Source organism: Vigna unguiculata, chromosome 10, assembly GCF_037176805.1.
Source record: "Vigna unguiculata cultivar grain cowpea cultivar isolate G323 ecotype 2 chromosome 10, ASM3717680v1, whole genome shotgun sequence".
In the NCBI taxonomy this organism is placed as follows: Eukaryota; Viridiplantae; Streptophyta; class Magnoliopsida; order Fabales; family Fabaceae; genus Vigna; species Vigna unguiculata.
In genome coordinates, this window is record NC_140801.1 from 35,471,245 (window position 1) to 35,543,333 (window position 72,089).

The 72,089-nt window shown below is 34.3% G+C and overlaps 5 protein-coding genes across 19 annotated transcripts; 4 read left to right on the forward strand and 1 right to left on the reverse strand.

The window, feature by feature from the left end:
* Positions 1 to 2,568: 2,568 nt before the first annotated feature.
* LOC146882451 (uncharacterized) lies at positions 2,569 to 3,667 on the forward strand. The gene is made up of 2 exons (XM_085667408.1): positions 2,569 to 2,708; positions 2,788 to 3,667. Exons 1-2 carry the CDS (start codon positions 2,569 to 2,571, stop codon positions 3,665 to 3,667), a joined length of 1,020 nt encoding a protein of 339 aa, XP_085523534.1.
* Positions 3,668 to 14,138: 10,471 nt separating this feature from the next.
* LOC114163125 (cysteine synthase-like) lies at positions 14,139 to 17,822 on the forward strand. 15 transcript variants are annotated; one of them, XM_085667891.1, is made up of 7 exons: positions 14,139 to 14,838; positions 14,938 to 14,979; positions 15,528 to 15,596; positions 15,815 to 15,876; positions 16,809 to 16,946; positions 17,122 to 17,191; positions 17,374 to 17,822. In XM_085667891.1, exons 5-7 carry the CDS (start codon positions 16,824 to 16,826, stop codon positions 17,421 to 17,423), a joined length of 243 nt encoding a protein of 80 aa, XP_085524017.1. In that variant the 5' UTR covers positions 14,139 to 14,838; positions 14,938 to 14,979; positions 15,528 to 15,596; positions 15,815 to 15,876; positions 16,809 to 16,823; the 3' UTR covers positions 17,424 to 17,822. The 15 variants fall into 15 exon arrangements, 14 of the variants coding, with proteins under 14 accessions (XP_085524017.1, XP_085524019.1, XP_085524014.1 ...); XM_085667893.1 differs by having other exon boundaries at positions 15,528 to 15,590; XM_085667884.1 differs by having other exon boundaries at positions 14,147 to 14,838; positions 15,702 to 15,876.
* Positions 17,823 to 23,759: 5,937 nt separating this feature from the next.
* Positions 23,760 to 26,074, forward strand: LOC114170314 (uncharacterized). Its single transcript, XM_028055796.2, has 4 exons — positions 23,760 to 24,593; positions 24,685 to 24,908; positions 24,988 to 25,245; positions 25,327 to 26,074. Exons 1-4 carry the CDS (start codon positions 23,775 to 23,777, stop codon positions 26,072 to 26,074), a joined length of 2,049 nt encoding a protein of 682 aa, XP_027911597.2. The 5' UTR covers positions 23,760 to 23,774.
* A 12,020-nt stretch (positions 26,075 to 38,094) lies between these two features.
* Positions 38,095 to 41,957, reverse strand: LOC114166413 (receptor-like protein 6). Its single transcript, XM_028051146.2, has 2 exons — positions 38,533 to 41,957; positions 38,095 to 38,363 (listed from the first exon to the last, which is right to left on the reverse strand). The coding sequence occupies exon 1, from the start codon at positions 41,862 to 41,864 to the stop codon at positions 38,535 to 38,537; it is 3,330 nt and encodes a 1,109-aa protein (XP_027906947.2). The 5' UTR covers positions 41,865 to 41,957; the 3' UTR covers positions 38,095 to 38,363; positions 38,533 to 38,534.
* A 10,105-nt stretch (positions 41,958 to 52,062) lies between these two features.
* LOC146882452 (uncharacterized) lies at positions 52,063 to 52,695 on the forward strand. Its single transcript, XM_085667409.1, has one exon. The coding sequence runs from the start codon at positions 52,063 to 52,065 to the stop codon at positions 52,693 to 52,695; it is 633 nt and encodes a 210-aa protein (XP_085523535.1).
* The last annotated feature ends 19,394 nt before the right edge of the window (positions 52,696 to 72,089 follow it).

Below are 72,089 nucleotides of genomic sequence, written 5' to 3' on the forward strand. Positions count from 1 at the left end.
AAAGACCTTTAGAGATGCTTCACATAGATCTATTTGGTCCATCTTGAACCATGAGTCTTGGTGGCAATCTTTATGCATTAGTCATTGTTGATGATTTCTCTAGGTACACATGGACTTTGTTCTTAGCTGCCAAAAATGACACTTTTTCATGCTTTCAAAAGACTTGGCAAGATGCTTGAAAATGAAAAGAGTTCCAAGATAGTGTCTATTCGAAGAGACCATAGTGGGGAATTCCAAAATGAAAAGTTTGAACACTTTTGTGAAAAGCATGGCATTAACCATAATTTTTCTGCACCAAGAACCCCACAACGAAATGATGTTGTTGAAAGGAAAAATAGGTCACTTGAGGAACTAGCTAGAACTATGTTGAATGAAAACTCACTACCTAAGTACTTTTGGGCTGATGCAGTCAACACTACTTGCTATGTTTTAAATAGAGTGTTGATTAGGCCAATTTTGAAGAAAACCCCGTATGAGCTTTTCAAAGGGAGGAGGCCTGCTTTAAGTCACCTAAAAGTATTTGGATGTAAGTGCTTCATCTAAAATAATGGCAAAGAAAGTCTTGGCAAGTTTGATGCAAAACTGGATGAAGGTGTTTTTCTAGGCTATGCTACACAAAGTCGTGCATATACAGTCTATAATAAGAGATTGATGACTGTTGAAGAGTCTATGCATGTTGTATTTGATGAAACTAACCCAAAGTTGCAAGATCAAGTGTCAAAGAATGCAGATGAGGAAGATCTACTATAGGAGCAGATTTCTGCTACAGAAAAGTCCACTGCTGCAGGAAATTAGTCGGCTGAAAAGGCAAAACAGTCGATTGAAAAAGCTGCAGACAACAAATTGCCCAAGGATTGGATCCAGCCTAGAGGTTTATCAAAGGACAACATCATAGGTGATATCAAATAGGGAGTATCTACTAGACGTAGGATTGTATTTTGTGAACATGTTGCATTTTAATCTCAAATTGAACCTAAGAATGTGAATGATCCTTTGAATGATAATAATTGGATTGTGGCTATGCAAGATGAACTTAATCAATTCACAAGAAATGATGTGTGGTTTTTAGTGCCTAAAACTAATGATATGAATATAATTGGAACCAAATGGGTTTTTAGAAACAAAATGGATGAAAATGGTAATATTGTAAGAAACAAAGCTAGACTAGTTGCTAAAGGTTATAATCAAGAAGAAGGTATTGATTTTGATGAAACTTATGCACTTGTAGCTAGGCTAGAAGTTGTGAGATTACTCTTAGCATATGCTTGCATGTGTAACTTTAAATTGCATCAAATGGATGTGAAAAGTGCATTCTTGAATGGTTTCCTAAATGAAGAAGTGTATGTATGACAACCTCCTGGATTTGAGGATCATCTCTATCCTAACCATGTTTTCAAATTGAAAAAGGCCTTATATGGTTTAAAACAAGCACCAAGAGAATGGTATGAAAGGCTAAGCAATTTTCTCTTATCAAAAGGTTATGATAGAGGTGCAGTGGATAAAACACTCTTCATTAGGAAACGTGATAATGATGTTATACTTGTTCAAGTGTATGTTGATGATATCATCTTTGGTTCAAATAACAACACATTGTGTGAAGAGTTTGTTGCAGCTATGCAGGAAGAATTTGAGATGTCCATGATGGGTGAGCTTACCTACTTTCTAGGGCTGCAAGTCAAGCAACTCAAGGATGGAACATTTTTAAATCAATCAAAATACTATTTTAACTTGTTGAAAAAGTTCAAAATGGAGGATTGCAAGGAAGCTACCACTCCAATTGCAACAAATTGTCTTATGGATGCAGATGAGGCTGGCCAACCAGGGGATTCAACCAAATATAGAGGGTTGATTGGGTCTTTGCTCTATCTTACAGCAAGTAGGCCAGATATTCAGTTTGGAGTATGCTTATGTGCTAGATATCAAGCAAATCCAAAGGAATCACACTTTAAGGCTGCAAAAAGGATTCTAAAGTACCTCAAAGGAACAACCAATGTTGGTTTATGGTATCCATGTGCTTCTAATATATCTCTTAGTGGCTTTTCAGATTCAAACTATGCAGGGTGCAAATTGGATACAAAAAGCACAAGTGGTACTTGTCATTTGCTTGGATCAAGTCTAATCTCATGGAATAGCAAAAATCAAGCTTGTGTGGCACTTTTCACAATTAAAGCTGAATATATTGCTACTAGACATGGTTGTGCATAAATCATATGGTTGAAACATAAACTTTTGGACTATGGTGTAAGGCTAAGCAAGGTACCTTTGTATTGTGATAATACTAGTGCAATCAACTTAACCAAGAATCCAATACAACATTCTAAAACCAAGCATATAGAGATTAGGCATCATTTCATTCGTGATCATGTTCAAAAGGGAGATTGTGAAATCAAAATTGTTAAAACTAAAAAATCACTTAGCAGATTTGTTCACAAAACCATTGGCTAGAGATAGGTTTAACAAGCTAAGAACTGAAGTAGGAATTTTAGACATCAAGAATGTGGTCTGATGTGTTTGTAGCATGTTAATCTTATGTACTCATGCATTGGTTTCATAAATATCTGTTGTTGTATGCAAAAGTTGAAAATTGTCATTATGAAGAGATGGGCCAAAAATAGAGTCAGCATAAAAAAGGTTGAAGGTTCCATCTGCCCCAAGATCAAAAACAGACTGGATAACGAATTAGAGAAGACAAAGTATTGGATGCCTTGGTTAGTTATGTTTCCATACAATATGATGTTGTTTAATGTGTAAATTTCGGATTTTAATTATTATATTTTCTTTTGGTAGTTGGGCTGGAGAGAAATTGTTCGAGGTGAACCACGTGTCCATGATTGGTGACAAGTTTGTGGTGAACCTAGACAAATTGGAGTGTAAATGTAGAAAATGGACAATCACAGGAATACCCTGCTGCCACTCACTGACTGCTATGAGGTTCCTCAATATCAATATAGAACAGCATATACCTCACTGGTTTTTGACATCAACATATGAGGAAACATATATTCCATTGATATATCCAGTCAATGGACCTAAGGTTTGGGAGATGAATTCAGATATTGATGTTCTGCCCCCACCAAAGAGGATATTGCTAGGGAGACCTAAAAAAAAGAGAAGACTTGAGAGTTGGGAATTGCGCAAGGATTCTACACAACTGAGACAGGGTGGGACTAGAAAAAGGTGTGGGATATGCAGGCAAATAGGTCATAGAAGAAATGGTTGTCCCCACGCCCCAAAGGAGCCACCAACTCAACCACCAACTAATCCCCAAACTCAGCCACCAACTGGGACCAGTCAGCAATCCCAGCCACCAACACAAGGACCTGAAACAGAACAACCAATTCAGCAATCACAGCCACCAACACAAGGACCTGAAATAGAACAACCAATTCAGCAATCACAGCCAACACAAGGACCTGGAACAGAACAACCAATTCAGCAATCACAGCCAACACAAGGACCTGGAACGCAAGACCCATTCCAGTCCACAGCTGAACCACCAAATGAGACTCCATTTCTGCCACAAACAGAAGCTCGAGCTGAAACACAAGAACCAACTCAGTCCACAACTGAAGCACCAAATGAGACTCCAATTAAACCCAACAACCCTATTATCCTAAACAAGTACATCATCCACTTCTCAGAATCAATCAAATCTTTCTCCAGTTGACGTATTCTTTGACTCTGTCTAGCAATGGTTGCATCTCTTTCATCCCCATTATCTTCTGTGCACCATTTGAAGTAGTTGCAGGCTTTGAAATCTTCACCAACACTCTGCTATTCACAAAAAACAAAGCAAACATGATTTTCCACAACAAAACTCAGCCCAAACAAAAATTAAAGTCACATATCAAACCTTGTAGTGAGGGCACCCCCAAAATTGTTTCCCACAATTCTTCGCTGTTCTTGCAACTCTTAACACTGCAATCTCCCCGCAATGGCAATGTGGTGTTCCACTCACTGACCCAGATACAGTACCAGGAGAAGAAACACTGTGATTACGTGACCCACACGAACAAGACGACAATGGATGACTAAAACCACGCGACATTTCCCTATTCGCAAGCGACTTCACCACTGCAGCAACTCAGCTTCACGGTCACTGCAATAATGGACCAACGAAGAAGAAGATGAACATGGGAATGAGAAATTAGGGTTTTTTCGGTGGGGAAAATGAATTGAAATAGGGCATGACACGTTACCCAGCCATTGCCACTGTACAATTTTTCTGATTGACACGTATTCGTTCTACAATGCCAGATCACTGTTCCGTTAACGGCGTTTCTGAAAATTTAACGGGATGGACCAAATTGATGCAAATTAACTAATTTGGGTACTAAATAGATGCAAAGTTAAAAGCGGGTACCATTTAGACACATTGGAACGAAACTGGGTACGTTGCGAATAATTATACCAAAATTAAATTTTGTTTCAATTTGAAGGGGGACAAAATTGCTAATTTTTACAAAAATTGGGACTAAATTGAGACAAATTAAAATAAAGGGACCAAATTGAGACTAACAAAATGACACGTGTCAGTATTACGTCACGTGTCACTATCACTGCCACGTGGCACGATGACAACTTGACACGTGGCAATTTTTTGATTTTTTTTAAAAAATTCAAAAAAAAATAAAAAATTAATAAAAAATTAATAAAAAAATTCAAAAAATCGAGGAACTGACACGTGGCACTCTCTCTAACGGCGTCAACCTTGACTTAACGGCAAGGGTAAACGTGAGAAGTTTCAACAAAAAAGGGGACCATTTTGAGACTTTTAAAAACATGGGTACCATTTTGAGATTTTGACTCCAAAATGGGGACCAAAGGCATAATTAAACCTATTTTTAAACTGATGTGCCGAACCCTTGTACTGTATGATTTTTTTTTTCTTTTATCCATGCTTGCCCAAAAGAGAGTACCGTGAAAATCTTATTGAAATACTAATATCTCAAAGGAAAATGATATTTTAACCCACTTTTTTGGACCCACTTTTAATCCATTGCTTTAATCACCATTAGATCATCTTTTTTTATTCTTTTTAGTGATGTGATGTGATGATCTAATGGTGATTGAAGTAGTGAGTTAAAAGTGGATTAAAAAAAGTAGGTTAAAGTACCATTGTCCTATCTCAAAATACAAGTATTATAACCAAAACTTTATGTGTAATGGGCCTTATGCGAGAGGTTAGGGGTTAGGTATTTTACGAATAGACATGAATAGGTAGTTGAGGGGATGGGCAACAAAATTATAGACGTTATTATTATACTAGGCGGTTTATTGGAGGGAATAAAGACTTTAAAGGATTCTAATCATATTAAAGAGATAGGAATTTGGGTGGCCAAAGGAAAACGAGTATATAAGGATATGAAGAAAAAAAGATGATTACACACTAAATGCTTTTAGTCTTGAGGTCTCTCCAGTTTTTGACTAGAAAATTTTGGCATTCACTGTTTGGGCAGGTAAACCTTAATCTTGTACCATAAGTTTCTATAATGTTGAGGGAGGAGTGATGCTACTTGAGGATCAACAGATAGTGACCAAGAGCATATTTCACTTGTGTGGTGCACTCATAGGCGCCAACCGAAGAGGATTATGCGCCAACGGCAGGTTGATCTCAGTGTGGACAGTTTTCACCCAAACTTGAGGGCAGCTTGCACCGTAGCATTTGAACTTAGACAACTATGGCGTGGGGTGCATGTTTGACCTTTTAGCTTCTCTTGCACGCTTGTTAGTAGATAGTTGGATTCATACTCTTCTTTTAATCATAGTTTAGTACGTGGTTAGTTGTTGACTATGGTAGCCTTTCGTTCCATAAATGGATAGCAACAATGATATCATGACAATTTTGGAGAATAATAGTAGCCACACTCTGTTTGAATGCAATTCGAGTGTGAAGCGTTGTAATGCGAAACTCTTTCTCTTGAGCTTGTAGTCAAGTAACAGTTCTATACTTATCTCAGTCCACTAAGTGGTGTGTATTTACATCTAGTCTCCAAATTCTCGGTGATTTTCTTCTAACCCATGAGGAGTACGGTCAATGGATCTGCTCGAGTTCCCTGGTGCAAGGAGAGACCTCTTCGAGTGCGTGGTTGAGCAAGGAAGCGTCAACCACATAAGTTCTTCTATTTATCGTTGTTCCTTCTTTTCTTGATCTTTAAATCGGTTCATTCGCTTATAATGTGTAGTTCATGTGATTCAACCGATTGAAAATACTTAAAGACGATTTGCTCCTCTTAGGTTGATAGATCCACCGAATAAAACACGCATGAATCAATTTCTGTGTTGAAAACAATCAGAAATATGAGAAAAGACTCATGTCATGTGGTATCAAGAGTTGTGGTGTCTTGTTTATGCATGTGTCTGCCATCTGTTTGATATAATTCTTGCATCGACGAGTCACACCACTGTGTATGCGTGTATATCAGGTGTGTTATAACTTTTCCTAGTTCTATAGGCCTTTGGCACGTGTGTCATAATTGACCAGCTTTTCTTTGACTTCTTTCTGCGATCTTGTCACGTTTTAATCTGCTTTACACGTGGTTGTCTTATTCTTTCTCGCACGAATGTATGATAATTACCTAGTGTTTGCATGTTCGTTTTTGTTTCATTGTATGTTACTACCATTTATACCCGTACGCACGGACACAGGATTTTAAAAGTTTAAAATTATAATATATTTATTAAATTAATTTAAAATTATAAAAAGATAATTAAATTTAATATAAATATTTTATTTTATAAAATTAAATAATATTTTTTATGATTTTATGGTAAAAATATATTTAAGTTGTTTATATATATATTTTTAACAAAATATATTGTGTATAATTATTTTAAATAATATATTAAGATTGAGTTAATAAAATTAAGAAATCAAATTCAATTTTAAATAATTTACTGAATAGACAATGTAAAAGAAAATGTAACAGTAGATTCTTTGATAATAAAAACAATGAATAATATAAAAATTGTTGAATAAATTCAATAAAAATACAAAAGTTAGACAATTAAAAATAGGAAAAGTAGACGATATAAGATTAAAAATGATAGACTCTGCATATAAAGGTAAATAATAGATTCTTTCAAGATGTAATTTTTAGATTTTGAAAAAATATAAAGAATATACTCTACCAAGATACAAATGTTAGATATTTTGCAGATTCTTCTATTGGAGTCATTTTTTAATAGTTTTGTTGGATTTTGAATTTCAAATTTAAACTTTGTTACCATATTTTAATAATTTGCTATAATTTCAAATTTTAAATTCAAATTTTATTACTTTATATTTTGAATTTTAAAATTGACAATATATCTTACTTTAGAAAAAAAATATATTAAAATTAAAATTATTAGTGATTTTTATATCTTTAAAAATTTTTAAAATTTGTAATTTTTACTTTGTAACCATACACCGATTTTTATGTTATAAAAATAATTTTTTAAGTTATTGTTTAAGCTTTTGTGAAATGTCAAAAGTATGTGAAAGTTGTTCAAAAATATTTAAAAATTCATTAAAAAGACATTAATGTTTTACAATTCTTTGGATGCTAAATTTTAAATTTAAACTTTGATACCATATATTTTTACCCAATTTTTGCTATTTTAAATTTTAAATTTTAAATTTTCTGTATTGTTGACAATATAAATGTTAATTAAAAAAAATTCATTATTGTATAGTTTAAATTTCAGATTGTAACTCATTTTTTAAAATCCTTATAAAAAATAACTTATTGTTATGAAATAAAGCGAATAACATAGAAAATGACGACAGATAATAGAGAAGAGAAGAAACAAGAGAGAATAAAGAATGAGAGAATAGGGAGCAACTCATCTGTGTCTTATTATTGATAGGAAGAGTCCTATTTATAGATACAATATGTAATCCATAAAGGAAACAAATCAACTTAGTTAATACAAATATCTACCATAAAGAGTAATGAATCATATGAGTAAATGTATCAAATCAATGGACAATCATTTAATTCATAACACTCCCCCTTGAGTGTCCATTGATAAAGAATGTGCCTCGTTAAAACCTTACTAGGAAAAATCCTTTGGGATAAAAAAACCTAGTGAAGGAAAAAGAGTACAACATTCTGTATTCTTTAATACAATATTGTTTATCACATATTCTATTTCTCCCCCTCATGTAAACTTACATCATTAAGGTGACATAGTCTGAATTTGTGAGTCATTTGCTCAAAAGTTTTTCTTGACAAAAACTTTACAAATAGACTTGTCATATTTTCAGATGAACGAATTTTTGGATATCTATATCATCCTTTCAATTGAACAATATACTATTGTCTTTATATATGGTTGTTGATTCCATCTTTCTCGGGGATAGTCACAAGTTTCTTGCACATGTTAAATTATAAACCTTAACCAAACATATTCACAACTTTCCTCGTAATTTTGTATGATTAGACGATGTTGCTACTATGGTTTGTTTCATATACCTTAATGAAACCATTGTGCTACCACATTTGAACAAACATCTTGTTTGTGATCAACCATTGTGACATTGTAAGAATATGTAAAATAACATGCATATCCATAACCCATTGGTCTGAATTTGAATCATTTGGATGGAATATATTCGTAGTACCCTTAAAGTAACGAAGTATATGTTTTACTCCAAACCATTTTCTTCTTGTAGTTGAAGAACTATATCTTGCTTAACAAATTTATAGCAAATGCAATATTAGATCGAGTATAATTCGCAAGATACATTAGTGTTTCTATTACACTAAGATATGGTGCTTCTAGACCAAAAAGATTTTCATCATTTTCTTGAGGTCTAAGAAGAGTCTTTATCAACATCTAACGACCTCACAACTATTGGAGTGCATAATGAACATGACTTGTCCATTTAGAACATTTTAAGCACCTTAATCATATAAGCCTCTTGACGTATAAAAATACTTTTATTTAAATACTCAATTTCTAATTTCAAACAAGATTTTGCCCTTCAAAGATCATTCATCTCAAATTCTTTCAATTGCCTTGTGAGCTTATTAGTAGTTTCAACGACGTTTATGTCATCTACATAAACAATAATTATGGCAAATTCATTATTTGGATCTTTTCATATAAATACAAGACCAAATAGGATCATTTTTTATATCCTTCTTTTAATAAGTACTCAATAAGACGGTTATGCCACACACGTCTTGATTTCTTTAATCAATAAAAGAGCATGTTCAATTTTATTGAATAACCCTCTTAAGAATTTGTCTTGTTGGGCAAATAAAATCCTTCAGGGATTTTCATATAAATATGATTCTCAAAAGAATCGTACGAATAGGTTGTAACATCATCCATTAGATGTAAATGCAAACCTTGTTGTGCAACTAGGATAATCGAATATTGCAATGTTGTTGCATCCAATACTAGTGAATATGTTTTTTCACAAATCAATACAAGGTTTTGTGAACAACCTTGAGCAACCAATTGTGCTTTGTATCTAACAATTTCATCATTCTTAATTTGATTTTTGCGCAAAAATTCATATGTACCCAACGGGTTTCATAACTTCAGGTGTGCGAACTATATGTTCAAAAACCTTTCGTTTAGCAAACAAATATAATTATGCTTCTTTGCATATTTTCATTTTGGCCAATCTTTTCTTTGCCGACAATCTTTTGTTGATCATTGCTTATTGATCCTTATTGTCATTCATAGCATTCATCGCTATGTTATAAGTAAAAGTTTCGTCAATGTTAACTTCATTTTGGTTCCATATTATATGATTCATGACATAATTTATTGAGATCTCATCATTTTCAACCATTTCAGGTACCTGAGGTTCTTCTCGAACTGAACCATTAATTATGTCAAATGAATCTTTTGGGATTTCAACCTTTTCGATTAGGTTATTTTGCATATTAGCCCCCTTTCTCATTCAAGAGTTTTTATCTTTGGAACCAATAGGTCTACCACGCTTCAAACGTGTTCACATGAGTTTTTCAACCTTTTTTTTTCGCATCATAATAACTAATCATGTCAAACAAGGCAATCATTTTGATTTGTAAACTTCTGGTTTACCATGACATGCATTTAAATTGTACTAATAAACTTGTAGTACAAACTATAAGAGAATGTTGATAATTTCTCCAATACACTTTCTTTTTCAACTCAATCATAGAGATATAAAGATATTTCATATCTTTTTCATTGTTTGTCTCAATATAATATCCATTTAGACAAATATCATTGAAACTTAATAAGTTTCTATTCAACTTCTTGGTAGAAGTATAATAGCTCTTCTAGAGTCTTCAAATATATTTGTAGTACTATAAATAATACTAACATCGATGTCTCACATTATCAAACAAGAGAAAAATTTATTACTCTTGAGAATTGTATAAGTTGTTGCACAATCAATAAGACACATATCTTTTGGTACTAGTGCAAAACATTCGTTTTTCATATAAACGTAAATATCAATATGAGAATTTTTTTTTCAACACTCTCATAATCAATTAGGTGATTAATGCTTTCATTTGCTTTAGCAAAGAAAATAACAATATCAAGATGAGTAGCATCCATATGGCCATAATCAAAATCACCATCTATGTTCTTCTCATTATTTGTAAGATGCTCTGGTGTACAATAAGTACAACTCAAATGGCCTTTACCATCGTAATGATAATATATACCTTCATCTTTTTGTCAATATTTTCACATTTTCCTTTTCCTTTTTTTCACATTATCGTGCCACTTCTGGTGACAAAATGTGTCTTTGAAATTATCTTTATAACCATGTCCAAAATCAAGATCATGATCATGATCATAAAAATATAAATCAAATGTTGCTGTATTCACTTCTGGGAATGGAGCAGAACCAATTTGGACATGTTTCATGATTTTCTTGAGGTCAAAAGCTCATTGCTTTGTTCAGCCATACAAAGGCATGAAATAAATTCATAATATTTATTGCTGCATTCACTTCTGGGAATGGAGCAGATTAGGCGGATCTCATGATTTTTCATCAAAAGCTTTATTGCTTTGTCCAGCCAGCCATACATAGGCATGAAATAAATTCATAATATTTGTGAAATCTCTTTTCACAATATTTTTGTCGCATGAGCAAATTAATTGTTTAGATGCTTTATTTCTTTATTCAATGGTATCCCAATATCAATTGCATATAAATGTATTTCAATATTTAAAATTCCAATATAAGGAATTCTTCCTTGTAATATCAAGAGTCACAAATCCAAATTTTGCAACTTTTCGCGTGTTTAGAACTAGCATATAACATAATAATATTAATAATAATAATAATAATCACCGTCAAAATAAAAATAATAAGACGAAGATGAAAATTGATAAAGTTAAATAATTCCTATCACAAGAGGAAGAATATAAGGTAAAATTATAATTTGAGAAAGGATTAGAAAGAGCCTGGATTGAGACACGCATAACACTGTCGTTATAGAGAAAAAGCTTCCACTAGTCCTCAATTGGTTGAAGCATCGTGCTGACAACGTGTTATGAAATAAAGCGAATAACATAGAAAATGACGACAGATAATAGAGAAGAGAAGAAACAAGAGAGAATAGAGAATGAGAGAATAGGGAGCAACTCATCTGTGTCTTATTATTGATAGGAAGAGTCCTATTTATAGATACAATATGTAATCCATAAAGGAAACAAATCAACTTAGTTAATACAAATATCTACCATAAAGAGTAATGAATCATATGAGTAAATGTATCAAATCAATGGACAATCATTTAATTCATAACACTTATCTATTTGTTATCTATTTAATAATAAGGAAATGATTCTATAATAGTTTTTAAAAAAAATAAATAAAATAGACGAAAATTATATATATATATATATATATATATATATATATATATTATTTAGTTATTGTCATGTTTGATTTTCTATATAATTTTATATAAAATAAATCGTTTTAATAAGATAATAAATTTTGTTAAATATAAGTATCGTATTTATATATTAAATTACCTATACTTTTATTTATTTGGTAAAGTTTAGATTTTTTTTTTTAATTTGAATTCCAAATTAAAACTTTGTTACTTTATTTTTATAGTTTTTTAAGATTTTAAATTTTAATTTCAAATTTTATTATCATATATTTCGATTTTGAAATTTGGCAATATATATTTTAATTTTAGAAAAAAATTTGAAATTAAAATCTTTAATGATTTTTATATTTTTAAAAATTTTAAAAATTTATAATTTTCACTTTGTAATAATACACCTATGTCATTGTTATCAAAATAATGTTTTAAATTAATGTTTAAGCTTTCTTGAAAGGTGAAAATACGTGACAGTTGTTCAAAAACATTAAAAAAATGTTTATTTTTTTATGAATTAAAGTTCCAAAAGTTAGTCAACACCTCTGAAAAAGTAATAGAATAATTTATCATATCACATCTTCTGTGCAAACTTCCAAATATTTTAGGGAGAGAGTAGTAAAAAGAACTTACTTAAAAAGATGGTCTGCAATGAACATGAAAACCAAAAAATGAAAAATATAATAGTATTAATGAGAAAGGGAAACAAAAGAATGTGTGCATATCCAATTAATACATAGGAAAAGGAGTAGTATATTGGAATGCATTTGTGATGTGGATTTATATGTAAGAGAAGTTTATCAAATTTGAAATAGAGGTCTTTATCTAATCCAATTTAAATACTAATATTTATATAAATAACTACAAATAATTTTTAAAAAATTATTTATTAACATTAATATATTTTACGACATATTTACATAAGTTTGTTTCAAGTGTGAATATTGAACCACATATTATTAATATTTTGAACATTTTAATATTAATTTCTTTCTATTTTAAAAATAAATGTATAGCAATAAAATTTTAATATTAATATTATTATTAAAAATTGTGAGAGAAGCTAATCAACATTTGTTATTATATTCTCTCAAAATGCAAATGTTAAATAGTAAACAACTTAAAAGTACAAATGAAAGACTTTGCAAAAAAAATATAAAAAATAGATTGTCTAGTGATAAAGTTGTCATGTTTTAACACAAATTCATGTTTCAAACTTTTATTTATAAACTTTGCTTTGAAATAACAAATTGTAAATTGTATAAATAACTTAATAAGTGACTTTTCTCATAGATTAAAAATATTTGAGAGTTGTTTAAATGCATTAAAATAATCCATTAAAAAGACTTAAATTTTTTAATTTTTTTATTTTGAATTTCAAAATCAAACTTAAGTAGGATATTTTCATAGTTTTTTGAAATTTCAAATTTAAAAGTCAAACTTTATTTATATATATTTCAAATTTTACGATATGAATCTTAATCTTGAAATAAGATTGAAATTGAAATGGTAAGCATATCTTCAAAAGTTTAAAAACTTTATAATTTTTATGTTTTACATGTGTGAATGTTGTTTATATTTGAATATTTAAATTTAATATATTTCTAATTATGTATATGATTCTTATTTTGATTTTGATTTGGGATATAATTTTGATATTGATATTGAAATCCATAAATGACGACTTGTATGTGGTTCACAGGTTTAGAAATTTATATGTTGTAGGTAACATTATATTTAATAAATATATATAATAAATATATATGTGTTATTTATTATTATTTAAATTATCTTATTTTTTAGAACATAAATTTAAAATTTAAAATAAACATACAATCTTCCTGTGTGATTGAATAATAAAGTGAAGATCAATAATCTGAAAATTTTTAAAAAACTTTGAAACAATGATTACAAATAAATATAAATATAAATAATAAGTAACCAATAAATGGATGAATAAATCAATAAATTAATGGTAAATATACAAAAAATAATGACAATTTGAAATTCTGAAGTGACGACATAATCCTTCCCTAATCTCTAAATCTAAAAGACTAAATGAGAAGGTCCAACTAATTTATTAAATAAATTCAATTGATATGTGTGCGCTATTTGTTAATATTTCATTATAAAAAAATTAATTATAGCCGAGGTTTATTATCTGGGGTTATTATAACCTCTTGCAAAAATTATACATAATGGGGGGTTTGTCCTAATCCCCTGGTAAGTTACTAGGATTTAAAAAAACCACACCAAATTTCAGATTTTGATTTCTCTTTCATTTTTACTTTTCCTCTTTTTTCGCTTTTCGTCTCACCTCTCTTTTAATTTTGTTGTATTCCTTCCCTCTTTTCCTTCCTCTTTGTCTTCCCTCTCTTTTATTTGTTTGGTGAACAATTGATTTTCATTTCTGGAATATCCTCTCTCTTTAATCTCATCTTCCTGTATGAAGAAAAAATTTTAAACTCCATTTCTGTGATTAAGTATTCATCTCTCATCATTTGAAAAAAATTCTCCATTTCGTCTTTCTTATGCATATACTAAACCCTAGGTATCCCCAATCCCTGATACCTTTGCCCTTGGTTTTTCCTAATTTCTTTGCCTAACTCTCACTAAGCATTCATGAGGAGGTTCGCAAGCGGTACACTACGCAGTAGAAGCTCTACACCACGACGATGACTTGGTTGTTCGACTTTGAATGATTCCACTGTTTAGGCGTCGTCTGCATTGGAGTGCTTGTTGGCCGCAAGGGAGAATCCGAGCCAGGTGTTGATGTCGGAGGCGTCGTCTTCCACCACCATCGTAGGTCTCTTCAGCCTCGATGATCGCCTCCTCACAGCCCGTCCTAGCCCTAAGGTTGCCGATCTATAGACCATTGCAAGGAAGTTGATTTTGGTGACTGGCGTTTAAGGATTTGGAGGATCGAAAAGAGGTGTCTGACTGAAGAGTAATCCGTTTTGACAACTCTCTTCTCTCTCCCTCTCTCTACGGTCACCGTCATGTACGTGTTTCCCTAAGCTCTTTCATTCACTTACCCTTCATTGCTGTGTTGATTTTCTATAAGAGAAAAAACCCCTATTGAACGTAGTTATGTTTTCAGGTATGTTGACTCTGTGTGCATAAACTGTGTCTTCTAAGTTAGGTATCCCTGCAGAATGGTGACTTTCCATTTAATTTCTATAATTCATGTGCCTTATTGAAGATTACTTGTTAATTTTAGTTTCATGAGTGCAGAAGTTTGAATTTAATGATGATGATTATGTTAAATAATTTTGACAATTAAAGGTTTTAGGAAGATTTTGGGATGGTTGCAATGGGATTTTTAGGATAATGTTTTGGAGTTTGAAGTGTGTCTTAAAGGAAGTAGAAGACATGGGGTATGGCTAATGTGGCCCTTTTTTGGCTTGGAAGTCCTTGTCTGATTGCACGAAAATAAGCGATTTTGAATTCAAGGGTACCTATGAGTGCTGTCACTTCTTCAAACCTCACCATTATAGTCTTTTCTGCGCCTTCAAATGTCAAAGAATATCCACCTAAAATTAATAATTATCAGGGGGAAATGCTCCCTCTTTTCTTTTTTTAAATTAATCTCTCTTTTGCTTTTCTTAATGTCTTTATCTTCGCGTGGAAAGTAGAGTTATTATTCACTTGTAATTTCTCAAAAGGAAAACTAACGGTCTCATTGCGCAGGTGAAAGTAAAACTCACGTTAATAGATTCTCCCATATTGAAATTTCACACGACAAAATGATGTGTAAGTGTAAGTGGTGTCAATCTCTTTCTTGGGAGGGTGTTTGAGAATTAATAAGAAAAGAAATGGATGTAAAATTTCCTCATTGACAAGACTTGTCATGTTGCATGAAAGGATCCACTCCCAAAACTCGCATAGAGGGAAAGTGTCGAGGCAACTATGGGAGTGAATATATTATTCTACTGTCTGGAAAAGTGCTGGTTACACTAGTTTGGTGTCATTTTCAGTGGTATGAAAGTGGGAAAACAAGATCATACCCGGTTGAAGAGATTCTGAAAATTGTTTGCAGGTAAAGTAACAACTTTAAAATAATTGAATTCATTGAACTCTTGACTTTGGAGTACATAGGCTTTCCCGATATATTGGCAAAGTAGCGTTATGCTTAATCTAACTTAAATCTGGGGTATAAATACTATGGATATTGTTAGAATCCCTTGATTTATGATGCAGTTTATAGTTACTTGTACAGTCTTAATTACATAAATAAGCTGACAATATATTTTATATTTATTGTGTAGGATCATTGATCCTGAATTTTAGGGATAGACTGTATCCATCATAAATTAGGATATTCAGTTATTATCAAGTCTTTGTATTCTATTTAAGAGCAATTTCTTCTCTATGAATAATATCCCAAACAATTTATATTCAAGATTTGTGCCATTATTATAAGATAGAGAAAGGAAAAAAAATATTTTGTCAACGTCTTTGACGGGCAGGTTCCTAATTAATGCAGTGAGCATGTCAAAGATATAGAGACATTATAACTAAAGTTAAAAGGAAACTAAACAACTGAAGCTTGTCTCCATTAAATATGGAAAAGCATATTCATACTTGACTGGTATGTAATTGCCTTAATAGGGCACCATCTTGCTTGAACCTAAGTTGGTATGTAATTTCTCTTTTTGGGAGTTTGGCTCATGTTACATGCAAGGTAATGCCCTTAAATATGATATTTATTCTGTTGCTTATATTTTAGCTAATTCAGGTAATTTTTTTAAAGAAATGTAATATAATTAACTTTAGGTAAATTTCCTTGCAATTGTTGAGGTAGTAGAGGGATACATAACTGGTTTTTATTATATCCGTTTGTATCAAATTTACTTTGTGAATTGTCGTGCTAATTTTTGAACCTTGCGTTTTAAATGGTATTGGCATAGCTTGCCATAGTTGGAGACTAATTATAAGATATTCTAAAACATTTTCATTTTCTGCATGTAGATTCATTATGATACAATGAGCCCTGAGATCTGCAGAGACTCGGAAGAGAAAGTTGATGCTTTGGTTGTAGGGATAGGAACTAGAGGATCAATAACAGGGGCTGGAAAATTCCTCAAGCAGAAAAACCCAAACATCAAGGTATATTTTTTTTTCTTAGCCAGGTTTGGAACCAAAATCTGTTTTCCCTTCTTTGACTATTTATAGATTAATATAATGTTATATTTAAGCATCACTAGTTGTTGGTATTAATATTGGGACTCATGTTACTACTAAACATAAGCTTAGTGGTTTTGGTTTGCAAATGCATTTTTAGAGGTATGGTGTTATCGCTATGTTGTTCTTCTTGTTTGAATCTATGCACGACTTGGATCAAAAGCTTAGAGGTATGATTTTTTATTCTTTTTCCCCGATCTTTCATTTTTAATTGTTGGTACCTAATGATGCTTTGTGTTGTGTGATCGAGTTCACGGAGCTATAAACATCTGACATTTATAAAGCTAAACAATGATGTGTCTTAAACTTGTTTGTATAGTTCTTCACTATTGCTTGATCCATTTATTTGCAGGGAACATATATGTAGCTAAATGGCACAAAGGTTGCATTGAAGATACTTGACAAGGACAATTATGCGGATCCTGTCTGACTACATATGTCACTACTTTTCACTTTGATTTTTGGTCTTGAAGATGGTTCGAATTGCTGTTTTTTTTTCTGTACTTTCTTACTCAATCTTGGCTCTAATTTTTCACAATATCAATAATTCACTCAGAAATGCTTTCAAACATGAGCTCACATTATTAGAAAGGGTATGACATCCCAATCTTGTCTAATTTGTTGGAGTTATAACCCAAAATGTACCTATGATGATTGTGCCTGAGTACCAGGCTAAGATAAGCTTATCCTCTCTGTCCCTCTTTATCCTTAGAGAGTAAGCTTCTCGTATGATTGTATCTAACTCACTTTTCTTTATTATATCTAATTAGACTTATATTTTATTTGACTTTATAAAATAAATATTGTAATATTTCACTAGTTTTAATATTTTACTAGTTTGAATGTTAAAACTTTATTATTTACTTTGAACTTGTAGATTATGTTCTTTGTTTTTATGAATGTTATATCTAGTTATAAACAATTATATAAATGTTAGAATTTTTTCTTATCATATGTTTTATGAATTATATGCATTCAAAAAGTATAATAAATAAAATTAAGGAAATTTAAAAAGTAAAAACATCAATAAATAATAAATTGCATTGCAGGGGTAAAAATGGATTTTTAATATTATTATACAGTATAAAGAATTTAAAACTACATACAAGGAATAGGTACGATGGTTACAAAATCGCAATAATTACCAGAGGTTTTTAAACCGTCGGTAATTACCAGGGGTTTTAAACCGCTGGTAATTACCAGAGGTTTTAAAATTGCCAATAATTATTAGGATTTTAAACTGTCGGTAATTACCAGGGGTTTTAAAATCGCCAGTAATTTCTAGAGGTTTTAAAATTGCCAGTAATTTCCAGAGGTTTTAAAATCGTCGGTAATTACCAGGGGTTTTAAAATAGCTAGTAATTATCAAGGGTTTGAAACCGCAGGTAAATATCAGGCCAGTAAGTGCTATTTTACCAGGGGTTAATCAAAATCACCGGTAATCTATTAGCGACGCTGGTTTTTCTAGGGGAAAAACAAACCGCCGAAAACTCCTTTCACGAGAGTTAAAACCCCTGAAAATGTCATAAATAACCTCTGGTAAAAATTGTTTTTTGTTGTAGTTCAATTATGTTAATATTTATTTAAAATTATGAGAAAGTGGTTTAGGAATCCAGAAACAATGATTACACAACATTTAATACAATAATAAATAAATATAAATAATAACTAAAAAATAAATAAGCAAATAAATAAATAAATAAATAAAATTTGTAAAATAAATAAATAAAAGATTTAAATTATGAAAGACTTAAATTATGAAACTATTCTTTTGAAAGACTCCTTATGTTATGAAGATCATGACGTTTAATACTTGAGTAATCAATTACAATATTTAAAATTTTAATTAGGAAATTGTCATTTTCAATCACTGCATACATAGATAAATGAGACTACTTTTCTGTAAACATACTTTTAAAATATGTCAGTGTCAAAATTAATTAATGTTGATGTTATATGTTCTACCAAATTGATTAATTTAGAATTAAACAATTAATAAAACTTTATTTCCACATTATTATAGTTTTTTTATTTTGAATTTCAAATTCAAACTTTATTGCTATCTTTCAATCCTATACAAAAGTTGTTGGAGAAGCAATGTCAATTGATTTTGTGATAAATTAGAAAAATAAAAGTTTATTATTTCAAAATGACGTTTTGCTATGCAATTTAGATGACAATGTGTTGGAATCCGAACAATGTAATGATAAAAAAGTGTTGTAAGATGAAAATATTTTTGAACAATGTAAAATTATGATGATGATAGTATATTATAAATTCTGGCTATTATGCAATTAAGATATTTTAATATGTTGTTATTATTTATAAAACATTTAAATCAATTTAAAATCATTGTCGCTGAATTTTTGTTTAATATTATTTTCACATTAAATCTAATATTTTCACTCAAATTTATCTATTGTAATATACATAAAGACTTATTAAAATATAATGGAACATTATATACAAACATATTTTTTAGTAAAATTCCAAATTTTTATTCACAATGATGAAGTAAAATATCTTTCCACTTAATTTTATTTTTAAAATGTTTTTTTAATTATTTGCTTAACTATTAATATGTTTTATTAAGTGTAAAAAAATAAATTATGTAGTATCAACTTTACAACAATTCATATATGTCGTCAGATTCATTATTTGTCATATTCCCATAAACAAATTCTTTGGAGAAAAGCAAAAATAACTCCTGAGCTAATGAAACATAATGGTTTAAATTGATCAAACAACTTTTGCATCTTCCAAGACATCTTCAGCATAAATTATGAAAGATTAAATTATACTTTTAGTCCCCATTTTCGTAGCAAAATTTGAATTTGGTCCCTCAATTAATTTTTATCTCAATCTGGTCCCTATTTTGGGAAATTTGACCCAATCAAGTCCTTTCCGTTAGTGGTGGAGTAACGGTGTTAAATGGGGTGCCACGTGTCAGCTTCTAGATTTTTTGAATTTTTTTATTTCTTTTTTGAATTTTTTTTTGAATTTTTTTTTATTTTTTATTAATTTTTTTAAAATTTTAAAAAAAATTAAAATTTTGCCACGTGTCAAGGTGACATCTTGCCACGTGGCAGTGACAGTGCCACGTGTCACTATTTGGGAGGTGTCATTTTCTCATTCTCAATTTGGTCCCTGTATTTTATCTTTTGTCTCAATTTAGTCCCAATTTTTGTAAAAATTATGCAATTTCGTCCCCTTCCAAATTGAAACAAAAATTGTAAAATGTTATACAAATATTTTTATTAAATTTGATTTTTTTATTCAAATTGATATTTTTATTATATATTTTCAATAAAACCAAGTTTCTTTAAATTTGTTTCACATTAAATTTTACTTAAAATTGGTTTCAAATTTTAAATTTATTTGTTTTTTATTGTTACATAAACTAGTTAATTTTTCTTAAATTATATAATTGTTATTTTTATACTAACTAAAATATTTGTATAGAAATTATTGAATTTTACACATTTTAAAAATATGCAATTATTTAAAATATAAATTCAAATAAAAAACAATATTAAAGTATAATGTAATAAAATATCAATATAATTTATGAATTTTTTTATTAACATTATTTTCTATTAACAATTTTAAAACAATTTTAAATAAAGTTTAACGTAAAATATAAATTAAAATAAACTTAATCTTGTTAAAAATATTTACTTGAAATATCAATTTTGATAGAAATATTTGCATATTTATATAAAAATTAAATTTGGTTTCAATTTGGAGAGGGACAAAATTGCACAATTTTTACAAAAATTGGGATTAAATTGAGACAAAAAATAAAATACAGGGACCAAATTGAGAATGAGAAAATGACAACTCCCAAATAGTGACACGTGGCACTGTCACTACCACGTGGCACGATGTCCGCTTGACACGTGGCAAAATTTTAATTTTTTAAAAAATTTTTAAAAAATTAATAAAAATTCAAAAAAAATTCAAAAAAAAAATTCAAAAAATAAAAATAAAAAAAATTCAAAAAATCCAGAAGCTGACACGTGGCACCCCATTTAACACCGTTACTCCACCACTAACGGAAAGGACTTGATTGGGTCAAATTTCCCAAAATAGGGACCAGATTGAGATAAAAATTAATTGAGGGACCAAATTCAAATTTTGCTATGAAAATGGGGACTAAAAGTATAATTTAACCATTATGAAAGCATCTACATTGCTCACCAAACCCTTATACGATATAACAACCTCTACATTTAGGGTATTGTCATTTTTAATTTCTTAATACATTTTATCATCTTTTCTAAGAAGTTTTGTACATGCTTTTCACATCTACATATAAGTTTTTCAATGAACAATAATCTAAGCCAAAGATCTTCAAAAGTTGTTAAAGAAGCGTCCATTATTTCAATGAAGAAAATGTATAGTTTTTAAAATTTATAAGAGAAGAAGAGTGGTAATAGAAGAATATTAATAAGAGAAGAAAAAGATTTTTACTTTTTGAAAAATATAAATGAAAACAACAATAATTTTATATAAAGAGAATACGTTATTCAAAGAGTGAGAACTCTTTACATCATAATGGTTCAAATTAATTGCATATCCTTGAAAAGTACACATAAATGTTGCACTTACACTCTTTATTAAATAATTAAATATAAATAATTAATTATATATTGAGAAATATTAAAGCATTGAACAGTCTCCAATGTCACCGGTCTCCACCAATGTCCAAGAGTAATAACTGTGCATCCCAATGTTTGAATTTATTGCATGCCTTGGGAACTAAAAAGAAATAGTGCACACACAAAACTTATTAAACACAATTGATTATGAGTAATCAATTAAATATTAAAAATCAATTTAGAATTCATCTGACTAAATAATTAAATATAGGTTTAATTACTCGTAAGGTACCCAGTTTGGGTCAAGGGTGTCAATTTGGTACCCGGCGAAAAAAAGGTGTCAATTTAGTACCCAAGTTATTTTAAGTGCATCAATCAGGTACATTTTCATTGACGCCGTTAGAGTCATTAACGTTGACGAGTGAACAGGGTCTGTTGACACAAATATTTGACACGTGGTATGGCTTTTATTTCTGACGTGGTATTTTGAAAATAAGTAATAAATGAATGAATTTTCGTTTGAATTAAAAAAAGAAAAGCATTAATAAATGAATTTACGTTTGGAAAGACGAAAATGTGAGTGAGAAGTGAGAAGCAGTGGAGGAAGAAGCGACGAAGAAGCGATCAGGGTTTTTGCAAAATCGAAGGGACGAATTGATCGGAGAAGGTGAAATCTTCGCAGAAGGTGAAATCGTTCGGAGCAGGCGATCAAAGGTACGCTTTTTTGAGACCCCTGTTTCTTCGTTCTCATCAGGGCATGTGAAATTTAGGGTTTTTTATGCGAATGTGTTTGCTTTGAAATTGGTGTGTTGGTATGCTTTAGTGTGTTGTTTTTATACGCTTTTGTCGGTTGAATGTGCTTTTTCAGTAATGCGGTTGGGTGTGTATTTGTTTATTCCATTTTGTGGTCCACCGTTTGTGTGAAAGTGACGGTGTTTGTCGGTGTTTCAGTATTGTGGTCCCCCATTTTAAATTGTATGTCGGTGTGTATGTGGTATTGACTGTAAATTTGGTATTATTGTTTGGGCAATTTTATAGATTACAAATGGACGATCACTTTGATGTTGTCTTCCACCATGGGGGAAAGTTTATAAATGATGGGTCACTAAAATACGTCGGTGAGAGCAATACCCTGACATGTGACCCGGATAGGTGGAGTTACTTCGAAATAATGTCCATTCTGAAGGAAATGGGGTATGTGAACGTCAAAGAGATGTGGTATTCAGTGGGCGGAGGTTCGGTGTTGGATGGAAGGTTAGAGTTGCTAAGTGATGATAAAGGGGCATGCCATATGGTTAATATTGCCATACTGAATGGCCAAGTGCATCTTTTTGTTGTACACATGGTATCTGAACCTCAGATAGTTCATATGTTGGAGTATGGTGGTAATGAGGTTGCAGCTGATGAAGGAGTTGCTGTGGAAGATGCTGTAGAGGTAGGAGAAGATTGTGGAATTGGAGCTGCTGCAGTGGTAGGAGATTGTGGAGTTGGAGCTTCTGCAGAGGTAGATGGTGGTGTTGGGATAGGAGGTGGTGCAGGTGTTGGAGAGGATGGTGGAATTGGAGCTGCTGCAGAGGTGGGAGAGGATGATGGTGGCGCAGAGGTTGATGGTGGCGCAGAGGTTGATGTTGAAGGTGAGGATAATTGTGCTGTAGAAGTTGGGTTGGATGGTGGTGCAGAGGTTGATGTTGAAGGTGAGGATAATTCTGCTGTAGAAGTTGGGTTGGATGGTGGTGCAGAGGTTGAGGTAGAAGGTGAGGATAATTCTGCTGGAGAAGTTGGGTTGGATGTTGGTGCAGAGGTGTCTGAGGAGGAATCATCTGAGGGTAGTAGTGAGAGCGATGAAGATTTTGAAGTTCATAGTTGGAATGAATCTGAGGAGGAATTATCTGCTGCTGAGGGAGATGATGGTCTGTTTGATGTACCTGTTGGAGGAGATGATGCATCTGAAGATGAACTTTTTGAAGTTAGAATTAAAGAAGGTAATGTTGGTGGAGTGAGAGGGTCATCATCCCAAAAGCCCACCCCTAAACATGCGGACCAAAGAGGATTCTCTGATACAGAATGGGAATCTGAAACATTAGATAGTGATACAAGTGATGAAGATAGAGATAGATATGGGAGTTTTGGTATATTTTGTCAACCAAAAAATATGGAGGATTATAACTGGGAGGTTGGGACTTACTTCACTGAAAAGGAACACTTCACTGATGCAATTAGAACTTATGGGGTGCACAGTGGGAGGAAGCTGAAAATATTTAGAAATGACAAAAGAAGAATTTGTGTTAAGTGTTTAGGTGCGAAGGGTAAGTGCAAGTGGTATGCCTACTGTGCTTTCAAGGCTGCCCAAAGCACTTGGCAATTGCGGAAAATAATAAACAAGCACACTTGTAGCCGTGAATTCAATGTGAGGCTAATGACTTCTAAATGGTTGAGTGGACGGTTGGAGAAGACATTAAGAGACAATCCAGGTGTTAAGTTAACTGCCTTGAAAAATAAGATTGGAAGGAAATGGAATATAGGTGTTTCTAGGTCTATGACCTTCAGGGCAAGGACAATGGCATACACAAACATAGATGGCTCATTTAGGGAACAATATAAACGCATTTATGATTATGCAAATGAACTTTTAAGGTCCAATCCGGGGTCAACTGTAAAAGTTCATGTTGAAGAGAATGAGGGGAACCCAATATTCAAAAGACTTTATGTTTGTCTGAAGGCCTGCAAAGACAGTTTTGTGTCTTGTAGGCCCATAATTGGTGTAGATGGCTGTTTTTTGAAGGGTAAATATGGTGGTGAGTTGTTGACAGCTGTAGGAAGAGATGGAAATGACCAGATGCTCCCTTTGGCATACGCAGTAGTTGAGGTTGAAAATAAGGAGACATGGAATTGGTTTTTGGATTTATTGATTGGAGACCTTGGTGGGCCTGAACTTTGCTGCACTTATACATTTATTTCAGATCAACAAAAAGTAAGTTTCTTAACCTTTTTAATTCACTTTTCAGATTCTCATTTAACATGCTATTCTTTTAATAATGCATTACTTCACATTACTTTGACAGGGATTGCTCCCAGCATTGCAAGAATTGTTACCTGGTGTGGACCAAAGGTTTTGCGTGAGGCACATCTACTCTAATTTCAGAAAGAAATTTCCTGGGAAAAATCTGAAGTTGTTGTTATGGAAAGCAGCCTACTGCACACATCCTCAAGCATGGGAGGCAGTCATGAGGGAAATTAAAGAAGTTAATCTGGACGCATTCAAACACTTGTTAGCCATCCCCCCAAGGTATGTTGAAATAATTCCTGCAGTGTATTGTATATAGTGTGAACTGCATGTGATAGGTGTTTTTTTTTGTGCAACCTAGGTTTTGGTCTAGGTCCAGATTTACAGCCAGACCTGCATGTGATACACTGGTGAATAATATGTCTGAGGGGTTCAACAGTACAATTGTGGACGCAAGGAGCAAACCAATTATAAGTATGATGGAAGAAATTCGGATTTATCTCATGAAGAGATGGGCAAGCAATAGAAAGAGGATTAGTACATTTGAAGGTACAATCTGCCCACGAATTAAGAAGAGGATGGAAGAGGAGGCAAAAAAGACTAAATATTGGCTTCCAAGGTAATAGTCATTCATTATTCTGATAAAGTTACAATTCATTTTCAAATGTCAATTCACTTTATTTTTTTGCATTCATAACAGCTGGTCAGGACAAAGATTATTTGAGGTCAGTCATAGGTCAATGATTGGAGAACAATTTGTGGTTGACATTGACAAACATGAATGCAGCTGTAGAAAGTGGACCATAACAGCAATCCCATGCTGCCATGCGCTGACTGCTATTAGATTTTTAAATCTGAATGCTGAAGACTTCCTTCCACATTGGTTTCTTGCATCTACGTATGAAGAGACTTATTTGTCACTCATATACCCTGTCAACGGGCCTCATCTGTGGGAGATCACTGCTGCAAATGATGTTTTGCCTCCAACAAAGAGGGTCCTTCCAGGAAGACCGAAAAAGAAAAGAAGATTGGAGGCTTGGGAATTGAGGAAAGATGACACTCAATTGAGACAAGGTGGTACCCTTAAAAAATGTGGGTTGTGTAGACAAATTGGCCACAAAAGAACAAGCTGCCCACATGCTCCTCCTGCAGCAGCAGAAACTGGTCCATCTGGAACACAACAAAACACACCTGCAGACCCTACTCAACCAAGCCAGAGCACTCCACAAACTGACCATACTCAACCAAGTCAGCCTATTCCACCAACTCAGTGTACTCAACCAAGTCAGACTACAGAAGTCTCACAGCCACAAAATCATACTCTTCCAACACAAGCAAGTCAAACTCTACCAACACAAGGAAGTCAGACTACTGCAGTCCATCAGATGCAGTCTACTACAATAGCAGCCTACAGAGAAAAATTGTCCTTTAGGAGGGGCCCAATTTAAATTTTATTTGCTGTTGTGTTTTGGAATATGAAATTGGAAGAAACTTTTGTAATGTGGTGGTGTATTTTGGTTTGTATTTTGAAAAGCATTATGTATGTTGAACATCCACATGGTACGAACATCTATTACCATCTTTTGAGATAGCAGAACAATATTCAATGAATGTGATATTGGGTTATTATGCACACAGTGCCTTATTACTGGATGGCAATGTTTTTGGCTTATTATGCACAGGTTGTGGCTTACTATTACAAGGCTATATATGATTGTTGGATGAATATGATGCTCCAGTTTGTGTGCTTTCATTCAATAATCAAATATAGTTCAAATAAAGTGACAGGAAAATTTACTTCAAAGCTAATTTCATTCCATAATCATAATTCATTACAATAACATGACGTAAATACAAACATTCCAACCCATTAAACTACAATCACACCCACTGTACTCCATCCAGGTTACAAAAAAATCAAAAAAATTGGCTCAATTTACAAACCAAAATTACGTTAACCAGCCCCAGAAAACATATCACCCATGTTAAAAACTTAATCCTTTTTTCGAACACCATAACTGATTTTTCAAGAGCATATATTTTTCTCCTTTGTCTTCCTATGGTTGCATCTCTTTCATCCCCATTGTCTTCGTTGAACCACTTGAAAAAATTGCATCCTTTAGATTCTTCATTGGCACCACTTCGCTGGTCACATGAAATCAAACCCAAAAAAATGCTTACCACCACTTCGCTGGTCACATTATGGAAAGCAAAAATTTAAACAATAATTCATACCTTGTAGTTAGGGCACCCAAGAAATTGTTTTCCAAAATTCTTAACTGTTTTAGCAACTCTCAACGTTGCAACCTCCCCACAGTAGCACATTTGGGTTCCACCCGCACTCCTATATGAAACAGTAGGGGAGGAGACACTATTTTTTTGTGATGCCCACGAACACGCACAACCCTCACTGCGAGACATTGAACAATTGATTGGAAGAAGAAGACACACAACACGAATCCACCTCTTCAGCTCTAAACCTGCAACCGAATGGAGAGGAAGAAGAAGATGAGAATTGACGAATTGATTGGAAGAAGAAGACACAAATCGAGAAGCCACCTTTTCAACTCTGAACCTGCAACCAAATGGAGAGGAAGAAGAAGATGATTTGGTACATTTAAGAGTTAGGGCAAATTTAAACTTCACCTTTCATTAAACCACCACTGCACACTGTACAATTATTTTTCTTACACGTCTTCACCTCTCAATGACACGTATCCGTTATCCATTGCCACGTCACCAAGATTTTAACGCCGTTCCTGACAATCTAACGGGATGTACCTGATTGATGCACTTAAAAACACTTGGGTACCAAATTGAAACCTTTTTTTCGCCGGGTACCAAATTGACACCCTTGACCCAAACTGGGTACCTTACGAGTAATTAAACCTTAAATATATTAAATATATATTGATAAATATAAAAGCACTAAACTACATTAAATTTATAGATATTATAACATTGACAATTATACAGTATGATGATTGAAATTGATTGCATATACTTGGGAAAACACATATAAACATAGAAAGCAAATAATAACATCTAAACAAATCATGCACTAAAGGAGCAGTTACTAAAGAAAAAATAATAACATCTAAACAAATCGTTAAATAAACTTGATCAAATAATATTTATGAAGAAATTATATATAAAGAAATAAAAAAACACTCAAATATAAATGTGTCCACCATAAAATGAAATAGTTTATAAGAAAAAGTAATAACGTTAAAATGAATGATTTTTGTACAATAAAAACCTCCATTCAAAGACAATTAAATAATTCAACAGTATTAACAAATCAAAACTAAAGAATAGAAGGGAAAAATGTTTAAAGTTTACACTAAACTAAACCTAAAAGAAATCATTAAATTGTAAAAAAAATTACAAATGCTAAAACCACATTGTATCCTCTCTTTAAAAGTAGTCCCTCCTCCATCTCATGGTTGCTGCTATCGTGGATCTTGGAGGTTTCTTTATCCTCCAAATTCACAGGAATTTTTTTGAAGTTTTCTGAACTCAGCTTATTCTGTCCTAAGTAAGGTGGGTAATTCTTGGGGGCTTCTCCCTGCACCCCCAACCCTTTCTCCTGTACCCAAAACTTTATATATTTTCAGCTTTGCCCACAGTAAAAAGGTAACGAAGAAAGAGAAAACACAGTAAAATGTCCTGCACCCCAGTGAAAACCACCTGACGGTCTGCACCCCCAAAACAAACTCCAGCAAGAATCTGATTCCCTCCACCCCATCAGGAATCTTTGACCTAGCGTACCATCTCTTCTCCCTCATTCTCCTCTTCTCCCACACAGCCTCCACACAGTCTTCATTCGTCTTCTTCTCTTTTCCCACACATTCTCGCACACAACCTCCACACAGTTCTTCTCTGGAGCGTCCACACAGTATTCATCTGCGGCCTCCCTTTTCTCGTTTTCTCGCGCAACTCCATTTGGCCAGTTAAGTAATGTTTTTAAATTTGTAATTCATTTTAGGAATGGTTGTGAAACGTTTTTCAAAATTGAGAAACGTTTTTCGTTTTAAGAGTGCACCGAAACAACGGAATGTGAAATCCGTTTTCCTAAATGCTGAAACGGAATACACATTCCGTTTTTTTTTCTTTTTGAATTTTAGTAAAACGGATTGTGGAATCCGTGGCGGTGAACGATGAAATGGAATACACATTCCGTTTTTACTTTTTTTTTTTTCTGAATTTTAGTGAAACGGATTGTGGAATCTGTGTCGGTGGACAATGAAATGGAATACACATTCCGTTTCGTTTTTATTTTATTTTTACAGGAACGGATTATGGAATCCGTATAGGACGCTGAAACGGATTTTAGAATCCGTTTTGAGATGTGAAGGGGGAGCCATGTGACTCCAGAGTAACGGTGCTTCCGTCCCTTAGTGCAGTCCTAAATCACAAGTTTGCAATTCCGAGCTTAAAGTTGCAGCTAAGAACCAAAAGGGGTTTGTATGTGTAAGTTGCAATGATTCCATTCAACAAACTTGCATTTTGTTGTTGGCAGCTTCAATTGGTTGCTTTCATAAAAAAACATGTGGTATTTTTAAAATGATAAGATATGATAAGTGTTTTATAAAATAATTTTTTTAAAATAGATATCTAATTTATTTTTAAATTTGTAAAATTCTATAACTAACTTTATACAACCTTTTAATCATGTACTATGATAGTAAGTGCCATATATTGCTTATTTGTATTTATTTAGTTTTGCATGGTACGGGTATCTATCAAGCTTTTTTTTTTCTTTCTGACAGATTAATGGTCCATGCACAACCCCGTAAATTTGCACTACTACTATACAGCTAGTTATTATTATTATTATTTTAATATTTTAGTATACATTTTAATTAAATAATTTAATTTTACATTTTATTACTATTTAAAGTTATTGAAAGGTTGGTGAAGCATAAGACATGGAACGGGAAGAGGAACTACATGAAGCCTTCTTGAGCTCAAGCCATGATGATGAATCATCACACGTAACAGAATCCCGTCTGGAAGAGATGCTATCGGACACCACCATACCCTTCTCCAAGCGCATCCTCTCAGCCACATGGATCGAATTCAACCTCCTATTTCCCCTTGCAGGACCTGCAATCATCGTTTATGTCATCAACAACCTCATGTCCCTCGTCACTCAAGCCTTCGCCGGCAAGCTCGGAAACCTCGAACTCGCTGCGGCCAATCTCGGGAACAGTGGCATTCAGCTCTTCGCCTATGGCCTACTGATAAATTTGCATACGGGTCACCATTTACAAACTTTCTCTTTTCTACTCATAAATAGTTGTGATTATGTATTTGTTTTTGTGTGTGTAATTGATTTAGCTGGGTATGGGAAGTGATGTGGAAACTTTATGTGGACAAGCGTACGGAGCAAATAAGCATGAGATGTTGGGCGTGTACATGCAGAGAGCAATTATTGTTTTAGTTGTGACTGGGATTCCATTAACGGTGGCGTATATCTTCTGCGAGCCTATTCTTCTGTTGTTGGGTGAACCCCGTGAGCTTGCTTCAGTTGCGGCGGTCTTTGTGTATGGTTTGATCCCGCAGATCTTCGGTTACGCGGTGAACTTCCCCATACAGAAGTTTCTACAGGCGCAGAGTGTGGTGGCGCCAAGCACTTACATCTCCAGGGCTACGTTGTTGCTCCATGTGTTTCTAAGTTGGGCGGCAGTGTACTGGTTTGATATTGGGCTGATAGGGACCTCCTTGACACTGAGTTTGGGGGGCTTCTCCCTGCACCCCCAAACTGATTATGGAATCCGTGTAGGACACTGAAACGGATTTTAGAATCCATTAACACACAAAATCCAAGTATGAAATCTTGATCCGAGAACCCGTTTGCGAAAAAAATATGTAAAAATTAGACATTTTTGGGAAATAGAATACGAATTTCGTTTCCTACAAAAGTGAAACGGAATTTGAAAACCGTTTCTTGACCAGGCAGATCACTTGAGAAAGTGACAAACAATAACAAACACTTCAAACTCTACCTATTATTATATTTAAATCACTAATGAAAAGTTTCAAACGAATTTTGATGAATGATCATGCCTTATATCAGGTTGTCCGAAACAGTATCTATATTCCATACATGAAAAGCATACGCTTAATTAACAGTGGGTCGATGTGAACGTACGCTTCAGAACTTGTATGTTTTATGTTGTCAGAACCTTATATGTTTGGTTTCTATTTTATGTTTTGGCTATCTTATTCACGACTTCTTTTCTTTGCACATTGTGTTGTCGGAACTGGAAACAGAATCAAGAACAAAGAAAACTGACGGTAAAAAAGATTAAAGTGATGAATATGCATAATTGAAGAGATTATGATGCAAAGTTTATTTACCAAGAGGGTGAAAAGAGTAAGGTTTAAAAGTAATGGGGTGGGGTGATTGGAATTTAAATTGTTTCGCGTTAAAATGTATGGGAAACAAATTACAGAATCCGTTTCACAATTTTGTGAAACGGAATCTGTAATCCGTTTCAAAAAAAATTGCAATTTTTTTTGAAACGGATTACAGAATCCGTTTCATAAAATTGTGAAACGGATTCTGTAATCTGTTTCAAAAGAAATCATTTTTTTTTTGAAACGGATTACAGAATCCGTTTCACAATTTTATGAAACAGATTATGTAATCCGTTTCTCCTACATTTTGATTTTTTAAATGAAGGAGGGAGAAGAAACGGGAAAAGATGAAATAGTAATCATATATTTTGGGGGTGCAGGGAAGTTGACGACGTAGTAAATGAAATTTACTGCGTTCCAAACCACTTTCGCCAACTTTTACCTGTATGTTAAATAAGAGCAAAAGAATAAATTTTGGGAGTACATAATAACTATATTGGAGGTGCAGGCAGAAGCGGCCGTAATTCTTTAAAAACTTTATAAAGCTACAAAAAAGGGTTTCACTTTTTATAGTCCAAAGAAACTGAAATTGAGCGGTGACTTCTTTCCTGTTCCCTCCACACACGAAAACCAATAACAATTAATATAATCTAAGCCTGATAAAAGAAAAGGAAACGCATTCCAACACACATTATCTTGATTGTCCACTCACAATCTTTCCCAGCAACTGCTTAGTTGACAAAATTCATAAGCACCGAGTAACTCAGCTTATTACGTCCCTAGGAAGGTTGGTAATTCTTTAAAAAAATTATAAAGCTATAAAAAAGTTTCATTTTTATAGTCCAAACAAAGAGTGCGGTGACTTCTTTTCTATCCCCTCCTCATACGAAAACAAATTACAACTAAAGTAATCAAAGCCTAATAAAATAAAAGAAGAAGAAATGATTGCATTACACATTATCTTGATTTTCCACTCAATCTTTTCCTAGTAACTGCTCAGTTGACAAAATTCATAAGCACGCAGATAAATTTATTTTTAACAAAGCAAATTAAAAAGAATCCACTTCGAAAGTATAAATGTGTCGTAACTTTTACATAATTTAAAGCAAATACATCTAATACATGATTCTTAAAAGAAGAAAAATAAATAAAAAATAAAAAAGGAGCAAATAGAGAAAGAAGAAGATCTGTTTCATCACTCTGATGCTGCATTTGGTTCAGCGTTGGAGAATTGATTCCAACATAATCGATTCTCCGATACAAAAACAAGAATTAGTTATTTTCATTCAACGTGAGTTTTATATTTTTTAATTGATTTTGGAAATCAAATACTAATTTTGTGTTAGAAAATAAATTCTAATTAATTTTACATCACTTTAAATGCAGAATCAAACACGCACCAAGTATCGGGATTAATTTCTTTGTGGTTCATGACGTTGGAGTTTACACTCCCTGCTAAACCCCTTCTCATTATAAAAGCCTAATGTATAATACGGAAGACATACGAGAATAACAGAAAACTTAGAGGAGGAAAACACAAAGGGTTTTAACATAGGAAACACCCAGAAGATAAGCACCACATATGTAGCACAAGTAGCAGTATAGGTTTTCCTTAGAAATCCCAAGTCTATGTAAGGTATTCATTCCTCTCTTCCTCATTATTTTGGTTTGTTGTCTTCCTCTGTTTCATCTGTTATTTTGCTTTGGGTATCAATTGACAAAACTTTCGGTTGTGGTTTTGGTGTTTACTTCTTTGGTGCCTTTGATTTTCGTGCACGCATGTGTCTTTTTTCTACATAATATAATTGTTGCATGGTTTATTAACGGATGAGCAATATTTGAGTGTATACGCTTTAGTGGTAGCAACAATTTTTTCGTTAATACTCTTTTTTTTTTTTTTTCACACGTACTCATTTTTATTTTACTTTATTTGTTTTATTTTATTTTTCATTTTTCATTTTTCATTTTTTAGACTTGACTTTTATTTTTTTATTTTATTTCATTTATCATGTCTCCACGATACTTTTTTACTTTTGGCACACCACTTTTGTGAAATATGAAAATAAAAAAATGAAAGAATATTTACTTTTTTGATTGAAAAGTATAAAAATATAAAAAATAATAAAAAGTCGGTTTATGGAGGAACCAAGGTATACTCATTGGAAGGTCCTAAAGAGAATTTTAAGGTATGTGAGAGGAACTGTGTCACTTGGTCTGATGTATACTAGGACAGATGATTACCGACTAGTCGACGACTCAGACAGTGATTGGTGTGGAGATGTTGATGATCAGAAAAGCACGTCTGGATATGTATTCTTCATGGGGAGCACGACGTTCACATGGCTTTCAAAGAAATAACCCATTGTAACACTGTCAACATGTGAAGCAGAGTACGTTGCAGCATCCTGGAGTGTTTGACATGCAGTTTGGCTTAGAAACCTTCTAACCAAACTGGAATTGAAGCAAGAAAAGGGGAATGTGATCCGAGTTGATAACAAGTCGGCCATTGAATTGGCAAAAAACCCGGTCAATCATGAGAGAAGCAAGCACAATGATGTTCGATTTCACTTCATCCGAGAACAAGTGAAAGGGGGAAATGTAGAGTTGGAGCACGTTGAAAGTCGAGCAAAAGCTGCAGATATGTTTACAAAGCCGCTGCCATCCTCTCTGTTTGAGAACAACAAAATGATACTTGGAATGAAGGATAAGAAGAGCATTTAAGTTTACGAGGGGATTTTGTTAGGTAAACTTAAATGTGGGTAGTTGGAAGTTGCTATATTAATTGTCTAGGAGATTACAAAAGGTTGAAAATGGGTCTAGCTATGATTAAGCATGCAATAGAGTTCATTAATTGTGAGTTAGGTAGTAGTTATATTTAATGAATGTAGTTGAAGGGTCATGTCCAAAGGCCTATAAAAGGACCATGTAGTGCTTCATTTCAATACACAACAAATCTGAATACAAAGAGTGTTTATCCAGAGAGACTTGTTTGTCAACAAAACATTCCCACAAAACTTGAAACTTTATCCTTCCTATCAGTCCTGAACCTCTCCTTTAATCATTTAGTGGGAAAGATCGCAACATGTACCCAACTTCAATCACTTCCAGCTTCTTCCTTTCAAGGAAATGATGGACTCTACGATCCTCCATTGACTAAAGAACTAGATCCCAGACAGCCACGAATGGTACAAGAACATGAAACATTAATTTCTACAATTGAGTGAAATTTTATTAGTGTGGAAGTAGGACTCATATTTGGCCATGGAATGATTTTTGGTCCACTCTTGTTTTGGAAGCATTGCATGATATGGTATTGGAAAGTTATTAACCAAATTCTCTGTTTGAATATGCAACCAACAGAGGTCAAACCTATGCAACTCTAAGATGGCAGCATTAGCTATTAATTAATAGCAGTGAGCAAGTAAGTGAAAACTCATGATAAATGTTATATTTCTTCATTTTTATTTCCCCAAATTCAATAATTGTTTGTGTTATGCCTCTAAGAAAGTCATTTTTTTTCAAGACTCAGACAATGAGAGCATATTGTTATATTTTAACGAGGAACACAATAATTTGTATATGTTATTATTAGGACATTCATATGCTATGTTGTTTGGATATGGAAACGGGTATGGATACGACACGGACATGGACACGAAGATATGGTTAAATTAAAAAAATATAGGACACGGGAAACGTCGTGTATATACATGTTAAGTTTGAAACTATCAACTAACAAATTTTCAACTGACAGAAAAATGAATATAATCTCTTTATCTAATATCAAATATGTGAAAAGTAGTGATAATATAAGATTTGTTCCTTAATTTAATTGTCAAAATCATGGAAAAGATAAAAAAATATCTTTCAAATTAGACATAATGTGTCCTACAAGTATCGTACGCGTGTCGAGTGTCGATGACTGTTACGTATCGGACACAGAACACGCCATTTATGAGACGTGTTAGAGCATCATAGTTCATATGTCTATTTCTATTTTTGTCTCTCTTGTTCCAATAAGAAAAGTTTTGACATAATCGAGATGCTAATCCATGAAAAAACGATAAGAGAAATTTGAAAGATCTCATATATTTCTTGGCAACTTGGACAACTTATAATGAAGTTTTTCCCACATATCACTAGAAAGATTGGAATCTTTACAAAAGGCTACTTTTGTGAGAGGAGGGAAGTGTGTTGTTTACATAATATTTAGTGATGTGACAAAGCTATCTTTTTAAAGAGATTAAAAAGTAAATTTTTTTACGAAGAAAAGTTAATTTAAATATGATTGCTAATTGTTTACGTAAAGAAAATGCTGAATATAGTATGAAATATGCATATATTTGAATCTTCAATAGACATGTCTTCTAGATTTAGTAAAGTATTTTATGATATTGATATATGAGTTTTGACATGAGAGGTAGCCAAGTGAACTATGAGTTAGACACTTCACTATGATATATGCTTAATGCTTAATTATATTGTGAAACATGTATGTTAATGAATGGGTAACTTGAATGGCATGCATACATTATAAAATTTAAGTATATAATTTTTTATATATACATACATGCCAAAATTTAAAACACTTGCTTACCTTGTTTTGCATGCTTGTGTGGTTATTGTATATTTATCTATAATCATATCTTACATGGAAAAAGATATTGTAGGAAGGAATTCTCAATTGAATTTTTAAATATTTTGGACAATTTTCTTTATTGGACAACTACAGAAGTAATTCTAGATTATACCAAATAATTATATTTTTAGGAGAAAAACATGTATTATATGTCTGTCTACTTTATAATTAGTAAGAAAATAAAGGTTTAATTCCCATCTTGATAGGGGTGTGTCAATTTGATCTTTGCTTTTCAAAAAGTTTCAATTGCACCCCAATTTTGAAAAACATGCCTCAAATAGGTCCTTTTCGGAAAAAGATTACTAACATCGTTAATGACATGTCACATGTCAATATATTGTTTTTTTATATATTGTCTTTTTATTTTTATTTTTATTTTTTGCAAAAAAATTTGTTGTCACGTGTCAGGTCCTTGGTGTGAAAGAGACACTATCACTACGAAGTGGCAGGACAATGCCACATGTCAATATCACTCTCAAATGTCATTGTCTTGATTTCAATTTAGTCTTTATATATATATATATATATATATATATATATATATATATATTTGATTCAATTCTGTTTTAACTTTTTTAATAATTGAAATATATTTTTTTAATTCATTTTTTTATAAATTAAAAATTATTAAGTATAAATATTCTTACAAAATTAAGTACTCATATTTATATTAAAATTTAGTGGTAAAAAGAATGATTAACAAAGTATGGGTTAATAATATACAATAATATGATAAGTTAAAAAGTTATTTGTAATAAAATTAGTATAACATTTATACAAATAATAAATTTGGTCTAAAATCGAAGAGAAACAATATTGTTTAATTTTGAAAAAAAAAATAATGATTAACAAAACATTAGTCAACAATATAAAATAATGTAATATCTTAAAAAGTCATTTTGAATAAAAAAAAATAGTATAAAATTTATATAAATTATAAATTTGATCTCAAATTGGATAGAGACAATATTGCTCTATTTTGAAAAAAAAATGGGACAAAATTGAATCAAAAGAGACGTAAGTAGGGAGTAAATGGAATAAAAGAGACAAATACACATACTAAATTGAAATCAAGACAACGAAACTTGATAGTGACACTAACACGTGGCATTATCTTGTCACGTGACATTGATAGTACCACATGTCACACTAGGGACTTGACACGTGGTAACAAAAGTTTTTTGCAAAAATAAAAATAAACAATTAAAAAATTAAAAATTAAAAATATTAAAAAAATTTAAAAAAAATCATAAATTGACATGTGACACGCCGTTAATAGCGTTAGTAATTTTTTCTGATGAAAGGGACCTAATTGAGACACTTTTTCAAAAATTAGAACGCAATTGAAACTGTTTTAAAAGGGTGAATCAAATTTAAAAACCCTACCAAAGTTGGGACCGTTCGAGTAATTAAGAAAAAAATAAAAAAAATATTATAATTATAAAAATAATTTTATAAATGAGCGTTATTCTAGCTTGTAAGGTCTATGGTTATGATAAATTCAACTTTCCTCAACTTCAATTCATAAGACAACAATGTGGATTAATTGTGATTGATGCTGAAATATCAATAACATGCTCTAATGGGACAATCAATATGAAGCTGTACCACAAAACACTAATGGATGCATAGAAAGGAAGGAAAGGAATGAGGCATATGATATCTTCATCCAAGAGAACCACATGTGGGAAGGTATAGGAATTCTAACTCTATGAAAGTTTAAATAGAAGAACTTTGGAGTGCTTTGATTTGTATTTGTCTCATGAAATCTTGTGTTTATGGTTTTTTTAAATAGTTTTGTAACACGGTTAGAGCAAGTGACATAGTATTAATATATTTTGGGTTAAGTATGTTTTTAGTCCCTGAACTTTGACTTAAAATTGAAATTCGTTCCTGTCCGAAACTTCAATATATTTTGGTGCCTAAACTTTAAAAAATGAATGAATATAGTCCTTTTAACTCAATTACATTAACTTTTTTTGAAGTGTCGAACATAATTTTCAGTAGATATTGAACCAAGAATATGTTAAACAGTGTAAAAAACTCCAATACTAATATGAAAAGCGTTTGACACGTCAAAAAAAGTTAACATAATTGGGTTAAAAGGACTATATTCATTCATTTCTAAAATTTAGGAAACAAAATATATCGAAGTTTCAAACATGGACGAATTCCAATTTTAAGTTAAAATTGGGAGACTAAAAACATACTTAACCCATATATTTTTTGATTATAGAAAAATGTCTATCAGTAAAATACCTAACCCCTAACCTCTCGCATGAGGCCATTGCCCATAAAAGGATTTGGTTATAATACTTGCATTTTTGAAATATTAGTATTTCAATAAGATTTTCATGGTACTCTCTTTTTGGGTAAGCATAGATAAAAGAAAAAAAAAATATAATACAATAAGGGTTCGATACAGGTATTTGTACTTTTTCCGAAAGTAGGTGCTATTTAATAAAAATGCAAGTAAAATTCATATAAAACTAGTTTCAGTATATAAATTTTTAACTGTTACAAGGACCCACATAATTTTTTTTCGAGATTTCTTTACTTTTTTCCAACCCCAATATTTGGCCAAATTCGATGAACACCAAAACAGAAGCCAACAACCCAATAACGGAAAGAGAGAAACAAGTGATGACATCAGTCTCCAATAAAAGTCAAGACTTTTAAGGGGCAAGGTATTTCAAATTCTGTTTAGCACCACTTAGAGAAATTATCTGGTCCTACAACAAGAAAAGAAAATAGAGAATTGTAGGTTGAACAAGAATAATATAGGCAGGAAAAGCATCCGCATTCCTAACAACAGTGATTGAAACTAAATATTACAGAAGGATGAAACACAGAAGCACAAGCTTTCCCTGTTGCAGAAGCCAACTGAGTAAAGGATTTTACCTTCAGTTCTTCCACCTTAGAGTTTTGTATCTATTCTCTCCACTGTGTTCATACACAAATTCAAGTTGAGGAATGATCCTGTGAAGCATCTCATCTACATGTTCGGAATACCATAACTTCCATCTCCTCGAGAAAATAAGAGGGAGGATGAAAATTCCAAAGCCAAAAATACATCCCAACTCTGCACTTAAAATATTCCAATCAATGGACCTCTCACTGTGGGAATGCGCAATTGGTGTTTCAGGTGATGTCCCTTCATCATTGCTGCAACTATGGATCAGAGGAACTCCACACAACTCTTCATTCCCTTCAAAGGAATCTGCATCAAAGGATTGAATTTGTGTACCCTTTGGAATTTCTCCAACTAGGTGATTAAATGAGAGATTCAAATATGCAAGGAAAGATAGACTTGCAAGCTCTGTTGGAATTAGCCCATCAAAATAATTTTCTGACAAATCTAAAGACTCGAGATTCTTCAAATTTGAAATAGATGATGGTATGTGGCCAGAAAGGGCATTATTTGACAAATTAAGAGCATTCAAGGCCTTGAACTGCATTAGCTCATTTGGTATTGGACCCTCAAAATTGTTGCTCGACATATCCAAGTACGTGAAGATCTTTTGGATTCTGACCAACTCCATTTGTTTACCTTTGTTGGTAATGGTAATTGAATTCTGAAGTCGAGAAATATCCACTGCATTATAAGATTCAGTCGATGACTGGTCAAGGATGGAGCGAGAGACGTTTGTAAAAAGTTTAGTTATTCTTGTTAACAGAGATTTGTCCACACTGGACAATAAATCCTGAAAATTCTTGGGATCGTAGTGATCATAGAGATCAATAAATAAGTGGCCAAATTCGGACACACCATTATCATCACGCATCATTGCTTTCCAACTGTTTAATAGTGCTCCTGGTATAGCACCATGGAAATTATTGGAGGCTAGATCAACAATATGCAGCATTTTCCAATCACCACAGGTTTTTGGGCATCCAATTGATCCGTGAAGTTTGTTTAACCCTAAATCCATAATTCTCAAGGTGGAAATATTACTTAAGAAGCATGGAAATCTGTCAGTTAATGAGTTTTTTCGAAGATTTAGGACTTGTAGATTCTGGCAATGGGCTAAAGATTTTGGGATGGTACCCTCCAAGAGATTTTCATTTAGGTCCAACAACTTTAGATTACATGAAGTTGGCACTGAATTAGGAATATAACCACGGAGTTTATTAGCACCAAAATTCAACACCCTTAGACTACTCATCATAGCAAAACACTTGGGAATCGTCCCAACCAAGTTATTGTGGGAAAGATCTAGCAGGTGAAGACTAGAAGCATTGCAAAAGGATTCAGGAATTTGTCCCTGAAAGCTGTTGTTTGAAAAAGACAACAAATTTATGAAAGGAAGACGATTTCCAATGTCCAGTGGAATGACAGAGTTGAATCTATTGTTGGAGTAGTCCAAGCAATTTGCTAACGTTGGAATGAAAGGAATAGACCCTTGTAGTTGATTGAAACTAAGATCCAAGAGCAAAAGGTTTGAACTAAGGTTCCAGAAACTTCCTTCAATACTTGTCAGAAAATTTTTGGAAAGATTCAAGTGAGTGAGATATTCGTTTTGCCAGATCCAGTGTGGTATTGAGCCCTCGATCTCGTTGTCAGCTAGGTCAAGATGTAGTAGTGTAGATTGATTTCTCAAGAAACTGGGGATTTCTCGCAACTTGCAAGATGACAACATCAGAATTCTGAGATTAGGATAGTTGGATGGGTCATGAACATCCCTATAGTTTGTATCAACTGACAAATTGTTACCTGAGAGACCTAATGAAGTTAGGTTACCAAGCTTTCGAATCTTGTCCAATTGTATTGTGCCATTCAGCTTATTTCCATTCAGTTGGATGAGGCGAAGTGTTGTAGTGTTAAAAATAGACGCAGGAATTGTACCATGAATGTTGTTGTTACCTAAATCAAGCATCTCTAATAAAGGGGAGGCAATAACAAACTCATCCAAGGAACCGTTGAATTGATTAAAAGGTACTTTAAGTTCTCTCAAACATGGGAGTTTAAGAAGAGATGAGGGGAGTTTCCCAATGAAAAAGTTAAATCCTAAATCAATGCTGACAAGATTTTTATGAACCTCAAAATGATTGGGTGATAACACACCAGCCAAATGATTATGATAGAGGGATAAATATGTAAGATTTTTGGACATATTAAAAGAAGGGAGTGAACCTATGAAGTTATTGTAAGACAAATCTAGATAAACAAGTTGGCTGAGTTCAGAGATTGAACTTGGAAGTGTTCCATTAAATTGGCAGCTAGATAAATCAATTCTAGACAACAGCTTCAGATTAGAAATCTCACCTGGAAGCATTCCTGAGAAATTTGTATTGCTAAGATTCATGTCGTAAAGAGAACCATGTGATCGGAAGTTTGGTAAAGAACCCCTAAGACCCTTATTGTCAGATATGTCAAGGATTCGCAATGCTGGAATTTGGAAGATATCTTTTGGAAATGAGCCATTCAAACCACAACTTCTGAGCTGCAATTGGACTAACTTAGACAATTTTGCAAAGGATTCTGGCACTGTGCTTGACATATTATTGTGGCTCAAATTTAGAACAGTGAGTGACTGAAGCTTAGCAAATGAAGAATCAACAGGTCCAGAGAGATTGCATGATGACATGCTTAAAACACGTAGCTTGGGCAATGAAGATAAAGCATGGCACCATTGCTGACCTTTGGCAGATATTGCTACACCATCAAGATACAATTCTGTGATATTTGTGAGGTTTGGTAGTAAAAGCATTTGTAGATTTGGCTTCTCAAGTATTAGCCTGTGGCTTGAGGAAAACGAGGAAGACAAATCAAGAGTAACTAACCTTCTGAGTTGAGAAATCTCATGCGGAATCTGCCCCTCAAATCCAGCATTAGACAAGTTCAAATACCTCAAATCACTTAACTTGTACAGTTCTGAAGGAATCACTGAACTTAAGTTATTAAAAGCCAAATTCAAGCTTTGTAGATATTGAAGGTTGAAAAGAATGCTTGAATTAACAAGTCCTTCTGAGATAGACTCCTCACTGAGATCAAGGGCTATAACACGACCCTCGTTGCAGGTCACTCCAGGCCATTGACAACAATCTTCACTTTGGTTCCAAAGAATAAGTTTTTTTGATACTGCAGGGTTAAATATCAGATTATTCTTTAAATGGAGAAGCATGGAACACTGATGGCCAAGAAAATAACCATATGCTGGAAAAATGTTGGCACTATAGTTTAATAAGTAGAATGGTATCAAGAAAAGCCACAAGAGAGTGTCTGTCCTCATTGTAAGCTTTGAGAAGGTGGCCTGTGTTTGTAAAAATTATGGTAAAGACATATTCTCATTCAAAACATATCACTATCGATTTATAGACTACACGTATAATTATTGATCATGTTCCAATCTCCTAAGTCTAACATAAATTTGAAAGCACAAGAACCACTACTATCAAAGTATTGTGAGTAGGTTTCCATTTTCCTAATTCATGTACTTCACATTAGTTATATTATTATGCTAAAAAAATATTTTAAATTTATCTCTGCTCAGCATAGTTTTATTTTCTTTCCTTTCAAATATCTTCGTTTATTTCATAAAAAAGTTTAATAAAAGGTTGCAATAAATTTTAAGTTTAAGTTTCAGATTTTATTAATAATTAGTTTTTTAAAGGATATGTGAATTTGTTTTATTACCTAGTTATCTAGGGGTAGGTGAATCGAAGGTCGGAAGTGTTGAATTGTTCAAACAATGTTGATATGAGATGATCGAGTGCCATTTTGAATTATTCCTCCCTTAAAAGTCATCATGCTGGTCCAAATGGAAGTCTTTTTCGCACATTTATATATTGACAATGGTTCCACAAGAAGAAATTTAAAAAATTGATATTTTTCATATCGAAGTTGTGTATTTTTTTAGAATTTTATTATTTTAAAATTTTGAAAAAAATTATTGTTAAATATTTGTTTGACAGAGTATAATTAAGATTAAAATTTTAAGTAAATTTAAATAAAACATTGGCAGTCAAAGCTGAAAAAAAAATATTTTTTACCTCCCATTATATTTATTGCAATAAACAAACAATATTTATTTTATATCTTACAATGTGAAGAGATGGCAAATATATGTGATAGAGCACCGAGAAACTTGTAGAGTTTACTTTGCTTAAACGTAAGATATATTTTTTTCAAAATTACTTCAAGCACTGGTCTTTGGTTTTGTTTAGAAATTTTAGGTCATCATTATATATTCGTTGAAAAAACAAAAGCATCTCTAAATTTTTTAATCAAATAGTCGGACTTGGTCAACAGTCTCTTTTCCACAATTGCGGAAGAACATAGAATTTTTGTAGTAAGTGGAAGTAGCAAACAGATTTTGAAGACCACAAAGTGGAAAGTATTGTTTAGGAAGTCCAGATAATCACATTTAAATTTCTATATACATGTCCTCCTATTCTCCATGTCTTTTGTAATAATTATTGTAATATTATATAACAATAAATAGTTTAATTATTATTTTGGTCCCCTAATTTGTTGGTTTGGTTCATTTTGGTCCTCTTATTTTTTGGTTCAATTTGGTCCTCTAATTCTTTAATAAAATTCAATTTGATTCATGCCGTTAAGTGGAGGTTAACACAATTTTCATACATGCCACGTGTCATTTTTGTGGAATTTTTATTATTTTTTTAATTTTTTTATTATTAAAAAAATTAAATTGCCACGTGTCACGTCATGGTTGTGCCACGTGTCAACTTGATAATTTTTTTATTTTAATTTTTTAATTATAAAAAAGTGACAAGTGGTAGGTCACGATTTTTTTCAATTTAATCTCTCTATTTACCATTTTGATTCAATTTAGTCACCCAATTTTTAAAAATAATTCAATTTTGTCCTATCTAATTTGAGACCAAATTAGTAATTAAGCTTAATTACAACTTATATACACATGTTTATTAATTTTTTTACATGTGTACAAAATTTCAAGTGTAAAAAATTACAAGTGAAAAATGTAAGAAATGAAATAATATGAGTATTTAGGGAGTGATTTAATGTATAAATTGTAAAAAATTATTTTAACATGAATATATAAATTATAATTAAGCTTAATTATTAATTTGGTCTTAAATGGAGAGGACAAAATTGAATCATTTTAAAGAATTGGACAAACTAAATTGAATCAAAATTTCAAATAAAGGGACTAAATTCAAAACAACCAATATTAGTTTGACACGTGGCACAATCCTGACCTAACTCGTGGCACAATCTTGACTACCACGTGGCAGTATTTATTTTTAAATAAAAAAACTTAAATTGACACGTGTCACAACCATGACACGTGACTGTTTAATTTTTTTAAAATTAAAAAAAATAAAATTAAAATTAAAAAAAATTAAAAAAATTGAAAATTCCACACAATGACACGTGACATGTACGGAGACGGTGTTAATGTCAACTTAACGGCAATAACCGAATTAAACATTTTTAAAGAATTAAAGGAACAAATTGAAGCAAAAAATAATAAAGAAACCAAAATGAATCAAACCAACAAATTGGAGGACAAAAATGTTGATTAAGCCTAATAAATAACAATGCATATTAGCTTAAAAGTGTATTAATTATATGTAAGTAATGTGCCGTTCGTTGCACCGCACCCTACATTTCTTTTATTTTCTTTCTCTTAAAATTCTCTCTCTTGTCCTTTTAACAACATTCTTCCTCCACACCAATATACTTTAAAATCTTATCCAACATCTTTCGTTTTCGCAACAGATAATAACCAAAGAAACATTTGTATATGATCAAAATTCCAAATAGAGTAAGTTTTTATTTATTTAATAAAATTTTTATTTATTCAATAAAATTTTTCTTTTCTTATTTTACATATGATTTTATCAATTAGTAAGGTCATTTGACAATAGTAATTCTCTCAACTTGTTTTTCTTACGTACTGAAATTTTGTCATGTTTGATATCATGTTTCGGCTGGAACATTCTTTAGGATGAGGAGTTACATGTAAGAAAATTTACTTAATTCCTATAAATCGTATTATCAACTAAATGATTGTTGAATATATGTGTGTGGTCGAATAATTATATGGACACTACAAAAAAAATTATATATTATTTATGAAAATTTATCTATGAACTATTTTTCATAAATAATTTAATTTTATTCACGAAAATTTATCGTAGATAAAATTAAAGTTTGTAGGTAAAAAAATAAATAAACTACTTACGAAAATTTTATAGATAAATGTGGTAGGTTTTAGTGGAAATTCTTCATACGATACTTTACTTTCAAAATTTGGTGTAGAAAAAAGAATTATAAAACATAATATAAAAAATAATTTAAAAGAAGTTACCTATGAAGAAAGATTCGTATGTAAGAATTATTAGATTTTTTTTATTAAAAATATAATATAATTTGTATGTGTTGCTAACTTATTGTGACTTGGTAATGTATCTTTTCATATATATTTTCTTAATATATATTTTCTTTGAATAACTTATCCTTGTACGTGTTGTTGTGCATTGTTTAATTTTGCATAGCATTATTGTGAATTCAGTAATGTCCTTATGTGAAGTTCAAAAATAAGGCCACAACCTAAGTGAAGTTACTCCAGAGGAGGAAAACTGGAATATCATTGTTAGAGTCATACGTTCATGGTTTATTCTAGATTTCAGTAAACAAAAGTGTCATTTCTTCGTAGAGTTAATTATTCAAGAGAAACAACTAATATTTTCTTTAATTTTTTGTAACATGTTTATTCAAGACATCTTTATATTCAAAAACATGTCTTGTGTATTGAGTTTTTGTAGGGAGGTAAAATACATGCATCCATTCAACATAGTCTAATTTAAAAATTTCAGAATTAAATATTTGAATGACATGTTTATGGAATCCAAAATTTTAGTGTAGCTCCAAATAGTGGAATATATCGAACCACACACCATTGTTATAATAAATTTCCAGCTAGTACAAAAGTTGCTTTGTTTGATACTAAGTTCGTTCCAAATATCAAACCACAGTACATAACTTTGCATGTATCGACTTTCATTAGATTTGACATTGATTATTTAGTAGATAAGTTAATATGTATAGTTTTCTATTATCTATTATTATTATCTTTTATTTATTTCCTTTACTTATTATTTTGTTCTCATCATTTCTTTGTATTATTATGTAGATATTTTGGGAGTACTAGTAGGGCTGGAACTAAAAGAGAATTTGCAAGTAGATGAAAAAAAGACAAAATTGAATGTGATTGCCAAAGGAGCAGATGGGCAATATAGTGTTCAAATTTAGAAGATAGATTTTTTGTTCTTGTATTTCACATAAAATTTGACATAACATTCATCTAAATTGTAGGGTTCAAATTGAATGTACTTTGTTTGGCATTTATATGGAAGAACTGAATGACTTTCTTTCATTTGGAGAAGTACAAAATGCTATAATAAGTATAGATTTTCTAAAGTTAGAACTTTTCAAGGTATATTGTTATCATTCACGATATACATTTTTTTTATATTACTATGAATGTTGTTTTGAGATACACTACTCTTCCAATTTAGATAAGGTTCAAGTTCAGAATCGAAAGTATTACAATAGGTTTCAGTACAATGTTGATTTTAAAGAGGCATCTGAACTAAAATTAAGGTATGTAAGACCCAGAAAAATTAAATAAATAAATAAATATTTATTTAATATAAATGATTTTAGTTTTAAATTATGATTTGGCACTATTAATAAAGATTTAAATTTTCCACATTTTGGAAAATATGATTTATTAATAGTCGAGTTATTATTATTTATAATTTTTATTTTATTTAAATTAGTAATATCCACCTAGGATGTTACATTTGGTATTAGAGCAATGATTTTCAAAAGATTTTTTGGCCTTGGGAAGTGAGCTCGTCGTGTTTCGCAAAGTATTTCGGTTGCGAAACTTTATAGGTTTGATTAGATTGTTGAGTCTCTTTGAATAAGTCTCATGTGTTGTGTTGACTATTACTACGTGTTTTTAGGTGCGAGTTAGTAGTCTCGACATCTGTAAGACCCGCAGAATTTAATTAATTAAATAATTAATTAATTAATAAATGCGGGAGAGTAGCGTATTTATAACATTAATTTCTGTTATATATGATGTAGAAAAGTACTAGCTCAAGTGGTTGAGAGTACTTTGATTGTGTGGAAGGACTTGGGTTCGAGTCCTATGTATGCCAATTGTATGCATTTTTGTTATTATTGTTTTAGTAGTCTGTTAGACCACATTTATGTATGAGATAATGCTTGAATTGGGTGTGTTAGCAAGAAATATAAGTTGGCTTAGTGGTTTAGCTTTGACTTGGTGTTGGGAAGGTCATGGGTTCAAATCTTGAGGGCACACCTTTAGTTCTCGTTTTGCGAAAATTGGTATGGCGAGAATATGAAAAGGGGAAGAGAGTTCTAGCAGGGCTAGGAAGGCTGAAACCTAATTTTTCGTTTGGAGAAGCTATTTTCTGAAGGGTCTACAAGGGTGCGAATTTTGAGGGTGTTGGGCTGCCTAGTGACCAAGAAGGGATTTTCAACGTTTTGCAATTGTCTAAGCCAAGGAGAATTTCAGGTTAGGGGAGCTGAACCTAAATTTTCGTTTTAACCTTGTATGCTTATGATTCTGATATGTTTTGTACCCTGAATTTCGTGTTGCACATGAGGGAATTTGGGGTTATGGGTTTTGGGGACTGTTTCATGGAATCTGACCCAAATGTATGCATATAATGGGGTTGTGTTATGGTTATTCTGTGATTTTGTAAAGTTGGGTTATTGGGGCATAATTTTGTGTCCAATTATGTTCATATGCCTATCTAAGTTGTGCTGAATGAATTGGTATGTTTGGGTTGTGTGTTGAGTCCCTGGTGCAATGTTGTATGCGTGAATTCAGTGCTAGAACCTGCAATTTTCGCTCAGGCGAGCTAAGCTCGCCTAGGCGAGACATGCAGGGACTCATAAACCTCTCTCTGCTCAAGCAGTTCGCTCAGGCGAGGTGTTTTGGCCTTGGGCGACAGACCATCTCGCTTAGGCGAGGGTGACTCACCCAAGCGAGAATTCGTGTGTGTCTCGAGTGTGTTGGTTGCACATCTCGTGCAGGCGAGGTTTATTGTTAAGGCGAAGAAGTGTCTCGCTCAAGCGAGAGTTTCTCGCCCAAGCGAGAGTGCGAAGAGCGTTCTAATGGGAGTTTAACATTCAGCCCAAGCGAGAGATGAGGGTCTTAGGCGAAACGTGATCTCGCCTAGGCGAGTGTGACTCGCCTAAGCGAGGGTTCGTGGTTGGTTTTAGGTATGGTGCTCGCTCAGGCGAGGTAACCTAGCCTAAGCGAGATGAACTGGAATGCTTAGGCGAGAGTTGGATGTTAGGCTCAGGGAGGGATGGATGACATGTTCAGAAGTGAAATGGTTGCAACATTGAATTGATTGGTATTTGAGTGATGATGAGGGATCTACAATGTTCCTAAGATATCTCGATGGTGAGCTTGCTGGAGTTCCATGGGTAGTGGCCCGGAACGTATCCTTGAGTTGTGGCTCAGGATAGGGGTAAGCACGTGGCATTCTATGGGTTGTGGCCCAGAATGACTTCCCTGAGTGATGGCTCGGGATAGCGGATGAACACGAGGAACCTTGAGTTGTGGCTCGGGTTGGCGAGTGTGCCGGTGGAGTGTGCTGGCTGTGGCTAGTACGGATGGGTCCAGATGGATTGCCCTCCTCAGTGAGTCACTAACGAGTTTGGTAGTCCTGGGACGTTGCGGACTATGTTCGTATTTGGGAACTCCACCTGGCGTTACGGTGTGTGATCCGTAGCATGGTTTCCGCACGTGCTCTATCGGTTGTGGCCGATAGGTGTGGCAGCAAGGCGCAGCGAGATACCTAATAGGAGATGTAGGAGACTACTAACATGGTTGTGGCCATGTGAAAGGACTGGAACAAGGTTCTCTGATATACTTCACTATGCATGGTGGTGGCCATGTGGTGGGAAGGTAACGAGTCTTCCACGAGATGTATCGATGTACATGGTAGTGGCCATGTGATGGGAATGGAGTAAGCGTCGCGGGATATGCAAGGATATTATATATGGTTGTGGCCATGTGGTATAAAGGAAGAGTTGTATTATTGATATAATGTTTTATCTATTATACATGTATATGTGTGTGTTGGTACACTTTTATATGTTTCTTCATTAGCTCACCCTATCTGCTTGTGTTTGGCGATGATCGTGTACGCGGTACACGTGAGCAGGTGATGATGCAGGTGGCGCTGGTGAGGCTTAGCTGCGGAGAGGGGATGATCATGGGATTTTATTTCTATGTTTTCTTGATTTTGGATTTTTAATAATATGTAAACGGTTGATGAGATTCTGAAACATTATTTCATTTTGTACACTATGAGACAATGTTTATTATATGATGTTAAAAGTTTTAAATTTCCCTGAATTTTGGGAAATGAGGTATTATTAATTATTGTGTCATTAATTCTTTATTTATTTTATTTTATTAAATTCGTAATATCCTGACGGGATGTTACAACATCGGCGTCGGGGCAGGTTTCAACCAATTTAGTTGGGGTTGGAGGCTCCACCGAAGTGGCAAGATGCAGGTTCAAGGCGATTCTTAAATGCTTGCCTTTGGAGGGAATGTGTGTGAAACTAGAAGTATTAAGAACAAAAAATGTCTTGGTAGAGTGATGAGTGTGCACATTCATGACTATATCAGAGATAATTTTCTTTCTTAATTCTAAATGTTTTTTGAAAAGAAAGGAGAGTTATAGTTTGAGTATGTCTCCTATACTTTTCTTGTTATGTTTGTGCTTTTGAGGTGCGTGTTCGGTGTTAGTAGTGGTAGGAGAATGCAGATTCAAGGTCACATTTGACGTGACACTAGTGCATATTTGATATTTTACCTCGCCTTATAGGCTTCAGTTCCGGTTATGGCGGAACCGAAGCTTATAAGGAGGCGGTGGCAATTTTACAATTTCATCAACTTATATTGCTTCGGTTCTACAAACAACCGATGCCGTAAGCAGTTTTAGGCCTCAGTTCATTAAGAACCGAAGCCTATTAGGCAGTCCAGAAATGAAAATTTCAAAATTGCCACTAGCGAAAACACATTTGGCCTCGGGTGCTTTTGGACCGAGGCAATATTGGGGTGTTTTATGCCTCGGTTGAAATAGAACTGAAGCCTATAACCCTGCCCAGAAACCCTAATTTAATAATTTCATCAGCGCCGTCCACTTTGGCTTCGGGTCCCCTTTCACCGAAGCCATTGAGCCACTTTAGGCCTCGGTTCTTTAAATAACCGAGGCCATAAAGCCTGTTAAAATCCCCAATTCGCGAACCCCGATCATTATTAATCTTTTTCCCCAATTCTCTCCGCACGAACGCCACACCGCCCTCTGCCACCACCAGTTCCGACGCTGTCGCCGACCAGCTGTCGTCGCCGTCTGTGGGTTTTCGTTGCCTCCATTTCCTCATCCATTTCTCTCTGTCGCTCCATTTCTCTCCAAGCCACGTGCACCTCCATCACACCAGCCACCATTCACGAAGCCATTGCAGCACCTCATCCACGAAAAACGCAGGAGGTCCACCATGCCTCGAAGGAGAAGAACGAAACCTCCACTGCAGCGCCTAGAGTCGAACGAAACGCAACCCACCACCGCGCCTGGAGTCAAACACCTTTGACGAAGCACTCTTCCATGTTCCTATGAAGCCTCTACGGAGAGTCCACCTCATGCAACTACATCATCAACACAGATTTGCATAAACGACGTTCACACAACCAACTAAAACGCGCATCTGGCAGATCTGGAACTCTGGGAAGTAGATCTGGAATGTCGGGAAGCAGATCTGGAATGCCAGGAAGCAGATCTATAGCTTCGGTTCAGATGTGACCGGAGTAGAAAAACGCCTCTATGGCTTCGGTTGACAACCGAGGCCAAAAATCAACCATTTTGGCCTCATTCCAATATGCCTCGGTTCTAAAACCGGGGTAGAATATCAAAAACAACCGGGGCCAAAAGCCCTTACTGCACTAGTGTGATTACTTTTACAAAGGTTGGATGAGATCTCTAAGATAAATTTTTGCCTCAAAGATAGGGAGTTGTTGTATGATGTATATCGATGAGCGAGGAAAGCTAAGTTTTGGGTTAGTTGGTTGGGAGAAGATGTTGGAGTTTTGAAACAACATTTGGATGGAGAGAGCCTCAAGGATAAGCTTAGGATCAGATACCACAAGTTTTCTAAAAGGATATGAATCCAGAGGTTAGAAAAAAGGGAAATAATAGGACGTGTCAATATAACGATGTTTGAGGAAATCAATTTGGTTCTACATCCCATCAGTGTTGGGGTTTAGAGGTATACAGACACTAGTGGTTTTAAGGGGAAAGTGTCATTAGATGTAATCATATGACCATATCTAATGATCTTGAATTGGTAGAAACTAGGTGGCAGAAAATGATAGGGTTGTTGGACACTGAGCAAGCTAAGAAAGGTAGAAACAATAAATGTGTATAAGGACGACATATCTTTAAAAGGAGGATAAGATGACACAGAACCTTGAAGATCAGTCAAACATGATTATGATTTATAAGAAGGAAGTATATTAGGGATTTTTATACCAGATCAACATCAAGAAGAAGTAGTGAGATCTTCTCAGCAATAGTAGTTATCCAAGTCAAGAGTAGATGGGATGTCCTAAGGAAGGTGACTCACAAGAGAGGAAGGTTTGACCTTAGAGATGAGATGAGATGGACGGTTTCAAGTATCAGAAGAAGAATGACATCGTTAAGTGATTCTGGTGGGAAAGGGTAGTTGGTAATGTCGGAGCATAGACAATGAGGAAAAAAAAGAAAATTTTTGAGTAGCTATAAGGGGTGTTTTTGATAGTTATTGCTAGAATGGTTAGCACAAATGATCAAATTCAAGGACACAAGGTATAAAAGTGGTGCTTAAGATATGTGCTTTTGTTTTGTTTGGAATCGTATACCCCTTGGTATCACTAGTATGGTAAATGGGTCATGGTTACTTACAAGAGGGAGTTGGTAATGAGATGGTGGTTTTGTCAAAGTGCAAAGATTAGAAGGAATAGGCTACTACATGAAAGGTGGAATGTAAGAAACAAGAGTCATTCGGGTAAAATTACTTAGCATTTTAACAAATAACTATGCTTTTATCATGATTTATCTAAGTTAGTTTGAAAAAAAACTTCAACACAGAGGTGTAAATTTTTAGTCTTCATTAATATAAATAATGCTTTGTAATCTTTGCATTATGAAGTGTTGATTTGTGTTAGTAAAATGTATGATTTGTTGTAGATAACACATAATACAATACATAAAAAAAGGAAATAGATAACAAATGGTACTAAAAGTAGCAACATAGGAGGTTTTTTATTTATGAGAAACTAAAACTTTAAAATTTTATTACTTAAAACTTTAAAAATCAAATTTTATTCCATTTGTAGTATGATGAAGCTATATAATGCATCTTGTCTGGTTCTTCGAAAAATTATTGTTGATGGATCAACTTATTCTCAAAGGGGTGATGCTGATGCATTGAATATGTTGTCTTCATTTGAGTTCATATTAATTTTACACATGATGAAAGAGATTATGGGAATTACTGACGGTCTTTGCCAAGCTTTGCAGAAACAATCTCAGGATATATTGAATGCTATGCAATTGGTTTGTTCTACTAAAATTTTGATTCAAAAGTTGAGGGATGATGGTTGGCAAAATCTATTGAAAGGTGTGGTATTCTTTTATGAACAACATGACATTGATATTCCTGATTTTAATTCTACTTATGTTGCACGTCATGACCGTTCTCGTTATCAAAAAGATCATGTCACTATGGAACATCATTTTAGGGTGAATATATTTCTTGTTACAGTGGACAAGCAGTTGCAAGAATTAAAGGATAGGTTTAGTGAGCAAACAATGGAACTTTTAACTCTAAGCAATGCTTTAGTTCCTAAGGATGCTTATAAAGCTTTTAACATTGAGGATATATGCACTCTTGTGAACAAATATTGTCCTTTAGATTTTAGTGAGCAAGAGAAGATTAGTTTAAAATTTCAACTTCAACATTTTCTGCAATGAAGATTATCAAAACAAGATTGCGGAATAAAATGGAAGATGAATTTCTTGCCGACAATATGATTATTTACATTGAAAAAGAAATAGCTGAAAATTTTAGTTCTGATTCAATTATTGATGAGTTCAGGGATCTGAAGGAACCACTAGTGCATATTTGATATTTTACCTCGCCTTATAGGCCTCGGTTATGGCGGAACCGAAGCCTATAAGGAGGCGGTGGCAATTTTGCAATTTTAGCAACCTATATTGCTTCGGTTCTACAAACAACCGGTGCCGTAAGCAGCTTTAGGCCTCGGTTCCTTAAGAACCGAAGCCTATTAGGCAGCCCAGAAACCCTTTTTCATTAGCGCCGCCCCCTTTGGCCTCGGTTGCTTTTCGACCGAGGCAATATTGGGCAGTTTTAGGCCTCGGTTGAAATAGAACCGAAGCCTATAACACTGCCCAGAAACCCTAATTTAAAATTTTCACCAGCGCCGCCCCCTTTGGCCTCGGGTGGAATTGAACCGCTGCCAAAAACCAGTTTTCTGCCTCGGTTAAAAATTGAACCGCTGCCAAAAACCCTGCCCAGAAACCCTAATTTAAAATTTTCATCAGCGCCGCCCCCTTTGGCCTCGGGTGGAATTGAACCGCTGCCAAAAACCGGTTTTCTGCCTCGGTTAAAAATTGAACCGCTGCCAAAAACCCTGCCCAGAAACCCTAATTTAAAATTTTCATCAGCGCCGCCCCCTTTGGCCTCGGGTGGAATTGAACCGCTGCCAAAAGGTTCATTAGGGTTCAAAAATCGCGAATCACTTTTTTTCCTCTTCTTCCTCGCGCCCGCGAAACCCCACTCTCACTTTCACTTCTCTCGAATCGTCATTCCTTCAATCTCCCAGAATCCATCACCAGATCACGATGTCTTGGGTCCTCCGATCTACGAAGTCTAAGTTGCTCTCTTCTTCCTCTTCTTCACTTTCCAGAACCTTCCCTTCATTCTCTCGCACCGCTCATCACCTCCCTCACAATCAGATCGGAGCTCTCTCTCCCCTCACCGATCTCTTCCACCGCAGCACCGCCTCCACGCCTCTCGGTAACACCTTCTCTCTCACTTTCTTCTTTCCATTTCCTTATTCAATGCCTTTTATTTTCATCCATCCTTCGCATTCTCTTTTATTTCCGTTCCTATCACCACGCACCTTCAATTAACGCAAACATCTATGCTCCTATTAATATCGCCAAAAACAGAAAGTAGCTCATCACCGCTTCATTTTCTTAATCGCGTTTCCATGATTTCGATTAATCTCGTCGTGATTCTTGTTGCTCTACGACCGTAATTTTTTTTTGTACTCGCTGGTGCCGAGTTTAATTTTCTGCTTCTGATTGTTTCATTCCTTTGATGCTAATGTCGTTTCAGCGAAGGAAAACGCTTCTGGCGAAAACGTGACTGCTCTTCCCAAAAGGTATCGAATTTAAAAAAAAAAAAAAAAAAAAACACCATATGGCCTCGGGTGCAACAAAAACCGAGGCCAAAAAGAGCCCATATGGCCTCGGGTGCAGCAAAAACCGAGGCCAAAAGGGTTATCGAATTTTAAAAAAAAAAAAAAAGGCCCATATGGCCTCGGGTACAGTGAAAACCGAGGCAAAAGGCAGCGTCTATGGCCTCGGGTGCTTGGAAAACCGAGGCAGAAGCGCTCTCTATGGCTTCGGTTCTTAACCGAGGCCAAAAGCTATGACCTTTTGGCCTCGCCCCAATATGCTTCGGTTCCCGAACCGGTGCAGAATATTAAAAACAACCGCTGCCAAAGGCCCTTCCTGCACTGGTGAACGAAGGGCAATCTTTTAGATATTTGTGATTTCTTTTTTAGTTATCGTTATACTAAGTTATGAATTCATTTTTATTGTGTTAGTGACAATAATGAAATGTATAAATTTTGGATGTATTATTTGGGCTCCCCCAACAATGTTGGTCAAGATCCGCCACTGGTTCGAAGAATTAGTATGAGCAGACCAAGGTATAGGGGAATAATGATGAATAAGTGGGGTACTAGACTTAGGTGTAGGAGTATATCTTTCCTCATATAGTTTGGCTAAAGCTACCACTGGTAGCAATGATAGTGGTGATTGAGCAACCACATCACGACGAATTTCAACCTGTAAGCCACTTAGAAAGAAATTAAGTAATGCATCATCTTGTAAGCCTCAACTTCGATTAGCAAGAGCCATGAACTTTAAATAATAATATTATGAAATTGTATTACTTTTTGTAATTTGAACAACTAGCCATGGGGAAATCAAAGGGAGACGATCCAAATTGTGATTCTAGTGTTGTTGTCAAAGCGGTCAAAGTATTAACTGCAGACAAACGTTGCAACATCTGAAACCAAGGAATGACCTCATTCTCGAAATGAATTTCAGCAATATTGACTCTATCCAAATTTGGCATGTGGTGATAGTTGAAAAACTTTTCAGCTTTAGAAATCCATTCCATCACAAAATTTTTGCCATCAAAATAGAGAAATCCAAAAGAGATATCCCTTACATGAAACGCACTAGGAGGAGTGCTTGTGGAAGAACCACTATATATGGAGAGATGAGGAAGAACCCTTTAGTAACACATGCATTGACTGTTGAATCTGATCCATACGAGACTCTGGCATCATCCTGAACTTGCTTGGTATGAGCATGTTGATCTTGATCCCCAATCTCCAAGAGTTCCACCAATTTCTTTATTTCCTCAGCTTGACCACGAATTTCATCTTGCAAATCTTTCAAATGAGTGTTCTCAGCCATGGCTCAGTGAAAGCACCAATAAAACAATATTCTTTTAATAATTATAAAGTTGTAAAAGAATGTGTAATGTTCTGAGAATGGAAACAATATAACCACAAAAGAAAACATAATCTCTCTGTAATTGGAGTATAAAAACTCAAACAGAAAAACAATAGTCCGACAATAACCACAACAAAGTATAACCTAGTCAGAAGAAAATGGAATATTGTTAGGGTAGGAAAGAAAGGAAAATAAGGGGAGAGAAATTGAGAACGTTTCAGAATAAGGGTTTTACCACACACATGATGATCTCATTGCACGAAATCCTTCGTTTCATGTTTTTTCTTCTGCTCATCACTTGCTTTTCACGTGGCTTGGCCGAAAAATAACTTTCCTTCCTTATCCATCTCGTTAATATTTCCCATGCATGTTACAATTACTCATTTAAATTTTAGTACGCTGTGATGTAAAATGTCCATTCTAAGTACTAAGAAATGAATTTCAACAAAAATTTTACGACAATTTTGTAAATGTTCAAGAACATTTTATATTAATTAGTTATTGGTAGCATGTCTTTTGCCCTTGTTAAATTAGTTATTTGATAGATATGATATCATATAATAAATTCATACACAGTGATTGCATAAATATTTTTAAATAAAACAAAATCATTAAAAAGACAAAATAATAACAGGTCTACCAATTTTGCTTTTCTAAAAGTTAACACATCTCGTACTATCTCATTAGATGATATCTATGGGATGAAGAACAATGTGTTCTGAACCTGCTGTAAAAGTTTTAGCCCAATCCAATGGTGAACGAATCCACAATGCCGATTTTATGGCGGTAGCTTTATGAAAAACGTGAACACATTTTTCCCTCTACCTCTCCCTCTATGTGCTAGGGTTTTTAGTGTGTTCTGACTTATTGTTCTATCTCTCCATATATTTTGTAGCCCCCTCTACACTAAGTTAAGTGAGACATGGACTTCTCAAGTTTTGGGTCTTTTCTCCACATAGGAAGGGAGCCGAAACCAAAAAGCTCCAATGAAGATGAATATTTCACATTTTGGAGTGTGCATCTATATGTTGGGTGGGTGTTCTTCTGTCGTGCGACCCGACGGCTTATTTGCGAGCTATGGCCCACGCCTCCTATTTGTTCAGGGCGGGCGGCGTGAACTCTGACTCGATCCGGGTATTCAATCCCGCCACTGAGATGCTAAGTTGACTCCTTAACCTTGATAGGAAGATGACTTATTCAATAATTTGTGCATAAGGGTAAGGAACTTTGGATGAACTAATGTGAATGGGTGTAAGCCTCGCTACTCGGAAACACCTAGTGCTGACCACACTAAGAGACACGAAAGCGCATGTAACGCTAGTTGGCGAAGTGGCGTTAAGCATCCCTAGCGGTACGAAAAGAGAGGTCGTGATGATATCATATACGTCCGTACTGCTCCTCGTAGAGTAGATCCCGCATCCAACCAAGTCTTTGACCATGGAACGGGAGAATTCCCACTACCGCTGGAAGGCCAGCCGAGTCGTGAGTGCGGTGGGAACGGGTTCCCAAAAAGCCAACCCCAGGTCGGGATCGGCATAACAAGTCTGCTCCTCACAACTATGTGGAGATAACTGCCAAACCAACGATCTCATAACAAACTTCAAACTTCTCTCTTGGTAATGCTTTAGTCATCATATCAGCACCATTATCATTTGTATGAACTTTTTCCAATGCCAATAACTTAGCATCCAAAGCATCATTATCTAGTCTCGTGCACACCATTGCATACATAAAACTTCCTAGCGCATACGCATAAGGAACTCTGCTCATATATGCTTTCTCAGCTTCATTTGAAGGACTCTGTTTAACACTCAATTTAAAATGAGTAGCAAGAGGAGTGCTTACGGCTTTAGCATTTTCCATCTAGAATCCCTGAAACATCCTTTTAATATAGCGTTCTTGTGATAACCAAAGCTTCTTTTCTTTTATCTCTCGAATGATTCTTATTCTAAGAATCTATTTACCAACTCCTAAGTCCTTCATAGCAAATGACTCGCCCAATTGCTTCTTCAACCTGTTAATTTTGGAAACATCTTTCCCAACAATAAGCATGTCATCAACATATAATAACAGGATAATAAAGTCATCATCAAAAAAACTTTTAATAAAGACACAATGATCATAAGTAGTCTTCTTGTAGCCTTGCTCACACATAAAAGACTCAAACTTCTTATACCATTGTCTTAGAGCCTGCTTCAAACTGTATGGACTCTTTCTCAGCCTACACTCATAATCTTCTTTGCCTTCAACAAGAAAACCACTGGGTTGTTTCATGTATATCTCTTCCTCCAAATTACGATGAAGGAAAGTTAGCTTCACATCCATCTACTGGACCTCCAAATCAAGAGTAGCAGCTAAACTTAGCAAAGTTCTGATGGATGACATTTTCACCACATGTGAGAAAATTTCATTGAAATCAACACCCTTTTTCTGTCTAAAACCTTTAACCACCAATCTAGCCTTGTACTTTGGAAATGTAGAATTAGCATCTTGTTTCACCTTGAAGATCCACTTGTTTTCTAAAGCCCTTCTTCCTTTAGGCAATTTCACCAAGTCATAAGTGTGATTATCATGCAAAGATTTCATTCCATCTTGCATTGTATCTAGCCACTTTTGTTTTTCTTCACTCTCCAAAGCCTCTTCAAAACACTCAGGTTTTCCACTGACAGTCAAGGTTATGTACTCATCACAAGAATACCTTGTAGAAGGTTGTTTATGTCTATTACACCTTCTGAGTTGGACTTGAGGTGGTTCAGGTATATCACCAAGATCATCATCATGTGCCTCTTGAGCATGATCAGTTGGAACCTCTACTCCACTTCCAACCTGTTGATCATCAACATCACCATGTTGCTAATCATATTGAGCTTCCTTTTCAACATTCTCTAGATTGTAAGAGGGCAACCTCATCGGATTACCATCAGTGACATTACTATCTTTCCCGGGTGTGGTCCTCTCCACCTTATTAATGTCTTCAATGGTCTGGTCTTTCATGAATTGTACATCACAGCTTCTAACAAGCTTCTTCTCAACAGGATCATAAAACTTGTAGCAAAATTCATCCTCACCATAGCCAATAAAGATGCATTGCCTTGTCTTCGCATCCAACTTGGATCTTTCATCACTTGGAATATGAAAAAATGTCTTGCAACCAAAGACATGCAAATGGTCATAGCTTACATTCTAGCCAAACCAAATTTTATTTGGCACTTCACTATCCAGAATCACAATAGGAGTGAGATTGATAATGTGCATCGCTGTGTATAGTGCCTCATCCCAAAAATGCTTGGGTAATTTCGCATATGAAAGCATACATCTCACCTTCTCAAGTAATGTCTTATTCATCCTCTTAGCTACACCATTCAACTGAGGAGTTTTCTCATGTGCAATACATGTTATTTGCAATAAGCATCGAAAGGTCCACGATACTCTCCACCATTTTCATGAAATAACTTGAATTTATCAAGTACTTGATCCTTTCGTTGAAGTGTATAAACACATAGCTTCCTCTGGAACAATCATCAATAAAGGTAACAAAGTAAAGTGCACCAGAAAATGACTTTACCTTTAACGGGCCACAAACATCATAATGCACCAATTGTAACAAATATGACTTCCTTGAGGTCGGATGCTTCTTGAAGGATACTTTGGTTTACTTGTCATCCATGGAATGAGAACATCTCTCCAATTCTGCACTTTTTAGCCCTTGAAGAACATCCTTTTTAGCTAAACAATTCAGCCTTTTTTCACTTATATGACTAAGCCTCTGGTGCCAAAAAGATGCCTCCATATTCATGGCATTCGTAGTGTCTTTAACAACCAAAGCTTTTGTCCAATAGGCTAAGTTTTCTCTTCTAGCCACAACCAAGTTACCTTTGGTGAGTTTCTATTTTCCAGAACCAAAGTGACTATCATAACCACCATCATCAAGCATCTGCACAAAGATTAAATTAAAATGGTCATTCAGAGCATGTTTGACTCCTTTAAGCAACAATTGCACTCTCATGCTGGTTTGCAGGCAAACATCACCAACACCAATCACTTTAGACTCACCATCATTACCCATCTTCAACACTCCAAAATCACCAGAAGTGTAAGATGTGAAGAACTCCTTCCTAGGTGTAACATGTGTTAGTTTGGTGATTTTAGCCAAGAAGGAGGGGGGTTGAATTGGCTTTATAAAACTTTTTCGAAAGCTTAAACCTCTTTTCAATTGAATCAAATAGACTAGAATGTTTGGATGTAAATACAGCAGACCAGTACACTTTCAGTCGATTAAAATATAAAACAACAGACTAATTTGTTCATGGAGCTATGAAATAGTCGATTAAAAAGACAAATCAGTCGACTAAAATACTGGAGATTTATGCAGAAAGCAGAATTCACAAATTCAACTCAAACAACAATCTTTTACATACAAGACTTGTTTCAAACAATATTTTTAACAAGTATACAGCCTCAAAGTGAGTGAGATGAGTGAGAGAGAATTGCACATTTGTTTTTATACTGGTTCACTCAATCACAAAGCTACATCCAATTTACCAGGACAACTTGAGTCTGGTTTCCACTATAATCAAAAGTCTTACAAGTCACACACCAAGATTACACTTTTGAACAAAGAAACTCACAAGATTTTTGACTCATACAAAAATCTAGACACAGACCCTATAAGAATCATACTTACAAACCTGAAATCACATCAGGCAAACCAACCAGAGGCACAAGAACATCCAAACCTGATGGTGGTTGTCCCTAGCCAACCATACATGTGTTATTCAAGCTACTCACAAGCCAAAATGCCTCCAAGATCAACCAAGATCTTCAAACCACGAGTTACAGCTGTGTATTGCAGAGAGAGAGTTTTCCAGAGAAGAATGACTAAGTTTCGTGCTAAAAAACTCAGATTCACACCCCTACTCGTGAAAACACAGCTTATATAGTCTGGTTTAAGTGAAAACAATCGATTGAATTTTCCGTAGAGTTAGCTGATTTCACTTGACTTAAGTGAAATCAGTCGATTGAAAAATAATTCAACTGACTGAATACATTCATTCATACCAAAAACTATATACAACAAGCCTTTTAACCTATTAAAACCCATTTTAATAGATTAAAAGAGACACACTAAGGCACACAAGACATCTAACCTATGTCATATAGCCTACCAACATGATATAACACTAAAACATTACATTTAACATGTTATTTTCAGATTCACTAAAACTTAATCTTCAAGTGGATCTTCATCAATCTTCATCAACCTAAGATCTTCTTGCACACGGCTTTATCAATTCTTTGCTTCAAGCTTGCTAGTGCCAACAATCTCCCCCTAAATTGATGAAGCCAACATCTTCAACTTGAATTGATAAGCTAAGATCCATAGAGAAACCTGAAAAAGCTTTTGCATACAAGATACCAATATTACAAACATACAACCAAGCAAAAACACACAAGCATACAAACATATCACATATGCATATGCTCCCCCTATCACTAATAATAGGATTTAACTTCAGATTTTAGATTAAGTTTGCAGTATTATATGATTCCAGCAGATTTATTTCAGGTTTTCCAATTTTAACACAATTTACTCATTTTTCACATTTTTCTCCCCCTTTGGATTCATCAAAAGAATGTAAATGCATAGATAATTTTGGAAAGATGAAATTTTCATTAAAATAGTAACATAGGGTGGTATCAGGGCAACTGATACACAATACAAATAGAGCAAAATGAAAATAGAAATGAAAAATACATCATGAAGCTGGGACTGATTTAATCAGTCGATTGAAATAGGAAATCAATCAATTAAAAAATTGGAACAAACAAACAAACACACTCAAAATGCACCACGAAAGTGCAATGCATGACCTATGAGCCATCCCCTTCACTCATTCCTAGGGTTGTCTCTGTTGTAGACATTGGAAAACAGGTCATGAACATTATGCAGTTGGTCATCCAGATCTTGGAACCTTGTTGTGCAATAAGCATCGTGTGCATTTTGTGCCATGTTCAGATCTTGAAGCTAGTTGAGAACCATTCTATCAAACTGGGAGTATGGAGGTCCAGTATTCTCAAGAGGGTTATAAAGCTCAATTGCCATGGGTTGTGGTTCATCTTCCCCTTGGTTTCCTTCACTAGTTCCCGCTTCATGGTCATTGGCTCCAACTTCAATATTTGCACCATGATCTCCTTCAACCAACCAAGTGTTGTCTATCTTGGTGAATCGCATCTTGTGCATATTTAGTGTTGAAACATGATTTAGAAGACCAGTAGACCCTTCAAGCTCTCCTTCCACATCCACACCAAAATGCTCAATGAACTTGGAGATGAACACCACATATGGAAGCTTGAAATTTGTGAGTCTCTTTACCTTCATCATGTGGTCACGAATGGTGTATGTCCAGTCCACCATCACACCATTTTGTATGCAGTACATCACCGTAAGATCACCTTCATTTAAGGTTGCATGATTGCTACCCCTAGGCATGATGATCTTGGTCACCACCATAGCTAGCAACCTTTCCTTCACACGAAGCCTTCCCACATGGAAATTTCTAGTTTGCTCACCTTGATTACACACACATTGGTTGTAATATTGCACTTTGTTGAATTCATCCACTACACTAGTTTCACCCTTGCAAACTTGCACACCTTTTTGCCTTAGGCCAGCCACATCCTTTCATGTTTGCCTAGTGATTTCCATCTCCACACCTTTGACACTTGTTTTGAGAATGTCATTACTGAACTTGAGGTTGGCATAGAACACCTTCACCAAATCCGGATACACTTTGCTTGAAAGTTCAAGGAATGTCTTCAATTTTTGAGTTTTGAGATGTCCTCAAGGTGACCAAAGTTCTCTACCCTCAGTCATGACAAGCGAATCACCTTAGGAAGGATTATTTGCTTCCTATTGATCTCAATCAAGAAGGTCTGAATTCTATCTTCTTGTCCTTCAAACCATATTTCAAGCCTTCCATGATTCAAGGCATTGGGAAAGGATGGAGTAAGTGGGGTGAAACTTTCATCATCTGAGGAGGTTGTTCATTGTCTTCTAGGCATGGTGAATTGTAGGTTTGACTCTTACTAGCAGATGATCATGCCAATGCATGATGCTTATGCAAGTATTTATAGAATCAACATGATGATTTTCAAAATCAGTCAATTAAATGGTACAAATTTTATGGTTTCAATGCAGTACAAAAAATCATAACTAATTAAATGTGAGGGAATCTGTATCAGAGTACGCAATGATGTGTTTCCCATGCGTTTTATGAACAATCCACTCACAAACAGTTCAGATCTAATGCATGCACATTGAAAATCATGTAATTAAAGCACTTTATGGTCAATGCAATCTAAAAAGTTGATTTTAGCTTACGTAATAGTTGTTACATGCTGCTACTACAGTCCAAAAATAGTCATGTGATGGATACTTTGACTGGGTCAATAAATTAAAATCCATCTAAGCAAATCCACATCAGCACAAGTGATTTTAACATATAAAAATACAAAGTCAGTCGACTAAAACTGTACCAAAAAAATGATTTTTGGTGCAATGGCAGTTTTAAGTGAAATCTATATGTTAAATTTGCAGTTTTAGCTACCTAAAAATTTTAGATCACACGAAATTCACACCAGACCAATTTAAATGAAATATATGTGCTATTTTGTAAGAATTAACAAATTGAAACAATTCTAGAACACAAATTATGCAGATTTTGACATTTTAAGTGAAATCTATGTGTAGAATTTGCAAATTTAGCTTACTGAAATTCTGGCTGTTTTCAAATTATGCAGATTTTACCACTTTAAATGCACCACACACATGATCTAATAAGATTAACAAGCCAAACAAATATCAACATACATTCTTCATGTTAAGAATACCTAATTCAGTTCTAAGCTTATTAAATCTATCACGTGCAAGTGGTTTAGTGAATAAATCCACCATTTGATATTCAGTTTTCACAAACATGATTTCAATATTACCTTTTTGAATATGATATCTCATGAAATGATGCTTGATTTCATTGTGTTTAGTTTTAGAATGCTAAATTGGACTCTTAGTTAGGTTGATTGCACTTGTATTATCACAATAAAGAGGTACCTTTTATAGCTTTACACCATGGTCCATAAGTTAGTGCTTCAACCATATGCTTTGAGCACATGCATGTCCAGTTGCTATGTACTCAACATCAGCTGTAGATAGTGTTACACATGCTTACTTCTAGCTATTCCATGAGATTAGGCTTGATCCAAGTAGATGACATGTACCACTTGTGCTTTTCCTATCCAATTTGCACCCTGCATAGTCAGAATATGAAAAACCACTAAGAACAATGTTAGATTCATTAGGATACCATAATCCAACATTAGTTGTCCCTTTCAGATACTTGAGAATCCTTTTTGCAGCTTTGAAGTGTGATTCCTTTTGATTGGATTGAAACCTTGCACACAAACAAACACCAAATTATATATCCGGCCTACTAGCGGTTAAATATAGTAAGGAATCAATTAACCCTCTATATTTGGTTGAATCAACTTGTTGTCCATCTTCATCTGCATCCATAAGGCAGTTTGTAGCAATTGGAGTGGCAGCCTCTTTGCAATCCTCCATTTTGAACTTTTTCAGTAGGTCAAAACAATATTTTGACTAGCTTAAAAATGTCCCATGCTTGAATTGCTTCACTTGCAGCCCTAGGAAGTAGGTTAGCTAACCCATCATGTAAATCTCAAATTCTCCCTGCATAGCTACAACAAACTCTTCACACATGGAGTTATTATTTGATCCAAAGATTATATCTACTAGATATACTTGAACAAGTATTACATCACTTGCATGCTTTCTAATGAAAAGTGTTTTATCAACAACACCTCTAGAATATCCTTTAGATAAAAGAAAGTTGTTTAACCTCTCATACCACTGTCGTGGTGCTTGTTTCAAACCACATAAATCCTTTTTCAATTTGAAAACATGATAAGGATAGAGGTGATCTTCAAAGTCAATGGGCTGTGATACATACACTTCTTCATTTAAGAAACCATTCAAGAATGCACTTTTCACACCCATTTTAGAAAGTTTGAAATTGCACATACAAACATATGCTAACAATAATCTCATAGCTTCTAGCCTAGCTACAGGTGCATATGTTTCATCAAAATCAATACCTTCCTCTTGATTATAACCTTTAGCAACTAGCTTAGCCTTATTCGTAACAATGTTACCATTTTCATCCATTTTATTCCTAAACACCTATTTTGTACCAATCTCATTCATTGCATCAGTTTTAGGAACAAGAGACCACACATCATTCCTAGTGAATTGATTAAGTTCATCTTGCATAGCAACAACCCAATGACTATCACATAATGCATCATTCACATTCTTATGTTCAATTTGAGAAACAAATGCAACATGTTGAAAGAATGCAAGGTTGCGTCTAGTGGATACTCCCTGATCTATGTCACCAATTGTGTTGTCCTTTGATAATCCCCTAGGTTCAATCCACTCCTTGGGTAAGTTGTTGTCTGCAGCTTTTTCAATCGACTAAATTTCCTTTTCAGCTGACTGATTTCCTGCAGTAGATTCTAGACAGTTTGTTTTTCCTGCACTGTATCTTCTTCATCTGCGTCCTTAGGCACATGATCTTTCAATTTTGGGTTAGTTTCATCAAATACAACATGCATAGACTCTTCAACAGTCATCAATCTCTTATTATAGACTTTATATGCATGACTTTATATAACATAGCCTAGAAAAACACCTTCATCCGCTTTTGCATCAAATTTGCCAAGACTTTCTTTGCCATTGTTTAAGATGAAACACTTACATCCAAATACTTTTAGGTGACTTAAAACATGCCTCCTTCCTTTGAAAAGTTCATAGGGTGTTTTCTTCAAAAGTGGCTTAATCAACACTCTATTTAAAACATAACAAGCAGTGTTGACTACATCAGCCCAAAAATACTTAGGTAGTGAATTCTCATTTAACATAGCTCTAGCTAGTTCCTCAAATGGCATGTTTTTCCTTTCAACAATGTATGCTTAATGCCATGTTTTTCAGAAAAAGTGTTTAAACCTTTCATTTTGAAATTCCCCATCGTGGTCACTTCGAATAGACACTATCTTGGAACTCTTTTCATTTTATAGCATCTTGGCTAGTCTTTTAAAATCATGCAAAATGTTGTTTTTGGCAGCTAGGAACAAAGTCCATGTGTACCTAGAGAAGTCATCAACTATGACTAAGGCATAAAGATTACCACTGAGGCTCATGGTTCTAGATGGACCAAATAAATCCATGTGAAGCATCTCTAAAGGTCTTTCAGTTGAAACAACATTTTGGGTTTAAAAGTGACCTTGATTTGTTTTCCTTTTTGACATGCTTCACACACTCTATCCTTCTCAAACTTGAGTTTTGGTAGTCCTTCAACCAACTATTTTCTATTTAGCCGATTAAAATGCTGCATGTGTATGTCACAAAGTCTCCTATGCCATAACCAAGTGTCGTCCTCTTTTGTAAGCAAACAATGGATTCTAAATGATGCATGATGCAGATCAAGTAGATATATATTATTGAATCTTTTTCCTATCAAAACAATACTACCATATGCATCATATATAAAGCAAGTATTTGGTTCAAACATGACTTTAAAGCCTTTGTCACATAATTGACTTATACTTATCAAATTATATTTCAGCCCTTCTTCCAACAGCACATTCTTGATGTTGAAAGAGGATTCATTGCCTATGACTCTATTTCCAAGGATTCTTCCTTTGTTGTTGTCTCTATAGGTTACAAACCCTTCCTCCTTCAACTCCAACTTTGTAAATTTGGTCATATCTCCTCGCATATGCCTTGGGCAACTACTATCTAGGTACCATAGATCTTTCTTTTCTTGTTTTCTGACCTGCAAAACAACATAGTATTACATGGTACCCTTTGATAGTTTGGGTCCAACATGGTTATGCCTTTCTAGATCCTTTTGGGATCCATTTCATAAATCCCTTAGGTACATCATACTTTCTAGCGTAGCAATTCTTAAGACCATGACCTTTATTCATACAATAGTTGTAGGAAATGAATGTAATAGCATTTGGCTCACTCTTGGAAAAGAAACTAGATAACTTCTTGGCTTTTTTTTTCATAGATAGGTGTATAACCAAGTCCAGACTTCCCAAAAACACAATTTTGAGAGATAAGAACAACTTCCAGGTTTGCTTTTCCTCTTGTCAAATTTGCACAAGTTTTCAAAAGATATGTCACTTGATTTTTCAAAGTAGTACAATTTTCACAAGGTTTTATAGTCAGCTAGTTGGCTGACTCTGTTTTCTAGCTAGTTATTTAATCTTTTTAGCCGATTGTTCATGACAACAATTTTGTTTGCCTCACTATGCAACTCTTCAAAGTCATGCAACAATTGGCAATAGTCATTTTTATCTTTAGAAGACAAGGAACTTACTTGGCTTGATAAGGACGATTCATATCCGGCCATGAGGCATATATTTGCTTCCTCACTTTCTTCTTGAGATGAAGTGCTTGTTGAATCATCATTGTCCTCCCAAGCTATGTAGGCACGTCTTTCCTTGGCCTTTTTCTCCTTTTTCCTGTCATCAACCTTTTCCTTTTCTTTGTTAACATTAGAACATTCAATCTTAATATGTCATTGCTTTCTACAATTATAACATGAGAATTTAGAAGAATTACTTGAATCATTTTGTTCAAAAATGTAACTCCTTTGATTACCTTTGTTGCCTTTCCTCTTGAGATACTTCCTAAACCTCTTGACTAAGAGATTCAAGTTCTCATTATCACTTGATTCAGTAGCCTCTTCCTCGGTTTCATCGCTCTTCTTGGAGTTAACCTTCAAGGTTATTGTTTTTACCTTTTTCTCACTTGATTCAAGCTCACTTAGCCTTTGCATTTCAATCTCATGCTCTCTTAGTTTGCCAAATAGTGCAGCTGTTATGATGATGGATAAATCCTTGGATTCAGATATGGCAGTCACCTTTGGTTGTCAATTTCTATCAAGACACTTAAGCACTTTGATGTTTACCTCCTCTTTGTCAAATTCTTTGCCTAGACCCATGAGATGGTTGACTATGTGAGTGAACCTCTTTTGAACTTCAGCTATGGACTCTCCTTTTTGCATCTTGAAAAGCTCATACTCTTGTATCAAGGCATGCTTCCTTGCTCTCTTCACTTCATTCGTCCTTCATGTGTAACCTCTAGGACATCCTACATTTCCTTTGCATTCTTACATTGGGAGACCCTAAAAAAATTCATCCATACTCAAAGATGAATTGATGATATTCTTGGCATTGCAATCATATTGAGCTCTTCTCCTTTCTTCATCAGTCCATTCACTCCAAGGCTTGTCCACCTGCTTATTTTCAACAATACATTTAGGAGTATATGGTCCATTAACTATTGCATCCCAAATCCTTTATCTATAGATTCAATGAAAATTTGCAGCCTTATTTTCCAAAATTGATAGTTTAGGCCACAAAACGTAGGTGGTCTATGGATAGAGGCACCTTCAGCAAAAGGGAGTTTACTTTCAGCCATTTCAAAAGATTTTTTTTATCAAACTTTAATACCTTTTAAAAACCTTGTGGAAGGGAAAGGTCATAGAAACCCTATTCGTTAGAGAGAAGCTAGGAGGGTTGCGAAAATGATCATGAAACAACCATTGAATGACCATTAAGCTAAGTTTAATGTCAATTTTAGTTTTTTTGACATTAAGCTTAATTAAGGTAGGGTTAAGAGGACCATTGAAGAGGAAAGAGAGGGTTTTGAGACTACCAATGGTGAGCGTGGTGAGGAAAGGCGTGAGAGTGGTAACAAAGGAGAACATAGTTGAACAAGGAGGAACTCTTATATAATCAGTTCAAGCAAGACATCCAAGTTAGGGGAGCTGGACCACGCTAATTTTGCGTCCATGATTAAATGCATGATGAATATTTTGAATATATGTATGTTTTCCCTCTACCTTGATTATATTTCGTGTTTCTGGAATTTTCCAGAAACTGCTTGGCGGGCGATGAATTGCAGCAAGGCGACTAATATGTTTTTGTGTGATTTTTTGGGTTCTTGGGAGGAACCACCTAACGGCAAGGAATGTGCCGCCATGCGACACATCTCTGATCAACCAGTTCTGGGTTTTGGAATGAACTGCCTGGCGGTGATGAATACCTACCAGGGAACGCGAGTATAGTGACTTGATTTTGTTGTTTTGGGTGTTCTGGGTGGATTCTGAACCAGAATAAAGGGAGCCTTAATTATGCATTGAGCATTGGACTCTATAAATTTGGAAATTTTACTGTCATTGGAGTCAATTCGATGAAATTGATATGAACTCTCTTTTAGGGTTAGAAATTTGGAGTTGTGATGCCATGAGAATAATGGGTGGTTCAACTGCATTGGAAATTATTAATAAATGTGTTTAGGTTGTGAATTCTTATGATTATAAGTGAAATCGAGTGAGAATTGATAGAAATCTGCAAGGGAATGAAACTGTGAAATGTTGGGGTTTCGCGGGTGTTAAGAAATTTTGGAAATTTTCCAGGATGGTATGCGTGGTTGTGAGGTGCAGTCTTGGGTTTGGACGGATCGTTTGAGGTCAATTTTGAGTTAGGTGAAAGTAGAGTGGAACTAGGTGGTTATGGCATTAGGAGGAGTGTTTGTAAAAGTCTGAATATGATGATAGCGGAATAGAGATCAATGTAAACTAGAATCTTTCTGAATGATGAGCCATAATCTCAATTAAGAATTGGAATGTGAGGTAGAGTTACCTAAGGTAAAGAGGTGTTAAAATTCTAAGGATAGGTATAATGGGTATGTTACTTGTATTTGAGTTAAGATTGATGTAACAATGGGATACGTGATAGGTTCCAAGTATGTTTGTGACTTTGGCCTATAGTTGAGTAATATGGGTTGTCAATAATGGATTCTAAGGGAGTGGTGTAGTCACGAGAGTGACTCTAAGCAATGAGGATGAGTATGATAGTAAGCAGTGAGAGACGCAAAGTTCATGACCAGGGAATGGAACTCTTGTGAGTGGAAATTAAGCCAGGTCTGGTGAATATATCATGAAGATTTTGGAATCAAAACTGAGATGCCTTAAACAGTACAACTCGCTATACTAGTATAGCGCCTAGCGATGGTGTAGGACCCGAGACGCAATGGCTACTTTCCAAGGGGTTGAGCTGACGCGTGGCACTTGGCGGTGAGGGTTGTTCTGCCAGGCGACACCTACAGATAGAGGCATCAGAGGCACTTGGCACCTGGCAGTAGGCACTTGGTGCTTGGCAGTACGTCTCCTCTGCTAGGCGGTCTCAAAGTGTGTAGCACCTAGTGACTCGTGAGCAACGCCAAACGATATTGTAGAGGCAGAACTATGTTTTGCTTGTTTTGGATGTGCGTGGTCTATAAGGCTTTGGTGACATCTCGAAGATTGGCTTACTGGTGTTCTTTGATTTGTGGTTCAGAATGTATCCCTTGAGTTGTGGCTCGGGATAGGGGTTAAGCATGTGTATTCCTTGAGTTGTGGCTAGAATGGCATCTCTTGAGTTGTGACTCGTGATGGCAGATGAACACGAGGAACACTTGAGTCATGGCTCGGGTTAGCGAGTGTTGTCGGTGTGAGTGTGCGTAGTTTGGCGCGTATGGATGGGTCCAGTTAGATTGCCCTCCTCAGTATTAAATTGACAAGTTTGGTAGTCTTGCGACGTTACGAATGTTATTCATATTGGGAACTTCACCTGACATTACGAAGTGTGGTCTGTAGTATGGTTTCCCACACGTGTTCTACCAGTTGTGGCTGGTAGGTGTGGCAGCAAGACATCTCGAGGTACTCATCAGAAGACGTAGATCACGAGTAACATGGTGGTGGCCATGTGGCATGGAATCAAAGGATAGAAACTCCTTTGGTGTGTTTGTGATATATATGATGTATATATGTATATGTATATATATATATATATATATATATATATATATATATATATATATATATATATATATATATATATATATATATATATATATATGTTTATGTAATTATAAGCTCACTCTATCTGCTTATGTTTGGCTATTATCGTGTACACGGTACACGGGAGCAGATGATGTTACAGGTAGATCTGGTGAGGTGTAGAGCCGGAGCGTGGGCTAGCTTGGAAATTATCTTCATAGTTTTATTATTTTATGAATTTTAAGGATTATGTAAACGCTTGGATTGTTGAACCTGGTTTTATATTTGAATTTATAAATCGAGGATTTGGTATACTTTATAAGGTAATAAAGTTTCAAATTTTCCCGCGTTTTGGGAAATGGTATTTCAATCAATGCAATTTTTTATAATCTCTATTTTATTTTATTAAAAACTTGTAATATTCGGTTGGGATGTTACAACACTTAACGACATCTACAAAAAAGAATGAAAAAAAAAGGTTAACTTTGGTACTTAAAGAAGACAGACAATTACTAACATGTAAAATTGATATGAACTTATGATGAGTTCATATTTTTGCCCTAATTTAATGTTTAAATTTCGGGATTTAATAGAATTTTTGTGTTTAAGGATTGATTTTAGTTACATAAAATGTTATTGGATATTCTAACGTTTGTTAATGCAGCTGAAGTTTAATTTGGGTCATTAAAAGTGTGAATTTGAAATATTCAAAGTTACAAGTAAGTCCAAAATCAGGAAATCTGTAAAAGAATAAATCAGGAGCTAAATGCATCCCCTGTTTTTATTTACACACTCTTCCTGCAAGTGGACCAAAAAAACATGTTCTGCACCCCCAATTTTTACTAAGTTGCACCCCTCTAACCACTTAAACTTTATTCAACCAGATCATGCCATGTGGCAATCCTCCACTAATTAATCTATCCAACCACATGATGACATGTGTCATAATCCTCCACTCACTAAACTTGCCAACCATACACTGCCACGTCACCATCTCCCAAAATGAAAAGCAACATCATCTTCCCTGCGACCATGATTCCATCGCGCCTGCAGCCACCATCATGAGTTCATCCCTACACCGCGAGTTAGAAGAGTAGCGGAAACCTTAGCCACGTTGGAAACGCGAGCAAGAACCAACACATCCATCTTCGCTCACGCACCAGCACTACCACCGCGTCGCGCACCTCAACATAGGTAGCCACCACCGATTCTGCATCACCAACGTGACAGCGAGCCGTCCCTGCACTTCGAGCCACCACCGCAACAGCTGCTGCACCTGAAACCTGCGAGCTTTCACCATCTCTGCGACGCAACCATCCTTCATTGCAGCAATTCGAACCTACACATGTTTGTTGTAACATCCCTAAGGAATATTACTTAAAATAAATAAATAAAAGAAATAAATCAAATCTATAGTCGTCTGGATAATAATCCCAACGCGGGAAAAATTTAATTTATTTAAAGCGTACACGCCAAAACTCATAACCTAAATATTAAAGTGTTACAATTTCCAAAATTTCATGTTCATAATAAAACATAGTAAATACACAAGAGAAAATCCCTAGCTCTAATCCCCAAAGCTAGCCCTCACTCTGTCGGCTGGACATCCTCAGCTCC

Bases quoted from the DNA above. Each gene is read 5' to 3' on its own strand.
- LOC146882451 (XM_085667408.1), top strand. From the start codon at position 2,569: ATGCAAAAGTTGAAAATTGTCATTATGAAGAGATGGGCCAAAAATAGA. The intron at 2,709-2,787 runs GTTAGTTATGTT...TTCTTTTGGTAG, and splicing joins ACAAAGTATTGGATGCCTTG to TTGGGCTGGAGAGAAATTGT.
- LOC114163125 (XM_085667888.1), top strand. From the start codon at position 16,824: ATGAGCCCTGAGATCTGCAGAGACTCGGAAGAGAAAGTTGATGCTTTG. The intron at 16,947-17,121 runs GTATATTTTTTT...ATGCATTTTTAG, and splicing joins AGAAAAACCCAAACATCAAG to AGGTATGGTGTTATCGCTAT. The intron at 17,192-17,373 runs GTATGATTTTTT...ATTTATTTGCAG, and splicing joins CTTGGATCAAAAGCTTAGAG to GGAACATATATGTAGCTAAA.
- LOC114170314 (XM_028055796.2), top strand. From the start codon at position 23,775: ATGGAGGATTATAACTGGGAGGTTGGGACTTACTTCACTGAAAAGGAA. The intron at 24,594-24,684 runs GTAAGTTTCTTA...TTACTTTGACAG, and splicing joins TTATTTCAGATCAACAAAAA to GGATTGCTCCCAGCATTGCA. The intron at 24,909-24,987 runs GTATGTTGAAAT...TGTGCAACCTAG, and splicing joins TTGTTAGCCATCCCCCCAAG to GTTTTGGTCTAGGTCCAGAT.
- LOC114166413 (XM_028051146.2), bottom strand. From the start codon at position 41,864: ATGAGGACAGACACTCTCTTGTGGCTTTTCTTGATACCATTCTACTTA.
- LOC146882452 (XM_085667409.1), top strand. From the start codon at position 52,063: ATGAAGCTATATAATGCATCTTGTCTGGTTCTTCGAAAAATTATTGTT.